The 72,089-nt window shown below is 44.6% G+C and overlaps 1 protein-coding gene and 1 non-coding gene across 2 annotated transcripts; both read right to left on the bottom strand.

Annotated features, from left to right (window-relative positions):
* Positions 1 to 15,369: 15,369 nt before the first annotated feature.
* LOC147973499 (U1 spliceosomal RNA) lies at positions 15,370 to 15,529 on the bottom strand. Its single transcript, XR_015607134.1, has one exon. It is a non-coding gene; the product is annotated as a U1 spliceosomal RNA (small nuclear RNA).
* A 1,688-nt stretch (positions 15,530 to 17,217) lies between these two features.
* LOC147973498 (protein FLC EXPRESSOR-like) lies at positions 17,218 to 22,164 on the bottom strand. The gene is made up of 4 exons (XM_087522090.1): positions 21,450 to 22,164; positions 19,563 to 19,735; positions 18,689 to 18,834; positions 17,218 to 17,592 (listed from the first exon to the last, which is right to left on the bottom strand). Exons 1-4 carry the CDS (start codon positions 22,031 to 22,033, stop codon positions 17,485 to 17,487), a joined length of 1,011 nt encoding a protein of 336 aa, XP_087378216.1. The 5' UTR covers positions 22,034 to 22,164; the 3' UTR covers positions 17,218 to 17,484.
* Between the last annotated feature and the right edge of the window lie 49,925 nt (positions 22,165 to 72,089).

Below are 72,089 nucleotides of genomic sequence, written 5' to 3'. Positions count from 1 at the left end.
GCTCTTTTATATTATTTTTCGGACTAACCTATTAACCGGAGGCCTAGTGCCAGTTTCTGTTTTTTTGCCTATTTCAGTGTTTCGTAGAAAAGGAATATCAAACGGAATCCAAACGGAATGAAACCTTCGCGAGGATCTTTCTTGGAACAAACGTAATCCAGGAGACTTGGAGTGGAAGTATGGAAGTCTCCGAGGCAGCCACGAGGTAGGAGGGCACGCCCAGGGGGGTAGGCGCGCGCCCACCCTCGTGGGCCCCACGAAGCTCCACCGACGTACTTATTTCGCCTATATATATACTCTTATACCCTAAAAACATCCAGGACAGCCATGAAACCACTTTTCCACCGCCGCAACCTTCTGTACCCGTGAGATCCCATCTGGGGCCTTTTTCGCCGATCTGCCGAAGGGGATTCGATCACGAAGGGCTTCTACATCAATACCATAGCCTCTCCGATGATGTGTGAGTAGTTTACCATAGACCTTCGGGTCCATAGTTATTAGCTAGATGGCTTCTTCTCTCTCTTTGGTTCTCAATACAAAGTTCTCCTCGATGTCCTTGGAGATCTATTCGATGTAATTCTTTTTGCGGTGTGTTTGCCGAGATCTGATGAATTGTGGATTTATGATCAAGTTTATCTATGAATAATATTTGGTTCTTCTCTGAATTCTTATATGCATGATTTGATATCTTTGCAAGTCTCTTCGAATTATCGGTTTAGTTTGGCCTACTAGATTGATATTTCTTGTAATGGGAGAAGTGCTTAGCTTTGGGTTCAATCTTGCGGTGTCCTTTCCCAGTGACAGTAGGGGCAGCAAGGCACGTATTGTATTGTTGCCATTGAGGATAAAAATATGGGGTTTATATCATATTGCTTGAGTTTATCCCTCTACATCATGTCATCTTGCCTAAAGCATTACTCTGTTCTTATGAACTTAATACTCTAGATGCATGCTGGATAGCGGTCGATGTGTGGAGTAATAGTAGTAGATGCAGAATCGTTTCGGTCTACTTAACATGGAAGTGATGCCTATATTCATAATGCCTATATATTCTCATAACTATGCGCTCTTCTATCAATTGCTCGACAGTAATTTGTTCGCCCACCGTAATACATGCTATCATGAGAGAAGCCACTAGTGAAACCTATGGCCCCTGGGTCTCTTCCTTATTATATTGCATCTCTTTTATTAGTGCATCTCGTTTACTATTTTGCAATCTTTACTTTCCAACCTATACAACAAAAATACCAAAAATATTTATCTTACTATCTTTATCAGATCTCACTTTCGCAAGTGACCGTGAAGGGATTGACAACCCCTTTATCGCGTTGTTGCGAGGTTCTTGATTGTTTGTGCGGATACTAGGTGACTTGCATGTTATCTCCTACTGGGTTGATACCTTGGTTCTCAAAAACCGAGGGAAATATTTACGCTACTTTGCTGCATCGCCCTTTCCTCTTCAAGGGAAAACCAACGCCTGCTCAAGAGGTAGCAAGAAGGATTTCTGGCGCCGTTGCCGGGGAGATCTACGCTCAAGTCAAGACATACCAAGTACCCATCATAAACTCGTCTCTCTCGCATTACATTATTTTCCATTTGCCTCTTGTTTTCCTCTCCCCGACTTCACCTTTGCCGTTTTATTCGTCCTTTTCTGGTCGCCTCTTTCGCTTGCATCTTGTGTGCCTATTTGACCTGATGGCCTTGCCTAAAAGCGTTGATCCTCACCTTAGAAGGTTGGAAGAAATTGAGAACAACATTAGAAGCTTTATGTCTTTGCAATTTGAGCATAATAATTTCTTCAGAAACAAGCTTAAAGAACAGAAAGGCTTTATGGAGTACATGAATAAAGAGCTTGATGATATGTCTAAAGAATTTTATGGTTTGAAATCTCAGTTTGCCCATCTTGAAAATTCAGTAGGCCAAATTTCGGATAAGCAAGCCACCATAGTTAATAAGATGGCCGCTAAACCGAAAGATCTAGAGGAAAATAATGATGAAGATCTAAAAGTGATTGATGTGTCTCCTATTAAGTCTTTTTTTTCATTATGAATCTTGATAAAGATGGGACTGGGGATGAGTCAACTTTAGTTAAAAGGCATCCCAATGATTCGGAGTTTTTAGATCTTGATGTTAAAATTAATAAAAGTGGGATTGAAGAGGTCAAAACTTTACATAGAAATGAACCCACTATTTTGTATTTCAAGGAATTTAATTATGATAATTTCTCTTTGATAGATTGTATTTCCTTTTTGTAATCCATGTTAAGTTCTCCTCATGCTTATGATCAAAATAAAGCTTTTAATAAACATATCGTTGATGCTTTAATGCAATCCTATGAAGAAAAGCTTGAACTAGAAGTTTCTATTCCTAGAAAAATTTATGATGAGTGGGAACCTACTATTAATATTAATATTAAAGATTATGAATGCTATGATTTGTGTGATTTGGGTGCTAGTGTTTCAAAAACTTTGTGTGATGTGTTAGCTTTCTGTGAATTTGATGATTGGTCTTTAAATTTGCACCTTGCGGATTCCACCATTAAAAAAATCTATGGGAAGGATTAATGATGTTCTTATTGTTGCAAATAGGAATTATGTGCCCGTAGATTTCATCGTTCTTGATATAGATTGCAATCCTACATGTCCTATTATTCTTGGCAGACCTTTCCTTAGAACGATTGGTGCAATTATTGACATGAAAGAAGGGGATATTAGATTCCAATTTCCGTTATGGAAAGGCATGGAACACTTTCCTAGAAAGAAAATTAAATTTCCTTATGAATCAATTATGAGAGCCACCTATGGATTGCATACCAAAGATGACAATACCTAGATCTATGCTTGCTTTTATGCCTAGCTAGGGGCGTTAAACGGTAGCGCTTGTTGGGAGGCAACCCAATTTTATTTTTAATCTTTAATTTTTGTTCCTTTTTAGTAATAAATAATATATATAGCCTTTGTTACGATTGTGTTTTTTATATTTTAATTAGTGTTTCTGCCAAGTAAAGCCTTTAGGATCTTCTTGGGTGATTGTTGTTTGATCTTGCTGATAAAAACAGAAAGTATGCGCTCACGAGAATAATTTTAATTTTTTACCAGAGAGTGATAAAATAGCACTTCCAACTGCAGTAGATCAATATACAAATTATTTAGGTCGTCCTAAGTTTTCAGAATTTTTGGAGTTACAGAAGTATTCAAAACCTCCAGATTGCTACAGACTGTTCTGTTTTGACAGATTCTGTTTTTCGTGTGTTATTTGCTTATTTTGATGAATCTATGGCTAGTATCGGGGGGTATGAACCATAGAGAAGTTGGAATACAGTAGGTTTAACACCAATATAAATAAAGAATGAGTTAATTACAGTACATTAAAGTGGTGGTTTGTTTTCTTATACTAACGGAGCTCTCGAGATTTTCTGTTGTGAAGTTTTCAAGTTTTTGGGTAAAGATTTGATGGATTTTGGAACAAGGAGTGGCAAGAGCCTAAGCTTGGGGATGCCCCGGAAGGCATCCCCTCTTTTGTCTTCGTCTATCGGTAACTTTACTTGAGGCTATATTTTTATTCACCACACATGATATGTGTTTTGCTTGGAGCGTCTTGTATGATTTGAGTCTTTGCTTTTTAGTTTACCACAATCATCCTTGATGTACACACCTTTTGGGAGAGACACACATGAATTGGAATTTATTAGAGTACTCTATGTGTTTCACTTATATCTTTTGAGCTAGATAATTTTGCTCTAGTGCTTCACTTATATCTTTTTAGAGCACGGTGGTGGTTTTATTTTATAGAAATTATTGATCTCTCATGCTTCACTTATATTATTTTGAGAGTCTTTTAGAATAGCATGGTAATTTGCTTTGGTTATAAAATTAGTCATAATATGATGGGCATTCAAGATGGGTATGATAAAAACTTTCATATAGAGTGCATTGAATAGTTTAATACTTGATAATTGTTTTGAGATATAAAGATGGTAATATTAGAGTCGTGCTAGTTGAGTAATTGTGAAATTGAGAAATACTTGTGTTGAGGTTCTCAAGTCCCGTAGCATGCACGTATGTTAACCGTTGTGTGACAAATTTGAAGCATGGGGTGTTCTTTGATTGCTTTCCTTATGAGTAGCGGTCGGGGACAAGTGATGGTATTTTCCTACCAATCTATCCCCCTAGGAGCATGCGCGTAGTGCTTGGTTTTGATGACTTGTAGATTTTTGCAATAAGTATGTGAGTTCTTTATGACTAATGTTGAGTCCATGGATTATACGCACTCTCACCCTTCCACCATTGCTAGCCTCTCTTGTGCCGCGAAACTTTCGACGGTACCATAAACCCATCATTTACCTTCCTCAAAACAGCCACCATACCTACCTATTATGGCATTTCCATAGCCATTCCAAGATATGTTGCCATGCAACTTTCCACCGTTCCATTTATTAGGACGTGCTTCATCATAGTCATATTGCTTTGCATGATCATGTAGTTGACATCATATCTGTGGCATGGCCACCATTCATAATTTATACATGTCACTCTTGATTCATTGCACATCCCGGTACACTGCTGGAGGCATTCACATAGAGTCATATTTTGTTCTAAGTATCGAGTTGGAAGTAAATAAAAGTGTGATGATCTTCATCATTAGAGCATTGTCCCATGTGAGGAAAGGATGATGGAGACTATGATTCCCCCACAAGTCGGGATGAGACTCTGGACGAAAAAAAGAGGCCATAAAAAAGAGAAGGCCCAAACAAAAAATGAGAGAAAAAGAGAGAAGGGGAAATGTTAATATCCTTTTTCCACACTTGTGCTTCAAAGTAGCACCATGATCTTCATGATAGAGTCTCTTATGTTGTCACTTTCATATACTAGTGGGAATTTTTCATTATAGAACTTGGTTTGTATATTCCAATGATGGGCTTCCTCAAATTGCCCTAGGTCTTCGTGAGCAAGCAAGCTGGATGCACACCCACTTAGTTTCTTTTGTTGAGCTTTCATACACTTATAGCTCTAGTGCATCTGTTGCATGGCAATCCCTACTCACTCACATTGATATTTATTGATGGGCATCTCCATGGCCCGTTGATACGCCTAGTTGATGTGAGACTATCTTCCTCCTTTTTGTCTTCTCCACAACCACCATTCTATTCCACCAATAGTGCTATGTCCATGGCTCATGCTCATATATTGCGTGGAAGTTGAAAAAGTTTGAAAAGGCTAAGTATGAAACAATTGCTTGGCTTGTCATCGGGGTTGTGCATGATGGGAGCATTTTGTGTGACGGAAATGAAGCATGGCCAAACTATATGATTTTGTAGGGATGAGCTTTCTTTGGCTATGTTATTTTGTGAAGACATAATTGCTTGGTTAGCGTGCTTGAAGTATTATTATTTTAATGTCAATATTAAACTTTTGTCTTGAATCTTTTGGATCTGAATATTCATGCCACAATAAAGAAAATTACATTGAAAATTATGTTAGGTAGCATTCCACATAAAAAAATTCTGTTTTTATCACTTACCTACTCGAGGACGAGCAGGAATTAAGCTTGGGGATGCTTGATATGTCTCCAACGTATCTATAATTTTTGATTGTTCCATGCTATTATATTATCTGTTTTGGATGTTTAATGGGCTTTAATATGCTCTTTTATATTATTTTTCGGACTAACCTATTAACCGGAGGCCTAGTGCCAGTTTCTGTTTTTTTGCCTATTTCAGTGTTTCGTAGAAAAGGAATATCAAACGGAATCCAAACGGAATGAAACCTTCGCGAGGATCTTTCTTGGAACAAACGTAATCCAGGAGACTTGGAGTGGAAGTATGGAAGTCTCCGAGGCAGCCACGAGGTAGGAGGGCACGCCCAGGGGGGTAGGCGCGCGCCCACCCTCGTGGGCCCCACGAAGCTCCACCGACGTACTTATTTCGCCTATATATATACTCTTATACCCTAAAAACATCCAGGACAGCCATGAAACCACTTTTCCACCGCCGCAACCTTCTGTACCCGTGAGATCCCATCTGGGGCCTTTTTCGCCGATCTGCCGAGGGGGATTCGATCACGGAGGGCTTCTACATCAACACCATAGCCTCTCTGATGATGTGTGAGTAGTTTACCATAGACCTTCGGGTCCATAGTTATTAGCTAGATGGCTTCTTCTCTCTCTTTGGTTCTCAAAACAAAGTTCTCCTCGATTCTCTTGGAGATCTATTCGATGTAATTCTTTTTGCAGTGTGTTTGCCGAGATCCAATGAATTGTGGATTATGATCAAGTTTATCTATGAATAATATTTGGTTCTTCTCTGAATTCTTATATGCATGATTTGATATCTTTGTAAGTCTCTTCGAATTATCGGTTTAGTTTGGCCTACTAGATTGATCTTTCTTGCAATGGGAGAAGTGCTTAGCTTTGGGTTCAATCTTGCGGTGACCTTTTCCAATGACAGTAGGGGCAGCAAGGCACGTATTGTATTGTTGCCATTGAGGACAAAAAGATGGGGTTTATATCATATTGCTTGAGTTTATCCCTCTACATCAGGTCATCTTGCCTAAAGCATCACTCTGTTCTTATGAACTTAATACTCTAGATGCATGCTGGATAGCGGTCGATGTGTGGAGTAATAGTAGTAGATGCAGAATTGTTTCGGTCCACTTAACACAGACGTGATGCCTATATTCATAATCATTGCCTAGATATTCTCATAACTATGCGCTCTTCTATCAATTGCTCGACAGTAATTTTTTTACCCACCGTAATACATGCTATCATGAGAGAAGCCACTACCGAAACCTATGGCCCCGGGGTCTCTTCCTTATTATATTGCTCTTTTATTATCGCATCTCGTTACTATTTTGCAATCTTTACTTTCCAATCTATACAGCCAAAATACCAAAGATATTTATCTTACTATCTTTATCAGATCTCACTTTCGCAAGTGACCGTGAAGGGATTGACAACCCCTTTATCGCGTTGGTTGCGAGGTTCTTGATTGTTTGTGCAGGTACTAGGTGACTTGCGTGTTATCTCCTACTGGATAGATACCTTGGTTCTCAAAAAGTGAGGGAAATACTTACGCTACTTTGCTGCATCACCCTTTCCTCTTCAAGGGAAAACCAACGCATGCTCAAGAGGTAGCAACCTACGAACTATGAGGAAGTGATGATGAGCCCAGATTCCACGAAATGTCTTGAGGCATTGAAATCTGAGATGGGATCCATGTATGAGAACAAAGTGTGGACTTTGGTTGGCTTGCCCGATGATCGGCAAGCCATAGAGAATAAATGGATCTTCAAGAAGAAGACTTACGCTAACGGTAATGTTACTATCTACAAAGCTCAACTTGTTGCGAAAGGTTTTTGACAAGTTCAAGGAGTTGACTACGATGAGACTTTCTCACCCGTAGCGATGCTTAAGCCTGTCCGAATCATGTTAGCAATTGCCGCATTTAATGATTATGAAATTTGGCAAATGGATGTCAAAACTGCATTCCTTAATGGATATCTTAAAGAAGAGTTGTATATGATGCAACCAGAAGGTTTTGTCGATCCAAAAGATGCTAACAAAGTGTGCAAGCTCCAGTGATCCATTTATGGACTGGTGCAAGCCTCTCGGAGTTGGAATATACGCTTTGATAGTGTGATCAAAGCATATGGTTTTATACAGACTTTTGGAGAAGCCTGTATTTACAAGAAAATGAGTGGGAGCTATGTAGCATTTCTAATATTATATGTGGATGACATATTATTCATCGGAAATAATACAGAATTTCTGGATAGCATAAAAGGATACTTTAATAAGAATTTTTCAATGAAAGACCTTGGTCAAGCTGCTTATATATTGGACACCAAGATATATATAGATAGATCAAGACGCTTAATTGGACTTTCACAAAGCACATACCTTGATAAATTTTTGAAGACGTTTAAAATGGATCAGTCAAAGAAAGGGTTCTTGCCTGTGTTACAAGGTGTGAAGTTGAGTTAGACTCAATGCCCGGCCACTTCAGAAGATAGAGAGAAAATGAAAGTCATTCCCTATGCCTCAGCCATAGGTTCTATCATGTATGCAATGCTGTGTACCAGACCTGATGTGTGCCTTGCTATAAGTTTAGCAGGGATGTACCAAAGTAATCCAGGAGTAGATCACTGGACAGCGGTTAAGAACATCCTGAAATACCTGAAAAGGACTAAGAATATGTTTCTCGTTTATGGAGGTGACAAAGAGCTCGTTGTAAATGGTTACGTCGATGCAAGATTTGACACTGGTCCGGATGACTCTAAGTAACAAACCGGATACGTATTTATATTGAATGGTGGAGCTATTAGTTGGTGTAGTTCCAAGCAGAGCGTCGTGGCGGGATCTATATGTGAAGCGGAGTACATAGCTGCTTCGGAAGCAGCAAATGAATGAGTTTGGATGAAGGAGTTCATATCCGATCTAGGTGTAATACCTAGTGCATCGGGTCCAATGAAAATCTTTTGTGACAATACTAGAGCAACTACCTTGGTGAAGGAATCCAGATTTCACAAGAGAACCAAACACATCAAGAGATGCTTCAATTCCATCCGCGATCAAGTCAAGGAGGGACACATAGAGATTTGCAAGATACATAAGGATCTAAATGTTGCGGACCCATTGACTAAGCCTCTTCCACGAGCAAAACATGATCAGCACCAAGGCTCCATGGGTGTTAAAATCATTACTGTGTAATCTAGATTATTGACTCTAGTGCAAGTGGGAGACTAAAGGAAATATGCCCTAGAGGCAATAATAAAGTTGTTATTTATATTTCCTTATATCATGATAAATGTTTATTATTCTTGCTAGAATTGTATTAACCGAAAAATTAGTACATGTGTGAATACATAGACAAACATAGTGTCCCTAGTATGCCTCTACTAGACTAGCTCGTTAATCAAAGATGGTTAAGTTTCCTAAACATAGACATGTGTTATCATTTGATGAACGGGATCACATCATTAGAGAATGATGTGATGGACAAGACCCATCTGTTAGCTTGGCATAATGATCGTTTAGTTTTATCGCTATTGCTTTCTTCATAACTTATACATGTTCCTCTGACTATGAGATTATGCAACTCCCGAATACCAGAGGAACACCTTGTGTGCTATCAAACATCACAACGTAACTAGGTGATTATAAAGATGCTCTACAGGTGTCTCCGATGGTGTTTGTTGAATTGGCATAGATCGAGATTAGGATTTTTCACTCCGTGTATCGGAGAGGTATCTCTGGGCCCTCTTGGTAATGCACATCACTATGAGCCTTGCAAGAAATGTGAATAATGAGTTAGTTAAGGGATGATGCATGACAGAACGAGTAAAGAGACTTGCCGGTGATGAGATTGAACTATGTATGATGATACCGATGATTGAATCTCGGGCAAGTAACATACCGATGACAAAGGGAACAACGTATGTTGTTATGTGGTTTGATCGATAAAGATCTTTGAAGAATATGTAGAAGCAAATATGAGCATCTAGGTTCCGCTATTGGTTATTGACCGGAGATGTGTCTTGGTCATGTCTACATAGTTCTCGAACCTGTAGGGTCCGCACGCTTAACGTTCGATGACGATTTATATTATGAGTTATGTGATTTGATGACCGAAGTTTCTTCGGAATCCTGGATGAGATCACGAACATGATGAGGAGTCTCAAAATGATCGAGAGGTAAAGATTGATATATTGGAAGGTTAAATTCGGACACCGGAATGGTTCCGAAGTGTTTCGGGTATTTTCCGGAGTACCTGGAGGTTAATGGAACCCCTCGGGGAAGTAGTCGGCCTTAATGGGCTTTAGTGGAAAGGAGAGAATGGCCTCAAGGGGTGGCCGCGCACCCCCCCTATGGCTGGTCTGAATTGGACTAGGAGGGGGCGGTACCCTCCTCTTTCGTTCTCCCCTCTTCCTCCTTCCCTCCTTCTCCTAGTTGGAATAGGAAAGGGGGGGGGGGCAAATCCTACTTGGACCGGGAGTCAAAGTAGGACTCCCCCCTTGGCGTGCCCCCCTTGGGTCGTCCTCCTCTTCCCCCCTCCTTTATATACGTGGGAGGGGCGCACCCCAAAGGCACACCAAGTCTTCTCTTAGCCGTGTGCGGTGCCCCCCTCCACAGTTACACACCTCGGTCATATTGTCATAGTGCTTAGGCAAAGCCCTGCGCCGGTAACTTCATCATCACCGTCAACACGTCATCATGATGATGAAACTCTCCCTCGTCCTCAACTGGATCAAGAGCTCGAGGGACATCATCGTGTTGAACGTGTGCTGAACACGGAGGTGCCGTACGTTCGGTGCTAGGATCGGTTGGATCGCAAAGACGTTCGACTACATCAATCGCGTTACTAAACGCTTCCGCTTTCGGTCTACGAGGGTACGTGGACACACTCTCCCCTCTCGTTGCCATGCATCTCCTAGATAGATCTTGTGTGATTGTAGGAAATTTTTGAAATACTGCGCTCCCCTATAGCAGCATCTTTTACATCAGTATTTGGACATAGGCGTGAAACCAATGTGTCCAGCTCCAACTGGTCTCCACCGCCATCAAGTACCATCATGTTCTTCTCTGATGCTACAATTTTCTCGAGCCGTGATAGTTCGAGCATCAGGTCATTGGCAGCGATGATGGAGATTGATGTATGGTGGCCTGCATTGAGCCTATTGATGGTAAGTTGGAACCTGAAATGGCCGATGGCATGGTTCTACGACGTTTTGCTGTTTTGGCGCGTGATAAACAAGCTTTAGCTGACATCTTCGCCTCTGACTATCTCTCACTTGTGCAGAGGCTCAATTCTTTAGTGATCAATGATACGTCTTCATTGTATCTACTTCTTCAAACTCGTTTGCCCTTGTTTTGGACTCTAATTTGCATGATTTGAATGGAACTAACCCGGACTGACGCTTTTCTCAGCAGAATTGTCATGGTGTTATTTTTGTGCAGAAATAAGAGTTCTCGGATTGACCTGAAAATTTACGAATATTTTTTGTGGAATATATAAAAAAATATTGGCGTAAGAAGATACCAGAGGGGGGCCACCCGGAGGCCACAAGCCCTGGGGGCGGGCCCTGCAGGCTTGTGGGCCCCCTGGACCTCCTCCGACCCTAACTCCAACTCTATAAGTACATATTCACGGAGAAAAAAATCAGAGAGAAGGATTCATCACGTTTTACGATACAGAGCCGCCACCGCGTCATGTTCTTCACCGGGAGGGCTGGTGTTGAGTCCGTTCAGGGCTCTGAAGAGGGGGGTTCATCACCATCATCATCACCAACCTTTCTCCATCATCAATTTTATGATGCTCATCGCTGTGCGTGAGTAATTCCATCGTAGGATTGCTGGACGGTGATGGGTTGGATGAGATTTATCATGTAATCGAGTTAGTTTTGTTAGGGTTTGATCCCTAGTATCCATTATGTTCTGAGATTGATGTTGCTATGACTTTGCTATGCATAATGCTTTTTCACTGGGACCCGAGTGCCATGATTTTAGATCTGAACCTATTATGTTTTCATGAATATATTTGTGTTCTTGATCCTATCTTGCAAGTTGTAGACACCTATTACGAGTTATGATCCGCATACCCCAAGGTGAGAATAATTGGGATTATTTTCAGTGATTACCGTAGTTTGAGGAGTTCATGTATTCACTAAGTGCTGATACTTTGTTCCGGTTCTCTATTAAAAGGAGGCTTTGATATCTCTTAGTTTCCATTAGGACCCCGCTTCCACGGGAGGGTAGGACAAAAGATGTCATGCAAGTTCTTTTCCATAAGCACGTATGACTATATACGAATACATGCCTACATTATATTGATGAATTGGAGCTTGTTCTGTGTCATCCTAGGTTATGACTGTTACATGATGAATATCATCCAACACAATTATCATTGTTGATCCATTGCCTACGAGCTTTACACATATTGATTTTTGCTAAGTTACTTTCGTTGCTACTGCTATTACAATCACTACAAGCTGCTACTGTTACTTTTTCCACTGTTATTGTTACTTCCATATTACTTTGCTACTAAATACTTTGCTGCAGATATTAAGTCTTTCAGGTGTGGTTGAATTGACAACTCAACTGCTAATAGTCGCGAATATTCTTTGGCTCCCCTGGTGTCGAATCAATAAATTTAGGTTGAATAATCTATCCTCGAAAACTGTTGCGATCCCCTATACTTGTGGGTTATCAATCGATCGTTCTTCGGTTGGGTCGGTGGTGGCTGAAATTGAGTTTGTGCCTGAAGGTTTCTCCTCGATGTCCATCGAACATGTTTGTCAACATTTGAATGTTCCTGCTCATTTGTTAGCAAAAATTATGAATAAATTCTAGTAGTCTTTGTGTTTACCATTGTGTTTCGGACTGTATCTGAGGAACTCTTTGTAATGTTGTTCATTATCAATAAAGCCAACATTCTCTAAAAGAGCAGATCAATCCAACCGACCAACCAGCATCTAGTGATGCAAGTCTCTTTTATCAACATTAACTAACAGTCTCACGCAACTATTGGCTCGTGTTAGCGAAGACTAGCGTTGCTTTGCATTCACATGCTTTAGGAGACTAGCATGACTAACGAGTCAAACTCACGCCACTTTTTCTTTGGTAGTCGCTTCCTCGCTGACCCAAACCAGCTCTCAAGAACATCCTTCAGAGAAGGGATAGAGAGATCTTGGACATGGTTATCCTAAAGCAACTAAACCAAACTTGGTGAACGCAAAAAGTAATGCATGAGAATGTGATCCGTGGAGTCCTTGTCTTAGCTAGAGAAGAAACAACAGGAGGCCTCATCTTGGAAGCCCCTTCGAGCATGGTGATTAGATGTCCATGTCATGTAATGGAGGGCCAACCAGACAAAGTTTTTGCAGTTGATAGGCCCGCAACTCTGTGATGTTGCTTTGGTTGACTGAAACCTGGTGGAGCCTTCACAAAGTAGACAATAAACTCATGAAGCAGAATAATCGTGTGAGAAATTCTCCAAAATGTGGTGTGTAAGGTGTCTTTTTGAACCTAAACACTATGGACCGCATCCTAGACATGCACGAACTACTAAATTAGACCCCGCACAAGTAATTTACCAGCGATGTTAACACCATTGCTCGCCAATAAAACCATCATAAAAAAATCATGTTTTGATTGTCTGGGTTTTGGCTTTGTTAAATACCAAGGCGTAGTTTCATGGGAGCATCAACCATCAACCTTTGGACTGCCAAAGAAAATTTCTTGCGCCGTCTCCAACCTGTAAGTGAACCAAACTATTGAAAATCTCTGTGTTTTGAGCATCAACCTTACCATGGCTTTGATGGGTCAGTACGACTAAGCAACGCCCATTTGAAGAGAAGAGTCAGGCTTTGCTTATGGATATCTAGAACACCTAAAATGTCGAAGCACTTTCTCTTACAAAATTATGCCATGCAGCCAAGTACAAGGAAAATTTCAACCATGCCAAGAGGTCCAGGTTTAATTTTAGACAATAGGCAATGGTCAAGTCATTAGAAAAACATGAATCATGCCAAGGGAAGCAGGGACCAATGTTTAACCAGACGATCGTGGATATTCAAGGTCCAATCGGATCTCTAGCAACATAAACAAGTGTTGATCGTTGAGCTAAAAATGGAAAAAGAAGCAGTGACGATGGGATTCCAACCAGCGTGGCACATCATTAATTGCAGGGCGAGATGAAGAAGGCCAAGGAAGCATTGATCGACACATTGTCACGGGAAGAAGACTAGGTGAGCGAGGTGGTGGTGCAACAAGGCGAGCCGATGTTCGACATGGTGTTGTGGCGCGTGAGACCGGGGAGACAAGGCAGACTATAGTTTGGGGACCCATGATATTCTAGAGAGAAAAGAAGCGTCATGGGGCGACTAACTTTATTTCTCTTAGAAACACGTTACAAACATATATGCTTACATACACGCACGAAATGCTCACTCCTATGAACACACTCGCACACCCTACTCCATGAGCACTTTTAAGAAATTGTGCCGGCATATTTTAAGATTGACGAAATCATCACAAAAACCTTGTGGTTGACAAAAACGTTGTCTCCACTAAAGGGGCGTCACTAAAGAATCTTGCAACTTCGATGGTTTGGGTCTACCACAAAAATGTAGTCATCTGAGCTACACTCCGTTCACTTAAGCAAACTCGAACTCTATTCTACTATGGATACACAATTTCTTTCCCAAGCATTTAACCTAATCTAGACCAATCCAATTTGATCTAGTCAATATTCACGAAGATGCATGGCACGACCGGCGAGGTAGGTGATCATCGGCCCACCGGATTCCAAACCACCTCACAACCAAGTATAACAGGGTGACATAGATAGGATATAAGAGATGTCACAACATACTTTGTTTAGTTTGAGAAGAGAAAAGAGAAGGTGGTTGTAGCACGGACTTCAAGACCCTTTGTGAGAGAATAAGGTGTGCCATATATTTTTGTCATAGTAGGACATGAATTTTCTGCTCGCGAGCTCATATGCTCTCCTATGAACAATAAAAACAAAAAATAGTCATGCAAAGTTTCATGAATAAAAACAATCCAAAAATGCTTTTGTAAAAAAGACAAAATCGATGCTCCAAAAAGTCTGCATTTTGAAGCATCGATTTTTTTGCGGACCCCCCCCTCCCAAAAGTAGCTATTTATTGATTTATTTATTTTCTTGCCATTTGTTTTGATTTTACTATTCACGAGGGTGTATATGGGCTCACGGGCAGGATGGCACTTTCTGTCATAGCATACAAATATGACAAATTATTATACGAGTGGACTACTAGATGTCCCATATGTGACATGACAACTATATATAGTTGGTTGTTGGTTGTACTATTAACCTTGCTCTAAATGCACGGTTAATGGCTGGCCAGCTGCCTAAGCATCAATTGTTCCTAAATTTGGGTAACAGGAAAATTTCCTTCCCTAGCTTGTTGCAAGAGGGATATTTACTAATACTTTTGTAAAGCTATACAGAGTACCGGTTATTTTCCTATTTTCTCCATCCAGATAGAAAAAAATACAAGAAAAGAGAAAGAATATGACTACAAAAGGGTAAATTGTACAAGGAGAGGCAAATAATATGGACATGCATACTCCACACAAGGGAAAAATGACCGATTTTCTTTTTTTTTCTAGTCAAAAACCAGAAGTCCGTGCATATGGTGAACTTTTTTCAAGAAGCTTTCAACCAAGCAAAAAGTTGAAGGACCAAAACGTAAAGACGAGAGAAGCAATCTTCGGCCTCGTCTATAAAACCAGGGGCCAAAATTTAGTTTCAAAAAATTAGCAGGAGATACACGAACACGTAAGGCTCCACCAGGCAGGGACTAAAGTTTAATTTCAAAAAATTGGCAGGGGCCGCGCGAACGCGTACCCCCTCTATCACAAATTATGACGTTCACTCTCCCACTTGGGGAGATGATAGGCCAGCGCACCCACCAAGTGCAATGTGGGCCCCTAACCTAGGCCACGGGCCTTCTTGATCGCCCGTCGACCCCGTCCAGGTAAGTATGGAGCAAGGGCGCACCTGCCTCTCGTTTTATAGCGAGCTCGCCCACCCGATGCCCTCGGCTAGGCGAGGTGGGACTAAACCGAAGCGCAGCAGCAGCCGCGTGCGGGACGGGAGCACGCGACAGAAGGTTTTAGATGGGCTCGCTCGTTTTTGTCCCATTCCATGGGCTTGGAACGCGAGCTGTGGCAGTGGGCCTTGAGAGCGAGAAACGTCTCGCGGTTGTGGAGCCTGGTTCTTCGTTACTATTTTTTTCTTCTCTTTTTCCCTGGGAGAGCGGTTTTTTAGGGCACCCTGGGGCAGTGTTAGATGAATATATAGAAACGGCGCAAATTATGTCCCCCTGATTTTTTTTCGAATGAAGAAATATGCTTCGTAAACAGTCATAATATTTTTTCTTTGTTTTCACCCAGCAGAACGGTCGCATTTTACTTCCGGATAAAACCATGAAAGGAAGGACATAGCACTCTCTCTCGGACAAAACAACAAAAAGAAATGGGTATGTCTAGGGCACATCTAGATGTGCAATAACTAGAGCATAAAGAGAAAAAAAATATTTACACGAATCTCAATGTAAGATTAATGACATATAACTTAGATGTGCAATACTTATGTTATATTTAGATGTGCTTTAGCAAAACTGAAAAGAAATACCTAAAAGAAAGAAACTAAGCGAAGGTGAACCTTTGCCCCTCTCACTGGCAAGCAAGATGGATCGCGCGCAATAAACAAAAAAAATAGTGACCACAGGATCAGCGACCTGCCTGAGATTATCCATTATATGCATGTACGGCCGACAGCTCATAATGGACAATCAACTAAGCGGTGGATTGTTGGTTATCAAACCAAACAGACAGGTAGATCGTTTGTCCTCTGGTCCTGGCCGCTGCAACCTTAGCCGCCGTCAAAAGGCCAATTTTCTAACGCCTTCCTCCGGCGGCTCCCCTCCGCCGGCGACCTCGATCGTCGGTGGTGAGGGGGATCACCGGATCCACATGTGTGGATCGTTTTACTCTCTTATAGTCTAGGTTTTTAGGTTGTTCATCGTCTTGGCTTTAGCAGCGACGATGACAGCGTTGAATAAAGATTCTTCGGTTTCATCCCTAACGAGGCCTTTGGTTCTATGATTGAGGTTGATTTTGGAAACCAGTCTGTTTAAGTAAGGATGGTGTGGCGGGCGGCATCCTCGTGGTGGACCTGTGTTCTCGGGCTCCGCCGTTGCGACGGTGTTTGCTCCAGTGCCGGCGCGGAGCTTGGGAGGTAGTCCAGGAACGAATGCAGATTGTGGTCTGCATCGACGACATCTAAAAGACGAAACGTGTGCTGGGTTCATGGTTCGTGGATGGCAGGTACGATTTCCTCCTTCGGCGTCTTAGTCATGGTGAGGTACCAGATCTGGAGTTCGATGGCGTGTCCAGGGTGTTGCCACCGTCTGACTCGTTCAACGACAATGGCTTCACTTTTGGTGAGCCACTTTGGAGGTCCACAAAGCTGCATAGCAGCGATGAAAGCCGCGTCGAGCTCGGATGAGCAGGTGATCCGTCATTGTTTTCTTTAGTGACTACTATGGTGGTGACGGACGTTGGTTTGAAGTACAAAGATATTCTGCTATCTTTTCAATTTTGTCATGTCGGTCCGAACGTGGCTTGTACTTTGATCTTTATATAATATGAATGGGACACGTATTACCATGCAAAAAATAAAACTAAGCGGTGGATTATCAAGACGGCACAACATCAAGAATTTGCGGAAGACTCATACTCCGAGCTATCGACTTGTACAGATATCCCAGAGTTGATCAACCAATGACAATGTATAAACAAGATCTCCCAGCACTTTCATGCAATGAACTCACCCCTCCGTCAACCTCAATTCGGTGCATCCTGCATCTACTCGTTTACACTGGCAAAGCCCTAAGAAGATTGCAACGCGAGGTCAAAGATATCATGAGTCAGCATTCATCTTTGCACATTGGTGTGCTGCTGCTGCTGCTGCTGGCCCTCGTACTGCGCATAGTGAGCCGGCTGGGTCATGTAATGTGGATTACCATCAGTGCGAGTCTGAGCCTGTCAAGACGAATTCGAATTAAAAATTCATCAGTACTATGTACCTAGGTCCTAAGTACTACTCCCTCCGTTCCGAATTACTTGTCTTGGATTTAGATACCTCCGTATCTAGACAAATCTAAGACAAGTAATTCAGAACGAAGGGAGTAGTAGTATTTTAGAGTTTGGAAGAGATGCAAAATTCAAAATAGATACTCCCTCCGTCCCATAATATAAGAACCTTTTTTACACTAACGTTTTTGACACTACACTAGTGTCAAAAAGGTTCTTATATTATGGGACGGAGGGAGTATATCATTTCAGTGAGGGGGGAGATACAAGGACCTGGAACTTCCCTCTACAATTGATCCCAAACACGATTGGACCCATGTGATTTTTCTATCACAATTGTTAATCAATTTATTGTGCAGAAGTGTTTTCGCAATACAGATTTTGAGTATTATGACTCTGTAATTGTTAATCAATTTATTGTTTAGAAGTGTTTTCGTAATACAGATTTTGAGTATTATGACTCCGTGTAATGAAACCGTTATTTGACAAAAAAAAACTGACTTTCAGATATGAGCAAGCGGTATCTATAATGTCATGCATTATATACAAACCTAATGCCATAGACCGGGGAAGGTGTAAAAGAGCGGGATCAATGACTGCAACCAATGTAAAAGGTTGCTTGTTAACCATGTTATTCTACCCTGCTTCTTATAGGGGAAAATGGAATTTCAGAAATACATAGTACACAACACACAAATCATTCAGAGATCCCCAATATAACAAACGAAGAAGAGTGAATGAGTGGAAACAAGAATTTCCCAAGTGTGTGGAAGATGTGCAAACCCCATGTGCACACTGTACATGAAACAACAAAACAAACATAATAGTCTCTTTAAATCGCCAAATTGATATAGAGGTTATTAAAGCAACACAAAAGTAGGGAAACGAGATCATCAGATCAATACTTGAATTTCCGGTGATTAGTGTGTTTTTGAACTAGATATACCACACAGTTTTTACATCTGTAACAATCTAGGTATGCAAATGTTGTAACTACTAGTACCAAAAGGACATAAGAGCACAACAATAAAGCTAGGTAACAAACCTGATTAGTGGTGCTATAAGCATCAGAATTGGCATATGTTCCAGCATATGTTGCCTCAGCACTGCCATATGCTGCATATGCTGCCTCGGGATTGCCATACATTGTGGCATATGTTGCCTCAGAACTGCTGTACGGTTGAGCATACCCTGAAATAGGATTGTAACTAACTGATTCAAAACAATGGCGCAAGAAAACAAGCATATAATTTCACCTAAGAAGTATTCTGAGTAATAGCTTGTTTGGCCCAACTTCAACATCAGCTTATCCAGGCTAAAAGCCGGAGATGGCCAAACAGCTGGCCTCATCAGTTCTCTATAAAGTTAGTTTCACAAACTAAAGTCAGGTTGTACAGGCCACAGGATAGTAAGTTCAAGTCTCAAGATGCCTATTTTTATGGTTTTGCATGGCATCACAGACTTTCCAAACGGGCTTGTATCTTTTTCTACTTTTGCATATAAATACTAGGCATCTTTTTCGTAGTGATAGTAGGAAAATCTGATTAGAGTTAATAAATATTCATAATATCACATACCTAACTAGATTCCACAAACCAGCCCAACAATGAACAACCGCAAACTGGCCCAAGAAGGCTGAAACTGCTAAACGCAAGTTATCTATGATAGCTGATATGCTAAGCATCTCTTCTACTCTCCTCCCTAACTACTATAACCTTTATTCATTTTAGTATCTATTTTGTCTCGGACGTTATGGACCAAAAACAAATCATTCGATCATATGGTGGATTTGGTTGTGTATTTTTGTACGCTATGGAATTAAAAATACTGATTAAAGCAGTTATGATAAATACTTCTAAAGCTATTAGCTAATACAGAAGAGGAAAAGGATAATAACCCATAGAGATTCAGTAGTGTACCAGGGTTAGTTACAGCTGCTGCCGTGGTGACAGCAGTGGCCCGCTTTTCAGCATTTACAAGCTCACCCCGAAGCCTCTCAATCTCACTAGCCACGGCAATCATATTTTTCTCCATTGCTTTACTTTGTAAAAGGTTATCAGCATGTGCCTTCTTTTCGAATTCAACCGCAGCCCTACCAATATTATACGAAAGGACATTAGTGGAAGACAGTGGATCGGGTCTGATGGTACAGAGCAAGACCCACTAGATCAGTACCAACATCACAGAAAAGCTTGCTGACCATTACAAGTGAAAAGGACAATATCAATATTTAGACTGAAGGCGAATCATAAATGCTCCCACAACCCTAGATATCTATTATCATACCACAACAATTGATCTCAGATGGGATGCTTGAAACTTGAAATCGGTATAGACTTCCTACCATTTCAATTCATGTGCAGTACATTGACAAGTCCAATAATCCAAAGTTCATCTATAAATCTTACAGACAAACCCCAATAGCAACCATTACATAGCTATTTTCCTGCTCTTTCATGCAGCCATTCTAGGCTAGATGGTGTCTTTAACAGTTCACATATATGTTTGGATTTGAACAGGGCTATCCTGATTAGCAACCCTATCAAAATTACCTTCGCATGTTGTGACCTTGGGTGTTGGGGGAAGGTGGGAGGAGATGGCAACATGAATCAGGGTTTCAGTAAATAAGCTAACTTAAGGAAAAGGATAACTTTGCCCTGAGCCGCCTTCCCACAATACGTCAAGGTGGTTGCAGGTGCTGCCATGCCGGCTGTAGCTATGGCCCCAAAAGCATCCATACATTACAAGTGTGATTGATGGCACAACAACTCTAATTGCAATAATTAATTGAACACTACCCTAGCGGCCTAGTATATGAAATCTATGAGGCCATTTGGTTCATATATGCCTCACCAACTGAAGTGTGATATGCCATGCGACCTATGACCAATGTTTGATTTGTCATCAGTTAAACAATGCAGCATGGAAAATGAAGTAAAATGCATGCATTATCCCTTGACTCCTCTCCAAAGCCTGGTGTATAACATTTTGCAGATGGGCAGAACTTGCTAAATTAAACAGCCCTTATGCTTCTAAGTCATTAACAATTGCAGCCCTATCAAATTAAGAAGCAGATGAGCATATAACCCTCCAATATAAATTCAAATAACCTACAAACTGCTGTAGAAATAACTCTGCCGCGGGTCCTACGTTGGTCTCTAATCTCTAGCAAACAAGCAAACATCCACAGCCCTGAGTAACTCTATCTTGCTACCAAAATATCTCAACTAGGCCATACAACAGCAATTTCTCAAAGAAACCTAACAAATTGTTAAGCACATAAGCAATGAAATCTTTCACATGTGAGCTCATAATTCTACTCATGCAACGACCGTATCGAAGGTTCTCGAAAACCAGCTTAATTGTGTGACATCATTGATCTTCAGGGAAAAAAACAAGGAACCATTGATCTGCCCTAACCCTAATGCTTGATGATATGCTAACAATCTAAAAGTTTCTTTGGAGAGCAGTTTGCTTGAGCATAGCAATCAATAGCAATTCAGCAATCAGCACAACAAGGGCTGCTTTGCATTCTCATTAATGCCCAGAAAACTTTTCCCTAGCAGGTTCTGTGGACTACAAATTCCTAAAATATGCTAAGATGTGACTTAACGCTCTAAGCACATACTACATAATATCCACACCAATCGTCCAAAAAGATATAGTACTATGTTTCAGTGCTGGAACTTGATAATCTTAAACTGAGTGATGGCATGAACTGGGAGTAGGGTTTTGGTCCCATTTGAATAAGAGGGGTGACGAGGTGTACCCTTTTTGATTCTATAAAATTGAACAGATGGTAATACCTGCCCTTCTGGATCTCCCGTCGCATGGTCTCAATCTGCGAGCGGACGTTCTCCGACTTGGCGGAATTGGACTGCGCGCGCCCTAGCTGCTCGCGGAGGCCTTTGAGCCGGTCCATGAGTTCGTTGCGCGCGGCAGCGAGCACCCGCACATCGGCATGGACCTGCTCGATCTCCACGCGCGCGCCGGCGACGGAGCGCGCCTCGGCCTCGATGCGCGCGGCCTGGTCGGCGATGGCGCAGACGTCGGCCTCGCGCTCCATGCGGGCCCTGGTGCCGGCGATGGAGACGGCCCGGAGCTCGTGCTGCGCGGAGATGAGCTGCTGCTGGAGCGCGACGTGGGTGGCGGCGAACCGCTGGTTGTCGACGAGGAACTCCTGGATGTCCCGGTCCCGGGCGACGATGCGGTCCTCGAGGGCCGCCACGGCGGGGTGCTGCGCGGGGCCCCCGCGCGGGTGGTGGAGGAGGGCGCCGTGCGGGGGCTCGTCGCGGTCGTCGCCGGGCTGCGGGTGCTGCGGCGCGCGGCCGAGCAGCGGCGGGCCGGAGTCGTGGAGGCTCATGACGTGCGGCGCGCGGCGGCCGGCCATGGGGAGGCGGGCGGCGGCGGAGGGGTTTGGGGTCAGACCGATCGGTCGGCCGGTCGCCTCGATGAGGGCAAGGGCGGAGGGGAACGGGAGGAAGAACAGGCTGGAACAGATGACGGGAGCCTTCGTCCCGGGCTCTGTTTGGGCTGGACTGGCAGTCTCAACTCTCTCAAGCGCTGCTATTTTGCTTAACTTTTCCGGCCCATTAACCATGTGCCGTGTGTGTATATATAATTATATACTAGCACAAATGCCCGTGCATTGCAACGGGTACACAATAAATTGTTCATAGAAATTTTAAATAAAAACTCAAACAACTTTGCAAGGAGCAAAACATTATTAGAAGTATTGAAAGGTGCATTTTCTATGCCATGTTGAAAGATCAATCTCATAATTCACGAAGAAATATTTTCTAATAATTAGTTCATAATGGAACACATAAAAATCTGTCAATTTTCTACATAAAACAAAGATGCAGTATGGGTGCCAAGTTGCAGGTTGAGCATCACTAGCATATTCTGAAGTTGTTGATGGAAGATCATGTATCCGGATGTTGTTGAGGAAGAGTATCACTATGTCAGCCATCATATTCCTTTGTTTATATGGGAACCAAGGATAAGAGCGGTAGTATGATGAGAGAGGGGAAAGAAAAGGCTTTACATGAAAACGTAATACAATTTACATTCACCAAAAAGCAACATAATATCACTACATCAGATCATAGTATGTGCCAACACAATCTTTACCTTCTTGGTGCATCTAATCTGCATTCTATGGATTTCAATTAAAATTCATGGCCCAAAACTTATGTTAGGAGATGTGCATTAGTTATTTCAGTTTATCGTAGCAAAAAACCAGCAACTAAAGGCAAAAGAACGTGAAGCCAACATCTTCCTAATCAATAGAAACTTATGAGTGTTTGAACATGATGGAACTACTAAACCTTATAAGATAAGCTTCTAATTTTTTTATGTGCGCTTAAGAGTGCAAGGTTAATCAAGACATATCAGATATGTTGATTGGAATGAAAATATATTGTGAAGAATGAAAACACATTAGATATGTTAATTACTTTGTTAATATTACCTTAATGATGAAGAGTCTTTATCACGATGGGAAACCCCACAAGCACAGAAATCACATCCATGCACTAAGTGACCACGGGACGAAACGAATCATTCCATTTTTCAATGTATATATCAGGCTATATTTTTAGTGAAAATTGTATGTGCAAAGCACATTTGTTGGACAAGAAAGATGATTGGTTGTTGTCGAAGCTGCTTCCGTGATGCATTCTAGTCACCAACAAACAGTAGCCACAAATCCATTGCATTTTTCCATTGCATATGCATGCCTAATCACCAGCAGCCACAAACCCACCGACCCATGCATGCCTTGAAAGTAACAACCTAGGTTCAACCATAGATCCCCGCAGCTGTACGCATGAATGAACAACAAGATGAGAGGAAACTAACGCGCACACATAGGGAAGCCAGTGTGGGTTTGCCTGATCAGGTGTTCTCTGACGTGGCCGCACCTCTCTTGCGCTTGTAGTCTTTCGACTGTGTGCACTCTTCGTCATCTCTAGTGCGAGGGCCACCCATGCTCCTTGAGAGATATGGCCGGGGAAACTGAGGCTGGAGCGTCGGGCGCCTTGTGCCTCTTGAAGCAATCATAGTAGTCGCCAGATCGCGGTTTTGGGCGAAGGCTTGGCGCCGGCAGCAGCGCTCAAAGCGTAATCCCGCTCGCGTGCCGCTACCTCTTGTTGGTGGGTTTTTTTTTTTGAACATCAGTACAGACACAAGCTTTCATATACACGCGCATACACTCACCCCTATAAACACACACATGCACATCCTATCCCTATGAGCACCTCCGAAAGACTGAGCTGGCATATCATCTTGAGATTTACGAAGTCACCGTAGGCACCTCGTCGTCGACGGAAACATCTCCTCCCACTGATTGCGCATCGCCGGAAATCCTGAAATAAATCTCTTTTTGCTTGGTTGGAAGACTGCGTGTAGTGGAGTTTGCGTCCCGGTCACTGTTGGTTTACATGTGTTGGCTGCTGGTTTTTGTGGGCAGGTGGGATGTAGATGGCCCGCTCGTTCTGCATCGATAGTCGCTGGAACACACCGTCGCAAGCATTCAAGGAGAACGTGAGACCGCAATAATGTGGTGGTGGGTCAGCAGACGCGTAACCTCATCGCGGTGGCAACGACGACCATGGTGTCATTGGTGTTATACGATTGGCTACTGGAGGTCGTCCCGTACTCCATATCGTCCAACCTTTCATTTGTCGGCTTTCGTCCTCGTCTACTCCATCCATCCACGGGATCAAGAACAATGGTTGGCCGCGGAGTCGGATCGGCCCAGCTCTGGCCGTCCGCCTCGAGTGCCACCGCCACGGAGTGCATCGATCCCGAGCGAGTTTTGCGCCGCACTTGCCATATATGTTACAACGATTCCGTCAGAGGAGGAGGATTTTAAGGAAGGAGGGGCGGAGGAGCTGCCATCATATATATGGAGGAGGATTCATGAGTCATGAAGAAGAGTCCCGACTCAGACTCTTTTTTTCCTTGGCTCTGTTGGGCCGTTCAGGCTGGCCCATACGAATGACACACCCAGCCGCGGACGAAGTGACCTACCCTTGAACAAATCGTTCTTTTTTACGTACCAGATATATGTAGTATACACAGGTAAAATAGTACCACCTCAGATGTAGAAAATAATATGGGTGAAAAAAACTGAAAGCGTAAATTCATGCGAAAAACGTATTATGACGGTGAATCCACGGAGTCAATCTGTGCTTTATTATTAGGGAAAGATTAGTATTTCGTTTCATTTCGTTTTGAGCATAGGGAAAATAACTATGAAGCTCATAGTTTAGTTAAGGCTGCTACTACTCTTCCAGTAGGGCGCCATGTTTGGCTAGGGACAGTCCCAGATATTATTTGTATTCCAGATGTTTTGAGAAATGAATAAATCCCTAGTGCCAATTTTTTTTTGTCTCAAAAATATTATTATTATTCTATTTTTTTATATAAATCCATCTCTGATGTCTTCATTGTTGGAAATATGCCCTAGAGGCAATAATAAAATGGTTATTATTATATTTCCTTGTTCATGATAATTGTCTATTGTTCATGCTATAATTGTATTAACCGGAAACCGTAATACATGTGTGAATACATAGATCGTAATATGTCCCTAGTAAGCCTCTAGTTGACTAGCTCGTTGATCAATAGATGGTCATGGTTTCCTGACCATGGACATTGGATGTCATTGATAACGGGATCACATCATTAGGAGAATGATGTGATGGACAAGACTCAATCTTAAGCGTAGCACAAGATCGTGTAGTTCGTTTGCTAAAACTTTTCTGATGTCAAGTATCATTTCCTTAGACCATGAGATTGTGCAACTCCCGGATACCGTAGGAATGCTTTGGGTGTACCAAACGTCACAACGTAACTGGGTGGCTATAAAGGTGCATTACAGGTATCTCCGAAAGTGTCTTTTGGGTTGGCACGAATCGAGACTGGTATTTGTCACTCCGTATGACGGAGAGGTGTCTCTGGGCCCACTCGGTAATGCATCATCATAATGAGATCAATGTGAGTAAGTAGTTAGCCATGGGATCATGCGTTACGGAACGAGTAAAGAGACTTGCCAATAACAAGATTGAATGAGGTATGGGGATACCGATGATCGAATCTCGGGCAAGTAACATACCGATAGACAAAGGGAATTGTATACGGGATTGATTGAATCCTTGACATCGTGGTTCATCCGATGAGATCATCGTGGAACATGTAGGAGCCAGCATGGGTATCCAGATCCCGCTGTTGGTTATTGGCCGGAGAGATGTCTCGGTCATGTCTACATGGTTCCCGAACCCGTAGGGTCTGCACACTTAAGGTTCGGTGACGCTAGAGTTGTTATGGGAAATAGTATGTGGTTACCGAAGGTTGTTCCGAGTCCCGGATGAGATCCCGGACGTCACGAGGAGTTCCGGAATGGTCCGGAGATGAAGATTTATATATGGGAAGTCCTCATACGGTCACCGGAAGTGTTCGGGGGTTTGCCGGTATTGTACCGGGACCACCGAAAGGGTTCCGGGGGTCCACCTGCCCCGGAGGGCCCTATGGGCTGTATGTGGAGGGGAACCAGCCCCTAAGTGGGCTAGGTGCCATTCCCCCTAGGGCCCATCACTACAAGAAATATGTCAACTAGTGACCTTCTGTCAGTGACCCTGGAAGAATTGGTCATAGATGTATGACCATTTCAGACCAATTGGTCAAAAACTGTTCGGAGGGCTCCAAACCCTAAACTATAACGACCATTTTGGTCAGAAAGGTCGTAATTTCCTTACACGAAATGGTCATAAAGCAGATAACACTGGTCTGCTGCCTTATTTCTAGCTGATCATGACCAATATAGATGGTCATAACCTTGTAAATTGTGGTGGGTTGCTATGACTAGGCGCCACCTCATCAGTTTTGCCTACGTGTCATGTCCATGTGGCAGTTTTTGCTCTAGGTTGTGAAGCAACCTATATGTCTGTCATTCCCAAAATTCCCCAAAAAATCTCATAAATTCTTTGGGTCATATCTTCATCAAATATGTAAAAATCCTTCCTTGCCTAGTTCAAAACTAATTCAACAATATTCGTTTTCCTATTCTGTTCACAATAGCACTTTATAAAGGAAGTGCTACTTATATATTCTTGATTGCCCTCGGAATTTTTGGGCAATCTTTACTATCCAAATCATTACCGCATGACAAAATTCAGCTCAATTTGCCTATCAAATCTTCCTCGGTAAATTTCCAAAGTTTTTTTCCACCTAGAAGCATTGTGAAGGAAGTACCTTTTTTATATATCGAAATGACATGAAATTTATACAGTTCCTTCATATGCCCAAATTATCACCCTCCTCCAAATTGCAGCTTAGTAAAATCATCTATGTGAGCCCAGGTTCAATTTATATTTTATGGCCAAATTGGCACGTTGCAAAGCAAGTGTTATATAGACCCCTCCTATTACCCTCAAACTTTTCGGGCACTCTTCCATACCCAAATCATTGCCACATGATAATATTCAGCTCAATTTTCCTACTAAATCTTTCTCAGGAAGTTTTCAAAGTTTCTACCTCGAGAGAAGCTTTGTTAAGTAAGTACTAGCTAGGCTTACCCAAATGATCTAAAAATTTACGAGCGCATGACCATACCTATTTAACTTACCTACACCAATTTTTAGCTTGTTTCATTCATCCAATATCTCTCACTAGTTTTCCCAAGTTTCTGTCCATAGAAGAGCATTGTGAAGGAAGTACTACTTTGGCATGTCCAAATGGTATAAATTTTCCACAATGCTTTCCTATGCCCAAATAACCACCCTCCACCAAATTTCAGCTCAATCCATTCATTAGTTTGATCCCAGCTTCAACATTCATATTTTTGTCCAGCGTGGTACTTTGCAAAGCAAGTACCACCTAGGATCCTCCTTTTGAGCTAAAAATTTGTGAAGACATTCTCCTTAGTAGATGATAATCCTCAGTCAAAACTCATGCCCATTTGCCATGTGCATTTCCCATACCGCTAATCAAACACTTGGCTGCTTATTCATGTTTGAGCATCGATCGGTCTCCTCGTGAGAATATTATGTTGTGATTTTCTTTCTAGCATCTACCTGGGGGGTGCCCAACCCACTAGACATTCCTAGGCCGCCCAGAACACATGGCAACGCCACGGTCACGCGGTGACCACGCGGCGGGCATGCTAGTTTACGCGCTCTAGAGTTGGAGCCCTCGGCCACCATCCAAACCTCGACGTATCGCCACCAAACCATGTATTTATGATTAAATAGATACTTATGTACCTAGAAATTATTTTTGTAAAAAATAAAGAGTAAACTACAAGGCAGCTACAGTTCAAATTTGACCCACTTCCAATTGAATCGGTGGAAATTTGTCTTTTTCACGAGAGGTGGATCAAAACTTTTTAAACCCAACCATTTGGTCAATTGTGCATTAAATATGTCCTAATATTTTATAAAAATTATTTGGTCCAATTTTGCAACAATTATTTGGGAGGTCCTTCATAAAAAAACCTCCTTTTGGGCACTCGAAAAATGGAAAATGATTTTTTCGTCCAAAGAAAATGAAAACTTCCTTAGGTAACACTGTTTGCCATTACAGTATGCACCCTTGTGCACAATATGAGATCATTTGAACAAACTATGCCATGGATGTGGCCATAAGATTGATCATTTGGCTTGAAAGCCATTGATCTCCACACGTGATAGCTCGTTTCTGAGAACACTTTTTTAAAATAATTTATGTATTACAAGTTTGTTATTTTTCCTGGGAACTTGGCCACATATAATGACACAACGCGAAGGTTTCCCATTTTTTGATTTTTTTGAATTTTTTATGCCCGTTTCGAAATGCGGTGAAAACGGCGGGAATGACCGTTCCTAGCTAGTGGTTGAATCTTGAAATTTTTTTTGGTGTTTCTCTGATTAAATAGATACTTATGTACATAGAAATGATTTTTGGAAAAAATAAAGAGCAAACCTCAAGGCAACTACAGTTCAAATTTGACCCGCTTCCAACTGAATCGACGGAAATTTGTCTTTTTCATGAGAGGTGGATCAAATTTTTTTACACCCAACTATTTTGTCAATTGTGCATTAAATATGTCCTAGTATTTTAGAAAATTGATTTGGTACAATTTTGCAACAAATATATGGTAGGTCCTTCACAAAAAAACCTCTTTTCGGGCACTCGAAAAATGGAAAATGAATTTTCCGTGCAAAGAAAATGAATACTCCCTTAGGCAACATTGTTTGAAATTCCAAGATGCACCATTGTGCACAATATGAAATCATTTGAACAAATATTTGATAGGACTTTCACAAAAAAACTCATTTTGAGCACTGAAAAATGGAATGAAAATTTATATCTTGAATCGATCATGACCAATTTATATGGTCATAAGGTCATCAAATGGTTTGCTGCATTCTGATTGGACCATGGGCATATCACGCGGATCACGCATCAACCACCGTCGGATGCTTCCGGATCCAACGGCCCAAACCCACCCGAGCCGAAACCCTAGGTTTGTCCTCATGGACATTTTCCACCCCCACCCCCACCCCCGCCTCCATTCTTTCTCTCATTCCTCCCTCCCCCGCCTCCATTCTTTCGCTCCAGATCCGCCACCCACCCGAATCCCTCTCCCCGATCCAGATCGACGACGACAGCCCCCCGTCGTCGCCCCCTCCTTCCCCATCCCGCCGCCGCCTCTCTCTCCCACCCACCCTGATCTATCCCCTCCCCCGGCGGGATTCAGATCCCTAACCGATCCAGGCCTCCATCTCATCCCCTCCTCTCCCCTCAATCGGCGGCCAGATCCGCCCCACCCACTCACCCAACTCCCTCTCCGTCACCGCCATCTAGGCCGGCAACCATCTCCGGCGGGCAGGAGATCGATAGATCAGCCCATGCAAGGCGTCGGTGACCAGGGAGGAGGCATGGAGATGAGCTTCGGGGGCGGGGCGGAGGCGGAGGGGAGTGCTCATCGTCGTCCGTGGCGGCGGTGGCGGTGGCGACCGCGTCGGCGGCCGAGGCGGAGGAGCGGCAGCTTCTCAAGGGGAAGATGGTGGTGCACCTGTTGTGCGAGCAGCTGGTGGCGGCGCACGTCGGCGACATGCGCGTGGCCACCCCAATCGACCACCTCCCGCTCATCGACGCGCAGCTCGCGCAGTCCGGCGGCCTCCTCCACTCCTACGCCACCCACCAATGCCCCTTCCTCTCCCCGCACGACAAGGAGGAGCTCGACTCCTTCCTCATGCACGCTACCTACCTACCACTTCCGCCATGGATCGACTGATGCGTCGTGTTCATCCTCATGTGCGTGCGTACCTGATGTGCGTGCGTACCTACCTACCTCGTTGATGCCGGGTGTTTGTGTCTATGTGTGCAGGCGCAATACCTGATGCTACTGTGCTCGTTCAGTGCCCTTCTCCTCAAGCTGCAGCCGCCGGCCTTGTCCTGCTCGAGGAGCGGCAGGGGCGCACCCAGCCACCAAGGTCAAGGTCGCCGCCGTCAAGGGACGACCCGCCATGGCAGGTAGCATCTCCCTCCCCCTCTCATCTTCCTCTGCTCACTACTGCTGCTAAGTAGATGTTTCAGTTCTAAGTTCAGAGCCTGGGTGCTTTGTGCTTTGTGCTATTTTCATATCTAAGTTAGTATCCTTCAGATTCAGAGCAGGCTGCTCTTGGTTAAGTGTGTCCTGTCAAGATTTTTCTGTCAGGTTACTAGCAGTGTAGTCCATTGCACTCTCAACGTCTTCTCCCCAGCTAAAATGCATTTACACCCCATGCATTAGTTTTATTTCCCTGGCAAATGTATTATGTGTTCGCAACTTGAAAACAACATGACAAATTGCAAGTATATGACATGATGCACACAACCACAAATCTCCTCTGTGTAATGGAAACTGTCAGACTAAATAGATCATGTTCAGTGTTTCTTGTGTGTGTTTTCTACACACACACATGGTCCTTCCTTTTAAATCTCCTCTGGTGCTTACTGACATAGTACTACGCACGTACAGTAGTTGAGTAGTTTCAGACCTACAAGACACACAAACAGAATGAATTGATGTGTTTATATGCCATGGAATTTACTTTACTTAAAGATGTTACTGTTGTGTCATAGAAAATTTGATTTATATCTACTGTTTTGTCCAGATTAGAAATATGTGTGATGTGTGCTTTCAAAAACTAATGATATATGTAGGCTTAAGAAACTGAGCAAGGGAAACCATTATATCCCCTTGTTTTGTAAACTGTAATTTATACCTACTAGCATTGTTGTGTGTGTCTGTATGAGTTAGAGTACATTTCGAGAGAGGGAAGTGAAGGGTGCAGAATCAGAGAGAAAGTGGGTGCTGCTTATCTGCTTACGTGGGAGACAACCATCCCATTTCTTTTTCTACCTTCTTCTAATATCTAGCTACATTGTACTCCATGTATTATTTCTTGTACCAAGCTACTCATAAATCCAACATGTAGACTAGTGAAGTCCAGCCAATAGAAAGCTGCCACCATAACCTCTATTTGCATGCCTCGTTACTTAGCTTGGAAGAATGACTACACTCGTATGCATTCTAATGATCACATACATGTATCTAGTTCTCCTCATAAAATATTTGCATGCATGACGAAGCTCCAACACATACACTCTCATGCTTACTTATATTAGAAGCATTCTGTAGAAGACAAACTACTATATGCTAGTCTTACTTACACTGTGTGTGGGGGGGCACTCTCCTTTAATTTTCTAGCATGTTAAATTTAACATTCTAATATATTTTGCTGCTAGTGTCCATTTAGCAATTTTTTTATCATGTTTCTACCAAGATGCTTCAGCCATTTGTTTGTTTTCCTGCAGCGAAGTGCGGCTGGACGACCGAGGCTGCTATTCTGCCTTGATGTGCACACAAAGAGTTCCTGGACCTGACTTGAAGCAAGGATACATGTGGCTGCAAGCCAACAATATCTGAAGACAGGTGCTGCTTGTCTATGTTCTTAGCATAGCTATAGGCTGCCATGCCTTTTTCACTTTCCTTTTCGCTTTATGTAATGCTAACTTGACGGTCAGCCTATAGTTATGCGAAGAACATCGGCAAGCAGCACCTGTCTTCAGACATACACTGCCATGTCTTGTTCCATTAATCACCTAGTGCTCCTGTTAGTGACATTCATCTAGTATTTCATTTTGCAAAGCATGCAATGGTTTCGAGTACTTGATCATGGCCTGATGGAACCTACATGTCGTTACTACAACAGCTAGAAGCAATCCATTTTATTAAAAGCATTCTGGCTAGCATTTGGTCATGGCATCACCTTGCTGTTCTGTTTGTTTTAAATCTGGTTACAAGTTTACTATTTTCCATAACCATTATCTTACATTTTTGGCATTGAGCATTGGTGGATCTCAACAGCTATATGATGAATACACATCATGATATATACTTGATGAATCTGCCTGCTACATCCCAACTTGTGTATCTGTTTTGGTATCTCTTGCACTGTGTATCTGTTTTCTTGTATGAGTGGGTATCTCAGTTTAACTAGTTGGAGAACAAAAAGCATGGTACTAGCTAGCTCAATTTGTGTTATCATTCTAAATAAATGTCATTTTCTTGAATGGCCTGTTCATAATATATTTTCATGTCAAGTTTCACCAGCACGAGGCAAGCGACCGAGGTGGCTGCTGCTATGATCGAAGATCAGAAGAAGCCTGGAGATGTGCACAATAGTTTTGGTGCCTCTGTATTTGTTTCTGATTGTATGTACACTTGATGGATCATGCAGATGTGCTGTTCTGAGTTTCATAGAGTGATTTTTGGATTTGATCATTTAATTGTGAGAATTATTGATTGTTTGCTGTTGAAATGTGCAAAATTGAAATCTGTGAATGAAAAAGGCTGAATGCTCGTCTATTGGATCTGAATAATATTTGGGCTCTAAAAAGGCTATGGCCAAAACAATAGTGGACTGGAATATTGTGCATTTATGAAAAACAAAAACAAAAGGCTGAATGAAACGGAATGCAAAATGGCCTAAGCCCAGAAAATAAAAAGGCTGAATTGTAGGGCTTGGCCCATGAATCTGACCAAAAATTGACAGAAAAAAACACAAATAGGTTGAATTATTGGGCTCGGCCCATGTAAAACACCTAATCGGACCGGGCTGAATCTTGTGCCACATCAGATTGCCACGTCGGATTCCTACGTGGCCTGGGAGGCTGCTAGTGACCAAAACAAAATAGTAGGCACATTTTGGTCGTAAACGTCCACGACCTTCTCATAGAGAAGGTCGTTAATTTTAGTTTATGACCGCCAGCTTTTGACCTTCTGTTTTTTGTCACAAAAAGGTCACAAATGGAAAATAATGACCATTCAGTAACCAATAGTCAAGGTCACAAGTTAACATATTTCTTGTAGTGCATGCGCCTAGGGTTGAGGGGAAACCCTAAAGGGGGCGCCCCCTTGGCTTGGGGGGCAAGTTTCCCCTCCGTGGCCGCTGCCCCTCCCCTAGATGGGATCTGAGGGGGCCGTCCCCCTCTCCCTTGCCCCTATATATATAGTGGAGGGGTGGGAGGGTGATACGTCTCCAACGTATCTATAATTTTTGATTGCTCCATGCTATATTATCTTCTATTTTGGACATTATTAGGCTTTATTATCCACTTTTATATTATTTTTGGGACTAACCTACTAACCGGAGGCCCAACCCAGAATTGCTGTTTTTTTTGCCTATTTTAGGGTTTCGAAGAAAAGGAATATCAAATGGAGTCCAAACGGAATGAAACCTTCGGGAACGTGATTTTTGGAACGAACAAGATCCAGGAGACTTGCACCCTACGTCAAGCAACCAACAGGGAGGCCACGAGGTAGGGGCGCGCCTACCCCCCAGGCACGCCCTCCATCCTCGTGGGCCCCCTGTTGCTCCACCGACGTACTTCTTCCTCCTATATATACCTACGTACCCCCAAACGATCAGATACGGAGCTAAAACCCTAATTCCACCGCCGTAACTTTCTGTATCCACGAGATCCCATCTTGGGGCCTGTTCCGGAGCTCCATCGGAGGGGGCATCGATCACGGAGGGCTTCTACATCAATACCATAGCCTCTCCGAAGAAGTGTGAGTAGTTTACCTCAGACCTTCGTGTCCATAGTTATTAGCTAGATGGCTTCTTCTCTCTTTTTGGATCTCAATACAAAGTTCTCCCCCTCTCTTGTGGAGATCTATTCGTTGTAATCTTCTTTTTGCGGTGTGTTTGTTGAGACCGATGAATTGTGGGTTTATGATCAAGTTTATCTATGAACAATATTTGAATCTTCTCTGAATTCTTTTATGTATGATTGGTTATCTTTTCAAGTCTCTTCGAATTATCAGTTTGGTTTGGCCTACTAGATTGATCTTTCTTGCAACAGGATGAGTGCTTAGCTTTGGGTTCAATCTTGCGGTGTCCTTTCCCATTGACAATAGGGGCAGCAAGGCACATATTGTATTGTTTCCATCGAGGATAACAAGATGGGGTTTTCATCATATTGCATGAGTTTATCCCTCTACATCATGTCATCTTGCTTAAAGCGTTACTCTGTTCTCTTGAACTTAATACTCTAGATGCATGCTGGATAGCGGTCGATGTGTGGAGTAATAGTAGTAGATGCAGGCAGGAGTCGGTCTACTTGTCTCGGACGTGATGCCTATATACATGATCATACCTAGATATTCTCATAACTATGCTCAGTTCTGTCAATTGCTCAACAGTAATTTGTTCACCCACCATAAAATACCTATGCTCTTGAGAGAAGCCACTAGTGAAACCTATGGCCCCCGGGTCTATCTTCATCATATTAATCTTCCAATACTTAGTTATTCTCATTGCTTTTATTTTACTTTGCATCTTTATCATAAAAATACAAAAAATATTATCTTATCATATCCATCAGATCTCACTCTCGTAAGTGACCGTGTAGGGATTGACAACCCCTTATCGCGTTGGTTGCGAGGATTTTTTTTTTGTGCAGGTGCGAGGGACTCGCGCGTAGCCTCCTACTGGATTGATACATTGGTTCTCAAAAACCGAGGGAAATACTTACGCTACTTTGCTGCATCACCCTTTCCTCTTCAAGGGAAAACCAATGCAGTGCTCAAGAGGTAGCAGGGGGCAGCCGCACCCTTCCCCTAGCGCAGCCCCTCCCCCTCTCCTACCCCTCCTCCTCCTCTGTAGCGCTTGGAGAAGCCCTGCCGGAGAACTACGAGCTCCATCACCACCACGCCGTCGTGCTGTCGGAGTTCTCCCTCAACTTCTCCTCTACCCTTGCTGGATCAAGAAGGAGGAGACGTTCCCGGGCTGTACGTGTGTTGAACACGGAGGCTCCATTGTTCGACGCTTAGATCGGAATCGACTGCGATCTGAATTGCCACGTGTACGACTCCACCAACCGCGTTCTTGTAACGCTTCCGCTTAGCGATCTTCAAGGGTATGAAGATGCACTCCCTCTCTCTCGTTGCTAGTATCTCCTGGATTGATCTTGGTGACACGTAGGAATTTTTTTGAATTATTGCTACGTTACCCAACAGTGGCATCATGAGCTAGGTCTATACGTAGATTCTATGCACGAGTAGGACACAAAGCAGTTGTGGGCGATGATTTGTTCAATTTTCTTACCGTTACTAGTCTTATCTTGATCCGGTGGCATTGTGGGATGAAGCGGCCCGGACCGACCTTACACGTACGCTTACGTGAGACTGGTTCCACCGACTGACATGCACTTGATGCATATGGTGGGTGGCGGGTGTCTGTCTCTCCCACTTTAGTCGGATCGGATTCTATGAAAAGGGTCCTTATGAAGGGTAAATAGCAATTGGCATATCACTGTTGTGGTTTTGCGTAGGTAAGAAACGTTCTTGCTAGAAACCCATAGCAGCCACGTAAAACATGCAACAACAATTAGAGGACGTCTAACTTGTTTTTGCAGGGTATGCTATGTGATGTGATATGGCCAAAAGGATGTGTTGAATGATATATGTGATGTATGAGATTGATCATGTTCTTGTAATAGGAATCACGACTTGCATGTCGATGAGTATGACAACCGGCAGGAGCCATAGGAGTTGTATTAATTTATTTATGACCTGCTTGTCAATGAAAACGCCATGTAATTACTTTACTTTATTGCTAACAGTTAGCCATAGTAGTAGAAGTAATAGTTGGCAAGGTAACTTCATGAAGACACGGTGATGGAGATCGTGGTGCCATGCTGGTGACGATGGTGTTCATGCCGCGCCTCGAAGATGGAGATCAAAGGCGCAAGATGATATTGGCCATATCATGTCACTTTATGATTTTCATGTGATGTTTTTCATGTTTACATCTTATTTGCTTAGAACGAAGGTAGCATAAATAAGATGATCCCTCACTAAAATTGCAAGAAAGTGTCCCCCCTAACTGTGCACCGTTGCGAAGGCTCGTTGTTTCGAAGCACCACGTGATGATTGGATGTGATAGATTCTAACATTCGAATACAATGGGTGTAAGCCAGATTTACACATGCAAAACACTTAGGTTGACTTGACGAGACTAGCATGTACAGACATGACCTCGGAACACGAGAGACCGAAAGGTCGAACATGAGTCGTATAGTAGATACGATCAACATGGAGATGTTCACCGTTGATGACTAGTCCGTCTCACGTGATGATCGGACACGGCCTAGTCGATTCGGATCATGTATCACTTAGATGACTAGAGGGATGTCTATCTGAGTGGGAGTTCATTGAATAATTTGATTAGATGAACATAATTATCATGAACATAGTCTAAATTGTCTTTGCAAATTATGTTGTGGATTAATAGCTCCCGCTTTAGCTCTTTGTTTTAATACGTTCCTAGAGAAAGACTAAGTTGAAAGATATTGTAAGCAATTGTGCGGACTAGGGCCGTAGTCTGAGGATTTTCCTCACTGCTACACAGAAGGCTTCTGTCCTTGATGCACCGCTCGGTGTGCCAACCCCTCTGGCGTCATCTATGGATGTTGTGAACATCTGGTAGACACGTTCTAATGACTACCTGGTAGTTTAGTGTGCCATGCTTTACGGCTTAGAGTTGGGGATCCAAAAGTGTTTTGAATGCCATAGAACATATGGGATGTTCGAAGAGCTGAAATTGGTATTTCAGGCTCATGCCCGTGTTGAGAGGTTGAGACCTTTGACAAGACCTTTGCCTACAAGATGGAGGAGAATAGCTCAGCCAGTGAGCATGTGCTCGGAATGTCTGGGTACTTCAATCACTTGAATCAAGTGGGAGTTAATCTTCCAGATAAGAGAGTGATTGACAAAAGTTCCCCAGTCGCTATCACCAAGCTACTAGAGTTTCATGATGAACTATAACATGCAAGGGAAGATAATCCCGGAGCTGTTCGTCATGCTTAAGGTCGTAAAGGTAGAAATCAAGAAGGAGCATTAAGTGTTGATGGTTAACAAGAGCACTGGTTTCAAAGAAGGGCAAGGGCAAGAAAGGAAACTTCTTGAATGGCAAGCCAGTTGCCGCTCCAGTCAAGAAACCCAAGAACCCAAACCCGAGACAAAGTGATTCTATTAGGGGAACGGTCACTGGTAGCGGAACTGCCTCAAATACTTGGTAGATAAGAAGGCTGTCAACTTCAACAAAAGTATATTTGATATATGTGTGTTATTGATGTGTACCTTAATTAGTAGTACTCCTAGTAGCACCTGGGTATTAGATACCGGTTCAGTTGCTAATATTGGTAACTCGAAACAAAAGCTACGGAATTAACGGAGACTAGCTAAGGGCGAGGTGACGATGTGTGTTGGAAGTGTTTCCAAGGTTGATGTGATCACCATCGCACGCTACCTCTACCTTCGGGATTAGTGTTGAACCTAGATAAATGTTGTTTGCATTGGTGTCTGCGTTGAGCATAAACATGATTAGATCATGTTTATTGCAATACGATTATCCATTTAAGTCATAGAATATTGGTTATTCTATTTACATGAATAATACCTTCTATGGTCATGCGCCCAATGTGAATGGTTTATTGAATCCCGGTCGTAGTTATACACATGTTCATAACATTGATGCCAAAAGATGTAGAGTTGATAATGATAGTACCACTTTCATGTGGCACTGTCTTGATAACCCACAAGTATAGGGGATCTCAACAGTTTTCGATAAGTAAGAGTGTCGAACCCAACGAGGGGCTAAAGGTAGAACAAATATTCCCTCAAGTTCTATCGACCACCGATACAACTCTACGCACGCTTGACGTTCGCTTTACCTAGAACAAGTATGAAACTAGAAGTACTTTGTAGGTGTTGTTGGATAGGTTTGCAAGATAATAAAGATTACGTAGATAAAAAGTTGGAGCTATTTAGGTAAAGACACAACTAAGTTAGTTTTAGTAAAGAGCTTTTTGTTATGAGAAAGTTATTTGTCCCTAGGCAATTGATAACTAGACCGATAATCATTATTGCAATTTTATTTATTTGAGGGAGACGCATAAGCTAACATACTTTCTCTACTTGGATCATATGCATTTATGATTGGAACTCTAGCAAACATCCGCAACTACTAAAGATCATTAAGGTAAAACCCAATCATAGCATTAAAGTATCAAGTCCTCTTTATCCCATACACAAACAACCTACTTACTCGGGTATATGCTTCTGTCACTCACGCCACCCACCATAAGCAAATCATGAACATATTGCAAACCCTACAACAGGAATCCCTCACGCTTGCGCGACACGGAGAGCACCGTAGGACAGCACCAATAATAAAACATGCAACTCAAACCAATCACGACCATCAAATAACCCATAGGACAAAACGGATCTACTCAAACATCATAGGATAGCCATACATCATTGGGAAATAATATATAGCGTTGAGCACCATGTTTAAGTAGAGATTACAGCGGGTAAGAGAGAGGTTACACCGCTGCATAGAGGGGGGAAGAGTTGGTGATGATGGCGGTGAAGTTGTTGGTGAAGATTGCGGTGATAATGATGGCCCCTGGTGGCACTCCGATGCCACCGGAAGCGAGGAGGAGAGAGCCCTATCCTTCTTCTTCTTCCTTGACCTCCTCCCTAGATGGGAGAAGGGTTTCCCCTCTGGTCCTTGGTCTCCATGGCATGGGAGGGACGAGAGCCCCTCCGAGATTGGATCTGTCTCTCTGTCTCTCTCTGTTTCTGCGTTCTCAGATTCTACCCTTTCACCATTTCTTATATTCCCGGAGATCCGTAACTCCGATTGGGCTGAAATTTTAACACGATCTCTATCCGGATATTAGCTTTCTTGCGGCGAAATAAGGGCATCAACCGCCTTACGGGGTGTCCACGAGGGTCAGGGGCGCGCCCCCCTGCCTTGTGCCCCCCTCGGGAACCGTCTCGCATGGATTTTTCTTCCCATATTTTCCATATATTCCAAAAATAATCTCCATCCGTTTTTATCCCGTTTGGGCTCCGTTTGATATGGATTTTCTGCGAAACAAAAAACATGCAACAAACAGGAACTGGCACTGGGCACTGGATCAATATGTTAGTCCCCAAAAATAGTATAAAAAGTTGCCAAAAGTATATGAAAGTTGTAGAATATTGGCATGGAACAATCAAAAATTATAGATACGACGGAGACGTATCAGCATCCCCAAGCTTAATTCCTGCTCCTCCTTGAGTAGGTAAATGATAGAAAAGATAATTTGTGATGTGGAATGCTACCTAGCATAATCTTGATCATGTAATGTAATCATGGCATGAATATTAAGACACGAGTGATTCAAAGCAATAGTCTATCATTTGACATAAAAACAATAATACTTCAAGCCTACTAATAAAGCAATCATGTCTTTTCAAAATAACATGGCCAAAGAAAGTTATCCCTACAAAATCATATAGTCTGGCTATGCTCTATCTTCACCACACAAAATATTTAAATCATGCACAACCCTGATGACAAGCCAAGCAATTGTTTCATACTTTTAATGCTCTCAAATTTTTAAATCTTCACGCAATATATGAGCGTGAGCCATGGATATAGCACTATGGTGGAATAGAATGGTGGTTGTGGAGAAGACAAAAAGGGGAAGATAGTCTCACGTCAACTAGGCATATCAACGGGCTATGGAGATGCCCATCAATAGATATCAATGTGAGTGACTAGGGATTGCCATGCAACGGATACAGTAGAGCTATAAGTGTATGAAAGCTCAACAAAAGAAACTAAGTGGGTGTGCATCCAACTTGCTTGCTCACGAAGATCTAGGGCAATTTGAGGAAGCCCATCATTGGAATATACAAGCCAAGTTCTATTATGAAAAATTCCCACTAGTATATGAAAATGTTGGGGAACGTAGCAATAATTCAAAATTTTCCTACGTGTCACCAAGATCAATATATGGAGTCATCTAGCTATGAGGGAGGAGTGGATCTACATACCCTTGTAGATCGCGCGCGGAAGCGTTCAAGAGAACGGGGTTGATGGAGTCGTACTCGTCGTGATCCAAATCACCGATGATCCTAGCACCGAACGGACGGCACCTCCGCGTTCAACACACGTACGGAGTAGCGACGTCTCCTCCTTCTTGATCCAGCAAGGGGGAAGGAGAGGTTGATGGAGATCCAGCAGCACGACGGCGTGGTGGTGGAAGTAGCGGGATTCCAACAGGGCTTCGCCAAGCGCTGCGGGAGGAGGGAGATGTGTCATGGGAGGGAGAGGGAGGCGCCAGGGCTTAGGTGTGGCTGCCCTCCCTTCCCCCCACTATATATAGGGCCAAGGGAGAGGGAGGGGGGGGGGGCGCAGCCTTGGCCCTTCCTCCAAGGAAGGGTGCGGCCAGGGAGGAGTCCATCCTCCCCAAGGCACCTAGGAGGTGCCTTCCCCCTTTAGGACTCTTCCTTTCCCTTATCTCTTGGCGCATGGGCCTCTTGGGGCTGGTGTCCTTGGCCCATATAGGCCAAGGCGCACACCCCTACAGCCCATGTGGCCCCCGGGGCAAGTGGACCCCCTTGGTGGACCCCCGGACCCCTTTCGGCACTCCCGGTACAATACCGATAATGCGTGAAACTTTTCTGGCGACCAAAACAAGACTTCCCATATATAAATCTTTACCTCCGGACCATTCCGGAACTCCTCGTGACGTCCGGGATCTCATCCGGGACTCCGAACAACTTTTGGGTTACCGCATACTAATATGTCTATAACCCTAGCGTCACCGAACCTTAAGTGTGTAGACCCTACGGGTTCGGGAACCATGCAGACATGACCGAGACGTTCTCCGGTCAATAACCAACAGCGGGATCTGGATACCCATGTTGGCTACCACATGTTCCACGATGATCGGATGAACCACGATGTCAGGGACTTAATCAATCCCGTATGCAATTCCCTTTGTCTATTGGTACGATACTTGCCCGAGATTCGATCGTTGGTATCCCGATACCTTGTTCAATATCGTTACCGGCAAGTCTCTTTACTCGTTCCGTAACACATCATCCCGTGATCAACTCCTTGATCACATTGTGCACATTATGATGATGTCCTACCGAGTGGGCCCAGAGATACCTCTCCGTTTACACGAAGTGACAAATCCCAGTCTCGATTCGTGCCAACCCAACAGACACTTTCGGAGATACCTGTAGTGTACCTTTATAGCCACCCAGTTACGTTGTGACGTTTGGCACACCCAAAGCACTCCTACGGTATCCGGGAGTTGCACAATCTCATGGTCTAAGGAAATGATACTTGACATTAGAAAAGCTTTAGCATAAGAACTACATGATCTTGTGCTAGGCTTAGGATTGGGTCTTGTCCATCACATCATTCTCCTAATGATGTGATCCCGTTATCAACGACATCCAATGTCCATGGTCAGGAAACCGTAACCATCTATTGATGAACGAGCTAGTCAACTAGAGGCTTACTAGGGACATGGTGTTGTCTATGTATCCACACATGTATCCGAGTTTCCTATCAATACAATTCTAGCATGGATAATAAACGATTATCATGAACAAGGAAATATAATAATAACCAATTTATTATTGCCTCTAGGGCATATTTCCAACAGTCTCCCACTTGCACTAGAGTCAATAATCCAGTTCACATCGATATGTGATTAACACTCAAGGTCACATCCCCATGTGACTAACTCCCAAAGATTTTACTAGAGTCAATAATCTAGTTCACATTACCATGTGATTAACACTCAATGAGTTCTGGGTTTGATCATGTTATGCTTGTGAGAGATGTTATAGTCAACGGGTCTGAATCTTTCAGATCCGTGTGTGCTTTACAAATCTCTATGTCATCTCCTAGATGCAGCTACCACGTTCTATTTGGAGCTATTCCAAATAACTGTTCTACTATACGAATCCAGTTTACTACTCAGAATAATCTGGATTAGTGTCAAAGTTTGCATCAGCGTAACCCTTTACGACGAACTCTTTTACCACCTCCATAATCGAGAAAATTCCTTAGTCCACAAGTTACTAAGGATAACTTTGACCGCTGTCCTGTGATCCATTCTTAGATCACTCTTGTACCCCTTGACTGACTCATGGCAAGGCACATTTCAGGTGCGGTACACAGCATAGCATACTGTAGAGCCTATGTCTTAAGCATAGGGGACGACCTTCGTCCTTTCTCTCTATTCTGCCATGGTCGAGCTTTAATTCTTAACTTCATACCTTACAACTCAGGCAAGAACTCCTTCTTTGACTGATCCATCTTGAACACCTTCAAGATCATGTCAAGGTATGTGCTCATTTGAAAGTACCATTAAGCGTTTTGATCTATCCTTATAGATCTTGATGCTCAATGTTCAAGTAGCTTGATCCAGGCTTTCCATTGAAAAACACTTTCCAAATAACCCTATATGCTTTCCAGAAATTCTACGTCATTTCTGATCAACAATATGTCAGCAACATATATTTATCAGAAATTCTATAGTGCTCCCACTCACTTCTTTGGAAATACAAGTTTCTCATAAACTTTGTATACACCCAAAATCTTTGATCATCTCATCAAAGCATACATTCCAACTCCGAGATGCTTACTCCAGTCCTCAGAAGGATTGCTGGAGCTTTGCATACTTATTAGCATCTTTCAGGATTGACAAAACCTTCCGGTTGTATCACATACAACCTTTCCTCAAAAATCATCGAGGAAACAATGGTTTTTGGCATCCTATCTGCAAGATTTCACAAATAATGCAGTAATTGCTAATATAATTCCAACAGACTCTTAGCATCGCTACGAGTGAGAAAGTCTCACCGCAGTCAACTCCTTGAACTTGTCGGGAAACTTCTTAACGACAAGTCGAGCTTTCTTAATGGTGACATTTACCATCATTGTCCGTCTTCCTTTTAAAATCCATCTGCACTCAACAGCCTTACAACCATCGAGCTGTTCTGCCAGAGTCTACACTTTGTTTTCATACATGGATCCTCTCTCGGATTTTATGGCCTTGAGCCATTTATCGGAATCCGGGCCCACCATCGCTTCTCCATAGCTCATAGGTTCATTGTTGTCTAGCAACATGAATTCCAAGACAGGATTACGTACCACTCTGAAGTAGTACGCATCCTTGTCATCCCACGAGGTTTGGTAGTGACTTGATCTGAAGTTTCATGATCACTATCATAAGCTTCCACTTCAATTGGTGTAGGTGCCACAGGAAAAACTTCCTGTGCCCTGCCACACACTAGTTGAAGAGACGGTTCAATAACCTCATCAAGTCTCCACCACCCTCCCACTCAATTCTTTCGAGAGAAACTTTTCCTCGAGAAAGGACCCGATTCCAGAAACAATCCCTTATTGCTTTCGGATCTGAGACAGGAGGTATACCCAACTGTTTTGGGTGTCCTATGAAGATGCATTTATCCGCTTTGGGTTCGAGCTTATCAGCCTGAAACTTTTTCACATAAGCGTCGCAGCCCCAAACTTTTAAGAAATGACAGCTTAGGTTTCCCTAAACCATAGTTCATACGGTGTCATCTCATCGGAATTACGTGGTGCCCCTTTTAAAGTGAATGTGGTTGTCTCTAATGCCTAACCCATAAACTATTGTGGTAATTCAATAAGAGACATCATGGTATGCATCATATCCAATGGGGTGCAGTTATGATGTTCGGACACACCATCACACTATGGTGTTCCAGGCTGTATTAGTTGTGAAACAATTTCCACAATGTCTTAATTTTGTGCCAAACTCGTAATTCAGATATTCATCTCTATGATCATATCATAGATCTTTTATCCTCTTGTCACGACGATCTTTCAACTTCATCCTGAAATTACTTGAACCTTTCAATAATTCAGACTCGTGATTCATCAAGTAAATATACTCAACATCTACTCAAATCATCTGTGAAGTAAGAACATAACGATATCCACTACACGCCTCAGCACTCATTCGACTGCACACATCAAAATGTATTACTTCCAACAAGTTGCTTTCTAGTTCCATTTTACTGAAAACGAGGCTTTCTGTCATCTTGCCCATGTGGTATGATTTGCATGTCTCAAGTGATTCAAAATCAAGTGAGTCCAAACGATCCATCTGTATAGAGTTTCTTCATGCATATCTACCAACAAACATGGTTCGCATGTCTCAATCCTTTCAAAAATGAGTGAGTCTAAAGATCCATCAACATGGAGCTTCTTCATGCGTTTTATACCGATATGACTTAAGTGGCAGTGCCACAAGTAGGTGGTACTACTATCTTATATCTTTTGGCATGAACATGTGTATCACTATGATCGAGATTCAATGAACCATTCATTTTAGGTGCAAGACCATTGGAGGTATTATTCAAATAAACAGAGTAACCGTTATTCTCCTTAAATGAATAACCGTATTGCGATAGACATAATCCAATCATGTCTATGCTCAACGCAAACACCAATCTCGATGGTAGAGGGAGCGTGCGATGCTTGATCATATCAACATTGGAAACACTTCCAACACATATCATCAGCTCACCTTTAGCTAGTCTCCGTTTATTCCGTAGCTTTTATTTCGAGTTACTAACACTTAGCAACCGAACCGGTATCTAATACCCTGGTGCTACTAGGAGTACTAGTAAAGTACACATTAACACAATGTATATCCAATATACTTCTATCGACCTTGCCAGCCTTTTCATCTACCAAGTATCTAGGGTAATTCTGCTCCAGTGGCTGTTCCCCTTATTATAGAAGCACTTAGTCTCAGGTTTGGGTTCAACCTTGGGTTTCTTCACTAGAGCAGCAGCTGAATTGCCGTTTCATGAAGTATCCCTTCGTGCCCTTGCCCTTCTTGAAACTAGTGGTTTCACCAACCATCAACAATTGATGCTCCTTCTTGATTTCTACTTTTGTGGTGTCAAACATCGCGAATATCTCAAGGATCATCATATATGTCCCTGATATATTATAGTTCATCACGAAGCTCTAGCAGCTTGGTGGTAATGACTTTGGAGAAACATCACTTTCTCATCTGGAAGATCAACTCCCACTCGATTCAAATGATTGTTGTACTCAGACAATCTGAGCACAAGCTCAACAATTGAGCTTTTCTCCCTTAGTTTGCAGGCTAAGAAAATCGTCGGAGGTCTTATACCTCTTGACGTGGGCACGAGCCTGAAATCCCAATTTCAGCCCTCGAAACATCTCATATGTTTCGCGACGTTTCAAAAACGTCTTCGGTGCCTCAATTCTAAACCGTTTAACTGAACTATCATGTAGTTATCAAAATGTGTATGTCAGATGTTCGCAACATCCACAGACGATGTTCGAGGTTCAGCACACTGAGCGGTGCATTAAGGACATAAGCCTTCTATGAAGCAATGAGGACAATCCTCAGTTTACGGACCTAGTCCGCATAATTGCTACTACCAACTTTCAACTAAATTTTCTCTAGGAACATATCTAAACAGTGGAACTAAAGCGCGAGCTTCGACATAATTTGCGAAGACCTTTTGACTATGTTCAGGATAATTAAGTTCATCTTATGAACTCCCACTCAGATAGACATCCCTCTAGTCATCTAAGTGATTACATGATCCGAGTCAACTAAGCCGTGTCCGATCATCACGTGAGACGGACTAGTCATCATCGGTGAACATCTTCATGTTGATCGTATCTACCATACGACTCATGCTCGACCTTTCGGTCTCTTGTGTTCCGAGGCCATGTCTGTACATGCTAGGCTCGTCAAGTCAACCCAAGTGTTTTGCATGTGTTCCGAGGCCATGTCTGTACATGCTAGGCTCGTCAACACCCGTTGTATTCGAACGTAAGAATCTATCACACCCGATCATCACGTGGTGCTTCGAAACGACGAACTTCCGCAACGGTGCACAGTTAGGGGGAACACTTTCTTGAAATTTTAATGAGGGATCATCTTATTTACTACCGTCATTCTAAGCAAATAAGAAGTATAAACATGATAAACATCACATGCAATCAAATAGTGACATGATATGGCCAATATCATATTGCTCCTTTTGATCTCCATCTTCGGGGCTCCATGATCATCATCGTCACCGGCATGACACCATGATCTCCATCATCGTGTCTTCATGAAGTTGTCTCGCCAACTATTACTTCTACTTCTACAGCTAACGGTTAGCAATAAAGTAAAGTAATTACATGACGTTTATGTTGACACGCAGGTCATAAATAAATAAAGACAACTCCTATGGCTCCTGCCGGTTGTCATACTCATCGACATACAAGCCGTGATTCCTATTACAAGAACATGATCAATCTCATACATCACATATATCATTCATCACATTCTTCTTGGCCATATCACATCACATAGCATACCCTGCAAAAACAAGTTAGACGTCCTCTAATTGTTGTTTGCATGTTTTACGTGGCTGCTATGGGTTTCTAGCAAGAACGTTTCTTACCTACGCAAGAACCACAACGTGATATGCCAATTGCTATTTACCCTTCATAAGGACCCTTTTCATCGAATCCGATCCGACTAAAGTGGGAGAGACAGACACCCGCTAGCCACCTTATGCAACTAGTGCATGTCAGTCGGTGGAACCAGTCTCACGTAAGAGTACGTGTAAGGTCGGTCCGGGCCGCTTCATCCCACAATGCCACCGAATCAAGATTGGACTAGTAACGGTAAGCATATTGAACAAAATCAACGCCCATAACTACTTTGTGTTCTACTCGTGCATAGAAACTACGCATAGACCTAGCGCATGATGCCACTGTTGGGGAACGTAGCAATAATTCCAAATTTTCCTACGTGTCACCAAGATCAATCTATGGAGTCATCTAGCTACGAGGGAGGAGTGGATCTACATACCCTTGTAGATCGCGCGCGGAAGCGTTCAAGAGAACGGGGTTGATGGAGTCGTACTCGTCGTGATCCAAATCACCGATGATCCTAGCACCGAACGGACAGCACCTCTGCGTTCAACACACGTACGGAGCAGAGACCTCTCCTCCTTCTTGATCCAGCAAGGGGGAAGGAGAGGTTGATGGAGATCGAGCAGCACGACGGCGTGGTGGAAGTAGCGGGATTCCAACAGGGCTTCGCCAAGCGCTGCGGGAGGAGGGAGATGTGTCATGGGAGGGAGAGGGAGGAGCCAGGGCTTAGGTGTGGCTGCCCTCCCTTCCCCCCACTATATATAGGGCCAAGGGAGAGGGGGGGGGGGCGCAGCCTTGGCCCTTCCTCCAAGGAAGGGTGCAGCCAGGGAGGAGTCCATCCTCCCCAAGGCACCTAGGAGGTGCCTTCCCCTTTAGGACTCTTCCTTTCCCTTATCTCTTGGCGCATGGGCCTCTTGGGGCTGGTGTCCTTGGCCCATATAGGCCAAGGCGCACACCCCTACAGCCCATGTGGCCCCCGGGGCAAGTGGACCCCCTTGGTGGACCCTCGGACCCCTTTCGGCACTCCCGGTACAATACCGATAATGCGCGAAACTTTTCCGGCGACCAAAACAAGACTTCCCATATATAAATCTTTACCTCCGGACCATTCCGGAACTCCTCGTGACGTCCGGGATCTCATCCGGGACTCCGAACAACTTTTGGGTTACCGCATACTAATATCTCTATAACCCTAGCGTCACCGAACCTTAAGTGTGTAGACCCTACGGGTTCGGGAACCATGCAGACATGACCGAGACGTTCTCCGGTCAATAACCAACAGCGGGATCTGGATACCCATGTTGGCTACCACATGTTCCACGATGATCGGATGAACCACGATGTCAAGGACTTAATCAATCCCGTATGCAATTCCCTTTGTCTATTGGTACGATACTTGCCCGAGATTCGATCGTTGGTATCCCGATACCTTGTTCAATCTCGTTACCGGCAAGTCTCTTTACTCGTTCCGTAACACATCATCCCGTGATCAACTCCTTAATCACATTGTGCACATTATGATGATGTCCTACCGAGTGGGCCCAGAGATACCTCTCCGTTTACACGGAGTGACAAATCCCAGTCTCGATTCGTGCCAACCCAACAGACACTTTCGGAGATACCTGTAGTGTACCTTTATAGCCACCCAGTTACGTTGTGACGTTTGGCACACCCAAAGCACTCCTACGGTATCCGGGAGTTGCACAATCTCATGGTCCAAGGAAATGATACTTGACATTAGAAAAGCTTTAGCATACGAACTACATGATCTTGTGCTAGGCTTAGGATTGGGTCTTGTCCATCACATCATTCTCCTAATGATGTGATCCGGTTATCAACGACATCCAATGTCCATGGTCAGGAAACCGTAACCATCTATTGATCAACGAGCTAGTCAACTAGAGACTTACTAGGGACATGGTGTTGTCTATGTATCCACACATGTATCTGAGTTTCCTATCAATACAATTCTAGCATGGATAATAAACGATTATCATGAACAAGGAAATATAATAATAACCAATTTATTGTTGCCTCTAGGGCATATTTCCAACAGAAAATGATATCACAGGTGACTCTCTATATGAAGAACATGGTGCTACTTTGAAGCACAAGTGTGGAAAAAGGATAGTAACATTGTGAAGGAAATATGCCCTAGAGGCAATAATAAAGTTATTATTTATTTCCTTATATCATGATAAATGTTTATTATTCATGCTAGAATTGTATTAACCGGAAACATAATACATGTGTGAATACATAGACAAACAGATTGTCACTAGTATGCCTCTACTTGACTAGCTCGTTGATCAAAGATGGTTATGTTTCCTAACCATAGACATTAGTTGTCATTTGATTAACGGGGTCACATCATTAGGAGAATGATGTGATTGACATGACCCATTCCGTTAGCTTAGCACCCGATCATTTAGTATGTTGCTATTGCTTTCTTCATGACTTATACATGTTCCTATGACTATGAGATTATGCAACTCCCGTTTACCAGAGGAATATTTTGTGTGCTACCAAACGTCACAACGTAACTGGGTGATTATAAATGTGCTCTACAGGTGTCTCCGAAGGTACTTGTTGGGTTGGCGTATTTCGAGATTAGGATTTGTCACTCCGATTGTCGGAGAGGTATCTCTGGGCCCTCTCGGTAATGCACATCACTTAAGCCTTGCAAGCATTGCAACTAATGAGTTAGTTGCGGGATGATGTATTACGAAACGAGTAAAGAGACTTGCCGGTAACGAGATTGAACTAGGTATTGAGATACCGATGATCAAATCTCAGGCAAGTAACATACCGATGACAAAGGGAACAACGTATGTTGTTGTGCGGTTTGACCGATAAAGATCTTCATAGAATATGTGGGAGCCAATATGAGCATCTAGGTTCCGCTATTGGTTATTGACCGGAGACGTGTCTCGGTCATGTCTACATAGTTCTCAAACCCGTAGGGTCCACACGCTTGACATTACGATGACGGTTATATTATGAGTTTATATGTTTTGATGTACCGAAGGTTGTTCGGAGTCCCGAATGTGATCAAGGACATGAAGATTAATATATTGGAAGCCTATGTTTGGATGTCGAAAGTGTTCCGGGTGAAATCGAGATTTTACCGGAGTACCGAGAGGTTACCGGAACCCCCCGGGAGCTTAATGGGCCTATATGGGCCTTAGTGGAAATAGAGGGAAACAAGGGGAGTGTGGGGCGCACCCCCCAAGGCCCAAACCGAATTGGTTTAGAGCAAGGGGGGCGGCCCCCTCTTTCCTTCTTCCCCTCTCTCTTTCCTTCTCCCGAATCCTATTCCAACTAGGAAAGGGGGGGAGTCCTACTCCCGGTGGGAGTATGACTCCTCCTGGCGCGCCCTCTCCCTGGCCGGCCGCACCCCCCTTGCTCCTTTATATACGGGGGCAGGGGGCACCCCATAGACACAACAATTGATCGTTTGATCCTTTAGCCGTGTGTGGTGCCCCCCTCCACCATAGTCCACCTCGATATTACTGTAGCGGTGCTTAGGCGAAGCCCTGCATTGGTAGAACATCAACATCGTCACCACACCGTCGCGCTGACAAAACTCTCCCTCAACACTCGGCTGGATCGGAGTTCGAGGGACGTCATCGCGCTGAACGTGTGCTGAACTCAGAGGTGTCGTACGTTCGGTACTTGATCGGTCGGATCGTGAAGACGTACGACTACATCATCCGCGTTGTGCAAACGCTTCCACTTTCGGTCTACGAGGGTACGTAGACAACACTCTCCCCTCTCGTTGCTATGCATCACCATGATATTGCGTGTGCGTAGGAATTTTTTTTGAAATTACTACGTTCCCCAACACATTGTCCCTTCTCTCTTTTTCTCTCATTTTTTATTGGGCCTTCTTTCTTTTTTTGGCCTCTTTCTCTCTTTTTTTCATCCGGAGTCTCAGCCCGACTTGTGGGGGAATCATAGTCTCCATCATCCTTTCCTCACTTGGGACAATGCTCTAACAATGATGATCATCACACTTTATTTACTTACAACTCAAGAATTACAACTCAATACTTAGAACAAAATATGACTTTATGTGAATGCCTCCGGCGGTGTACCGGGATGTGCAATGATGCATGAGTGACATGTATGAAGAATTATGAACGGTTTCTTTGCCACAAATACGATGTCAACTACATGATCATGCAAGCAATATGACAATGATGAAGCGTGTCATAATAACGGAACGATGGAAAGTTGCATGGAAATATATCTCGGAATGGCTATGGAAATGCCATAATAGGTAGGTACGGTGGCTATTTTGAGGAAGGTATATGGTGGGTTTATGGTACCGGCGAAAGTTGCACGATACTAGAGAGGCTAGCAATGGTGGAAGGGTGAGAGTGCGTATAATCCATGGACTCAACATTAGTCATAAAGAACTCACATACTTATTGCAAAAATCTACAAGTTATCAAAGCAAAGTATTACGTGCATGCTCCTAGGGGGATAGATTGGTAGGAAAAGACCATCGCTCGTCCCCGACCGCCACTCATAAGGAAGACAATCAATAAATAAATCATGCTCTGACTTCATCACATAACGGTTCACAATACGTGCATGCTACGGGAATCACAAACTTCAACACAAGTATTTCTAAAATTCACAACTACTCAACTAGCATGACTCTAATATCACCATCTCCATATCTCAAAACAATTATCAAGTATCAAACTTCTCATAGTATTCAATGCACTTACATGAAAGTTTTTGTTATTGCCATGTTGTTCTAAAGGACTCTCAAAATAATATAAGTGAAGCATGAGAGAACAATAGTTTCTATAAAACAAATCCAGCACCGTGCTCTAAAAGATTTAAGTGAAGCACTAGAGCAAAAACTATATAGCTCAAAAGATATAAGTGAAGCACATAGAGTATTCTAATAAATTTCAAATTGTGTGAGTCTCTCTCAAAAGGTGTGTACATCAAGGATGATTGTGGTAAACTAAAAAGCAAAGACTCAAATCATACAAGACGCTCCAAGTAGTAAAGTTACCAATAGACGAAGACGAAAGAGGGGATGCCTTCCGGGGCATCCCCAAGCTTAGTGTCGGTGTCAAAACCGGCGGATCTCGGGTAGGGGGTCCCGAACTGTGCGTCTAGGCGGATGGTAACAGGAGACGGGGGACATGATGTTTTTACCCAGGTTCGGGCCCTCTCGATGGAGGTAAAACCCTACTCCTGCTTGATTGATCTTGATGATATGAGTATTACAAGAGTTGATCTACCATGAGATCGAAGAGGCTAAACCCTAGAAGCTAGCCTATGGTATGATTGTGTGTTGTTCTTGGTCCTATGGACTAAACCCTCTGGTTTATATAGACACTGGGGGGGCTAGGGTTACACACAGTCGGTTACAAGGAAGGAGATCTACATATCCGTACTGCCAAGCTTGCCTTCCACGCCAAGGAGAGTCCCATCCGGACACGGGACAAAGTCTTCAATCTTGCATCTTCATAGTCCAACAGTCCGGCTATCTGGATACCCCCTAATCCAGGACTCCCTCAGTAGCCCCCGAACCAGGCTTCAATGACGATGAGTCCGACGCGTAGATTGTCTTCGGCATTGCAAGGCGGGTTCCTCCTCCGAATACTTCATAGAAGATTTTGAACACGAGGATCATGTCTGGCTCTGCAAAACAAGTTCCACATACCACGATAGAGAGAATAATGTTTCCACAAATCTAATCTACTGACGTACCCCGTAGTGTGACATCACACCACAACCAGTTCTTTATTCGATTCGTTTTTCATAACCCATCCCAGCGTGTTTTGCGAGGCGGTTTCCTTGGCACGTCTTGTCAAAGCAGAGATCGTGTCCCCTTTATTATGGGATTCTCATCAATACGGATGTGGGTAACCCAACCGTGCCTATTGGTAGGACTCCTAGATCTTAGGCAAGTCCCAAACGGCCATGAGGAGGACGCTTGATATTCACCCTCTTTATAAAGGGGACAAGGATTTTTCTTTTCTCTCTCTCGTGCTCAATCAAATCCTTCCCCCGCATCAGGATTTTTCTTTGTGTAACCCTAACCCTCTCCGGTGTCTATATAAACCAGAGGGTTTTAGTCCGTAGGACAACATACACAACAACAATCATACCATAGGCTAGCTTCTAGGGTTTAGCCTCTCCGATCTCGTGGTAGATCTACTCTTGTACTACCTATATCATCAATATTAATCAAGCAGGACGTAGGGTTTTACCTCCATCGAGAGGGCCCGAACCTGGGTAAAACTTCGTGTCCCTTGCCTCCTGTTACCATCCGGCCTAGACGCACAGTTCGGGACCCCCTACCCGAGATCCGCCGGTTTTGACACCGACATTGGTGCTTTCATTGAGAGTTCCTCTGTGTCGTCGCCGTCAGGCTTGATGGCTCCTACGATCATCAATGGCGATGCAGTCCAGGGTGAGACCTTCCTCCCCGGACAGATCTTCGTCTTCGGCGGCTTCACACTGCGGGCCAATTCACTTGGCCATCTGGAGCAGATCGAAAGCTCTGCCCCTGGCCGTCAGGTCAGATCTGGAAGTTTAAACTACATGGCTGACATCCGCGGGGACTTGATCTTCGACGGATTCGAGCCACTGCCGACCGCGCCGCACTGTCACGACGAGCATGATCTAGCTCTGCCGCCGAACAGTGCCCTGGAGGCCGCACCCGCATCGGCTTCGACCCTTAATTCGGAGCCAACTGCGCCGATCGAGGATGGGTGGTTGGACGCCGCCTCGGGGGCTGTGATCCCAACGGCGATCGAGCCGAACACCAGCCCCGCACTCTGCGAGACTCGTGACTCCAAGGAGCCGGACTCCTCTCCGGACTCCGAACCCTCCGCGCCCCTGCCGATCAAATCCGATGGGGCACCGATTATGGAGTTTACTACCGCGAACATCTTTCAGCACTCGCCTTTCGGCGATATTCTGAAGACACTGAAGTCTCTCTCTTTATCAGGAGAGCCCTGGCCGGACTACGGTCAGCAAGGTTGGGATTCGGACGATGAAGAAATTCAAAGCCCACCCACCACCCACTTTGTAGCCACTGTCGACGATTTAACTGACATGCTCGACTTCGACTCTGAAGACATCGACGGTATGGACGCCGATGAAGGAGACGATGAAGAACCAGCGCCTATTGGGCCCTGGAACGCCACCTCGTCATATGACGTATACATGGTGGACGCACCAAAAGATGACGACGAGGAGCGGAAGGACGCACCGAAAGATTGTTCCCTCGAAAAGCAGTCAAAGCGGCGATGCAAGCGCTGCCCCAAATCCCGCCTCGACAGAAATAGCAATCATACAGACCCAGCGCTAGAGCAGGGCGAACCTCTGCCGGACAACGGCAATCCGGATAATCAAACCGAACAAACAAATCCTATCAAGGCTAATGGTCCGGACGACATAACGCTGGACAGGCACCTGGAGCAGCAGACTGCCCGTAAAAGGCTTGTTGCCACCGCGAGGAGTCTGAAAAAGCAGAAGCAAAGGCTCAAAGCCGTGCAAGACACACTCCAAATCAGATGGAGTAAAATACTCAACACTGCAGCAAGGTATGGCGACAATCGCCCCTCCAAGAGCTACCCAAAGCGGAAGCTGCTACCCGAATTCGATGAGGAGGCCTCAGAGCCCCCACAACCAAATATCAAAGCAGCCACCTGGTCGAATAGACGACCCCTCTACCAACACAGATCGGCATACAACGCCGCTCACAATACAATACGCAACCCATGCGAGGGCTCGCACCCAAAGGACATCGCAACAAGATCCATCTATGGACCACGCAAGCGCGCCCCAGCATACAATGCAACACAACAAACATCCGAACAATGCGGTACACCCAGCTACAGGGGTGCCGCACACCCCCTATGTTTCACCGACGAGGTGCTGGACCACGAATTTCCAGAGGGATTCAAGCCCGTAAACATAGAGGCATACGACGGAACAACAGACCCTGGGGTCTGGATTGAGGACTACATCCTTCATATCCATATGGCTCGAGGAGATGATCTCCACGCCATCAAGTACCTACCCCTCAAGCTCAAAGGGCCAGCTCGTCACTGGCTCAAAGGCCTACCCGAAAGCTCCATTGGAAGTTGGGAAGAGCTCGAAGACGCCTTTCGGGCAAATTTTCAAGGGACTTATGTCCGACCTCCGGATGCAGACGATTTGAGTCATATAACTCAACAGCTCGGAGAGTCAGTCCGAAAGCTTTGGAATAGGTTTCTTACTAAAAAGAACCAGATTGTCGACTGTCCGGACACCGAAGCCTTGGCAGCTTTCAAGCATAGCGTCTGTGACGAATGGCTCGCCAGACACCTCGGCCAAAATAAGCCGAGAACGATGGCCGCACTAACAAACCTCATGACCCGCTTTTGCGCGGGTGAGGACAGCTGGCTAGCCAGATGCAGCACCAGCGACCCCAGTACATCTGAAGTTAGAGATGGAAACGGACATCACGTCGCAACGGCAATAACAAACACTGGAATAAAGAAGACAGCACGAAGGGCACGACAGTAAATGCCGGATTCAAAAGCTCTCGGCCAGGTCAAAAGCCGCCCCCTAAAGGCACCAGGGATGAATTGTCCAGTATCAACAAAATTCTGGACCAAGTATGTCAGATTCATAGTACCCCTGGTAAACCTGCTAATCATACCCACAGAGAATGTTGGGTCTTCAAGTAGTCCGGCAAGCTCAACGCCGTACACAAGGGGGAGGATACACCAAGTGAAGACGAGGACGAGCCCCCCAAGCAAGACACGGGGGAACAAAAGAAATTTCCACCAAAAGTCAAAACAGTAAATGTGTTACACGTAATCAAGGGAAAAAGCAATGCGGCACTCCCAGGAAAATATACCCAAGTGCCTATCACCACGAAGTCCTGCCACTAGTCATCTCAACCGATCACTTTCGACCATCATGATTACTCAGCAAGTATCCAACACGCAGGATGGGCTGCCCTGGTATTAGACCCAGTAATTGGCGGATATCACTTCACAAGAGTCTTGATGGACGGCGGCAGTAGCCTAAACCTAATATATCAGGATACAATCTGCGGGATGGGGTTAGTGTAACACCCTCGATGCGACTATAGCTCCCACGTGTCGAGGCACGACTTAGAGACATAATCGCATTGAAGGCATATGTCGCAAGTTAGGCAATCTTCACAACATCCCATGTAATATGAATAATAAAGGGGAGATAACATAGTTGGATTACACTCGCCACGTCAATCAAGTGCATAAATAACATTACATCATCCAAACACTCATGGCCCGACTACGGCGCCAAAATAAAAGATAACCCAACATGCGACACGGTCCCAATCACCCCCAACTGGGCACCACTACTGATCATCGGGAAAGGAAACATAGTATCGTTGAGAGTCCTCGTCGAACTCCCACTTGAGCTCATACGCGTCACCTGGAGCGGAATCATCAGGCCCTGCATCTGGTGTAATAGTAATCTGTGAGCCACGGGGACTCAGCAATCTCGCACCCTCGCGATCAAGACTATTCAAGCTTATAGGTAAGGCAAGGTAAAATATGAGTGGAGCTGCAGCAAGCGACTAGCAAGTATGGTGGCTAACTTATTCGCAAAAGAGAGCGAGAAGAGGAGGCAAAGCACTAGCGAGAAGCTAGAGAACAACCTGCGCAAACATTACTCCAACACCGTGTCCACTTCCCGGACTCCACCGAGAAGAGGCCATCACGGTAACACACTCGGTTGATTCATTTTAATCAATTAAGGTTCAAGTTATCTACAACCGGACATTAACAAATTCCCATCTGCCCATAACCGCGGGCACGGCTTTCGAAAGTTCAATCCCTGCAGGGGAGTCCCAACTTAGCCCATGACAAGCTCTCACGGTCAACGAAGGAATAGACCTCCTCCCAAGACGTTCCGATCAGACTCGGTATCTCGGTAACTCAAGACACTTCGACAGGTTAAAACAAGAACAGCAACACCGCTCGAATGTGCCGACAAATCCCGATAGGAGCTGCACATATCTCGTTCTCAAGGCACACTCAGATGAGACTAGCTACGAGTAAAACCAACCCTCAAGTTTCCCGGAGGTGGCCCCGCAGGCAGCTCAGTTCGGACCAACACCCAGAGGGAGCACTGGCCCGGGGGGGTTAAAATAAGATGACCCTTGGGCTCCGGTAACCCAAGGGAAAAAGAGGCTAGGTGGCGAATGGTAAAACCAAGGTTGGGCATTGCTGGAAAAGCTTTAATCAAGGCGAACTATCAAGGGGTTCCCATTATAACCCAACCGCGTAAGGAACGCAAAATCCGGGAACATAACACCGATATGACGGAAACTAGGGCGGCAAGAGTGGAACAAAACACTAGGCGAGAGGCCGAGCCTTCCACCCTTTACCAAGTATATAGATGCATTAAGATAACATAGCAATATAATGATATCCCAACAAATAAATAAATGTTCCGACAAGGAACGGCCTCCAATCTTCACCTGCAACTAGCAACGCTATAAGAGGGGCTGAGCAAAGCGGTAACATAGCCAATCAACGGTTTGCTAGGACAATGGTGGGTTAGAGGTTTGACATGGAAATTTGGGAGGCTTGCAAGCAAGTGGTAGGCATCGTAGCAATGGCATAGCAAAAGAGCGAGCAAACTAGCATAGCAAAGATAGTAGTGATTTCGAGGGTATGATCATCTTGCCTGCACAGTTGTCAGAGTTGATTGGATCCTCACAAGCAAACTCAACGGGCTCCTCGTTAGCGAACTCGTGTCCCGGCTCTACCCAAACAAGACAAACAAGCAACAAGGATACAATCAACCACGTGCAAACTCAAACAAAAAGATGCAATGATGACATGCTATGCGGGATGCGATGCGGGATGCAAAATGCAAGATATGACAGGAAATGCATGAACCTGGCCTCAACTTGGAATTACAAGGGTGCCACTGGAAAGATGAGATGAAATCGCTTGAAAACGATATAAAGAACGCCGGAATCGGAGTTACGGTTTGGAAATGGCAAGCGTTTCAAAAATGACACCGGTCTGCGATTTACAGCAAGTAGGCATCTAAATGCAATGAGATGAACATGCTACAGCCACCAAACATGACAACAAAATACATGGCAGGGATGCAAACAAGATGCTTAACAAAAGTCTAGCACTAAGACACGACCAATTTATCCACTAACAGGTTCAAACAAGCATGGCAAAAACGCAAATGGTAAAACAGATCTCAGACTTAGTGAAATTAACACTTGTCTGGAATTTCAGATCATATAGCCCTCTTCAGAGCAACAAAACAACATGCTACAGGACCTGAACATGACAAAGAAAGACATGGCATGGAGCTACTCAACAAGCTTAACAAAAGTCCCTTAGTGACCTTGAGCCAAAAGGGATCACAAAATATACTAACAAGCACACGAACATAGCAAAAACATAATCAGTTCTCAGACTTAGTGAAAACTGGGACATGCTGAAACATAACCCACGAAGGCATGTTTACGAGCTCGATGCACTCACTACGGTGCAAGTCATGGCAAGACAAGCATACATCCCTTAAGAAGGCACAAAATACAAGCTAGACATGGCAAGAACAATGGCATAGCATGCACGGATCAACTACAACAACATCGGCAAAATCGCAAACGAGTTGACGATCTGCCCAGATTCACAACGAAGCAAAAGTAGAGCTCGATTGACTCAAGCTAGATTGCTCCATAATTGCAAACAAAGGCATGGATGGATAGAGCATAACAAGATCAACAAAACTCCTTTAATGATCATCCTCAAAAGAGGAACGGATCACTAGGAAACAGCATGAACATATGGCATCATGAACTAAATAATCCCAGACTTGGTGAAAACTACTAAGTCCCTGAAAACAGAATTAGCAAGTGCACCACTTTGCAAGCTTGCACAAGTCACCACACACATCCTAAAATTACATGGGTTGCACCTCTGGATAGGTGACAAAACCCTTAACAAAACATATGAAGAACCCACGGGCGTATCATGCACACATTAATCATGGCAAAAATGACAAAAGTCTAAGATGAACTAGCAGATCTCACAATTAACTCACAAAGCCCTCTTCTAACAGCATTTCGGGCATCAAGATGAGCTCAAAACAATATGATGCAATGGAATGAAATGATGTGCTCATCAAGACGAACATTTTGATATGCTATATGCATGAATCGGAGCTACGGATGCGGAGATATCACCGGTCAAAGATTGCATAAAATTAGGGTTTCGGGAGGAGAAAGTCAACCGATCCAAAATATCTCAGATCTGCATGGAAAACGAGGCATGGCTGGATCCGAGCTCGCCGGAGCTGTAGACGGCCGGAGTTGGAGGGGGGCGGCCGGATCCGGGCTCCGGTCGCCGGAGAGGAGCGGGCGGCGGGGTGGCGACCCGCGATGGCGGTGGCAGCGGCGGCCCGGCGAGGCGGCGGCGGCAGCCGGGCGAGGCGGCGGCAGAGGAGGACGGCGGGAGGCGGCGGAGGACGGGGGCGTGGGGCGCGGCCCGCGGTGGCGGCGTCGGGGGCCGGCCTTGGGCCTTCGGGCCCGTGGCGGTGGGAGGTGGCCGGTTGCCATGTGGCGGCGGCAGATAGGGCGAGGGGGCGGCGACGGACGTGTCCGGCGCCGGGCGGACGTGTCCGGCGCGCGGAGATGAAATTAGGGTTTCGGGGAGAAGGAGAGATCCGAAATTCGGGGGGGGGGGGTCTATTTATAGGCATAAGTGGAGTTAGGAGAGTCCAAATGAGGTGCGGTTTTCGGCCACGCGATCGCGATCGAACGCTCTAGGACATGGAGCAGAGTTTGGTGGATTTTGGGCCACAATGGAGGGGTGTTGGGCTGCAATACACACGAGGCCTTTCCGGTCCCTCGGTTAACCGTTGGAGTATCAAACGAAGTCCAAATGATACGAAACTTGACAGGCGGTCTACCGGTAGTAAACCAAGGCCGCTTGGCAAGTCTCGGTCCAATCCGGAAATGTTTAATCCCCACACACGAAAGAAAGCTAGAAATGGCCACCGGAGGAGAACGAAGCGCCGGAATGCAAAACGGACAACGGGGAAAATGCTCGAATGCATGAGATGAACACGTATGCAAATGCAATGCACATGATGACATGATATGAGATGCATGACAACGACAACAACACACGGAGACAAAAACCCGAACCCGAGAAAATAAAATAACTTAACGCCGGAAACGGCAAGAGTTGGAGTACAAATTGGGAAAGTTACATCCGGGGTGTTACAACACTCCACCACTACGAAAGGATCTCATCCCGAGATCTAGGACTGAAAGAACGCCGGGTACTCAGAACGGAGGTGATCCTCGCATTCCCAGGTAGCTTCACGGTCGGAATGGTGTGACCACTTGACTTTGAGAAATTTGATCGACTTGTTGCGAGTCTTGTGTTCAGTCTCTTCAAGAATAGCAACTGGGTGCTCACGATAAGAGATATCTTCTTGGAGCTCAATGTCCTCGAAGTTGACGGTGCAGTCAGGAGTCTTGAAGCACTTTCGAAGCTGAGAGACATGGAACACGTCATGAACATTTGCAAAGTTTGAAGGAAGCTCGAGTTGATAGGCGAGGTCGCCTCTCTTGCTGACAATCTTGAAAGGTCCCACGTATCTAGGAGCAAGCTTCCCTTTGATACCGAAGCGACGAGTACCTTTCATAGGAGAGACACGGAGGTAAACATGATCTCCGATCTTGAAAGCCAAATCACGGTGCTTACTATCATAGTAGCTCTTCTGGCGGGATTGGGCTGCTTTGAGGTTATCACGAATGACTTTGCACATTTCTTCTGCTTCTGTGATTAAGTCATTACCCAAAAGCTGACGTTCACCAGTTTCCGACCAGTTGAGAGGGGTACGACACTTCCTGCCATACAGAATTTCAAAAGGGGCCTTGCCCGAACTTGCTTGAAAACTGTTGTTGTAGGAGAATTCAGCATAAGGAAGACAATCCTCCCACTTCATGCCGAAGGAGATCACACAAGCCCTGAGCATATCTTCAAGAATCTGGTTGACACGCTCGACTTGCCCGCTTGTTTGAGGATGGAAAGCTGTGCTGAAGCGGATGTTAGTGCCCATGGCCTTCTGGAAAGAATCCCAAAACTTGGAGGTAAAGATGCTGCCACGGTCTGAAGAGATCACTTGAGGGATACCGTGCAGAGAGACAATGCGAGAGGTATAGAGTTCCACCAATTGAGCTGCAGTGATCGACTCTTTGATAGGCAGAAAGTGAGCCACTTTGGTGAGTTTGTCGATGAGAACGAATATAGCATCATTGCCACGCTTGGACTTTGGAAACCCAGTCACGAAGTCCATTTCAATGTGGTCAAACTTCCATTCTGGAATGGCAAGAGGTTGGAGGAGACTTGCTGGCCTTTGGTGTTCTGCCTTCACTCTTCTGCAGACATCACATTCATTCACAAATTGAGCGATCTCGCGCTTCATTCGAGTCCACCAATAAGCTTGCTTAAGGTCCTGATACATCTTCGTGCTCCCAGGGTGGATGGAGAGGAGAGAATTGTGAGCCTCGTTCATGATCACTTTACGGAGGTCACCTTTGGGCACAACAATACGATCCTCAAAGAAAAGAGTGTCCTTGTCATCAAGGCGGTAGCACTTGTACTTGGACTGACTCCTGGCAATCCCAATCTTCACCTTTTTCACCATAGCATCAAGAAGCTGGGCTTGGCGAATCTGGTCTTCCAAGGTAGGAGAGACTTGAAGGTTGGCGAGGAAACCTTGAGGAACAACTTGCAGATTAAGTTTGCGGAAAGCTTCACAAAGCTCGGGTTGATAAGGCTTGAGAATCAGACTGTTGCAGTAAGCTCTCCTGCTCAAAGCGTCAGCAATCACATTGGCCTTGCCTAGAGTATACTCGATACTCGGATTATACTCTTGAATCATTTCGACCCATCGAGTTTGCCTGAGGTTGAGATTAGGCTGAGTGAAGATGTACTTGAGACTCTTGTGATCAGTGAAAATGTCCACTTTTCTTCCCAATAGAAGATGCCTCCAAGTCAAAAGAGCATGCACAACTGCCGCCAACTCGAGATCATGAGTGGGGTAGTTCTTCTCATTAGGCTTCAACTGGCGAGATGTATAAGCAACAACTTTCTTCTCTTGCATCAATACTGTGCCAAGACCTTGAGAGAGGCATCACAAAAGACCTCGTACGGCTTGGATTCATCAGGTGGAGTCAGAACTGGAGCAGTGATCAACTTCTCTTTCAAAGTGTTGAAAGCAATATCACACTCCGGAGACCAAACGTACTTGACGTGCTTCTGAAGAAGATTAGAGAGAGGCTTCGCGATCTTAGAAAAGTTTTCAACGAATCTTCGGCAATAGCTTGCGAGACCGATAAAACTGCGGAGTTGCTTCACGTTCCGAGGAGGTTCCCAATTCACAATTGCAGACACCTTCTCAGGATTCATGGCAATGCCCTTGGCAGAGATGATATGACCAAGATAAAGAACCTCATCGAGCCAAAATTCACACTTGGAGAACTTGGCGTAGAACTGATGTTCCCTGAGCTTATCGAGTACCAAACGCAAGTGCTTGGCATGATCTTCCTTGTTCTTGGAGAAAACCAGAATGTCGTCGAGATAGACCAAAACGAAGTCATTGGTGTAGGCGTTGAAGATGAAGTTCATCATGCGAGAGAACGTCGGAGGAGCGTTGGCGAGGCCAAAAGACATGACAGTGTATTCATATGAACCAAAGCTTGTTCTGAATGCTGTCTTGGGAATATCTTCTTCACGAATGCAAATCTGATGATAACCCATACGGAGATCAAGCTTGGAGAATACTTGGGCACCTTTGAGTTGTTCGAACAGCTCATTGATGTTGGGAAGTGGGTATTTGTTCTTGATGGTCTTCTTGTTCACCGGACGGTAATCAACACAAAGTCGGTCCGTTCCATCCTTCTTCTTCACAAAAAGAACACCACAACCCCACGGAGAAGAACTAGGCCGGATGAGACCCATTTTCTCTTGCATATCGAGTTGCTTCTTCAGCTCTTTCAACTCTTCAGGTCCGAGCTTGTAAGGACGTTTGCACACAGGTTCCGTGCCAGACTCAAGATCAATAACAAATTCAACTGGCCGGTGCGGAGGCATTCCTGGGAGGTCTTCTGGAAAGACGTCTTGATATTCGCAAACGACTGGAATTTGCGAAATAGCGTCCAATTCACCCTTCTCATTGAGAGAAAACAGACGGATAGAATTATCCCGAGTGGCAAAGACAATTACATCCTCAGACGAATGAGTCAATTGAATCTGCATGGATGCACAATCAAGCTGAGCCTTGTGCTTAGAAAGCCAATCCATTCTGAGAATAAGATCAATATCCGAGTTACCAAGAACCATTGGAGAAGCCAGAAACTTGAAATCACCCATCAAGATAGAAATATCCGGAACCATCAAACTAGAACTCAGACGCTTAGCCGGAGAGACGACTTGCATAGCTCTAGGTAAAGCCTTAGTACTAAAATTGTTCTCCGATGCAAATGGGAATGACATGAAGGAATGCGATGCACCAGAGTCAAAAAGTACTTTTGCGGGAATATCATTAACAGGAAGGTTGCCCATGATCACATCTGACGATTCCTCTGCCTGAGCTGCATTCATCAAGTTGACCTTGGCATGCTTGGGGTTATGCTTGACCACAGCTGTACTTGTCGATCTGACAGGAGGAGGAGGAGGAAGACGCCTCTGGTTGAGACACTTGTTGGCATAGTGACCCTTCTGTTGGCACTTGTTGCACGTGACCTCTGAAAGCGGACGGTGATATGGAGCACTCGATCTTGGAGGTTGAGACGAAGTCTTGTTCTGAAAGCCTGGGTTGGGTGGGTGGGAAGAACCACTGCCACCTTTGCTCTTCTGCTGAAACGGCTGACGGAACGGAGGAGGAAGCCAAAACTTCTGCTGCTTGGCCACTTGAGTAGAGGAAGAAGGAGTAACATCTCTGACTCGCTTCTTGGAAGCATCACACCTCAACCGAGCAGCCTCTTGCTTCAGTGCCATGTTGTAGAACTCATCGTATCTCACGGGCTCGAAGAGAACAAGAGCGAGCTGAATATCTTCTCTGAGACCACCCCTGAACTGATATATCATGCTCTTCTCATCAGGTACGTCCTGCTTGGCAAAGCGGGCGAGCTTCTGGAACAACTTGTTGTAGTCATAGACAGACAAAGAGCCTTGCTTCAGATTGCGGAATTCCTCACGCTTGCTTTCAATCACGCTCTGCGGAATATGATGAGCTCGGAAATCTCGACGGAAATCATCCCAAGTGATAACACGTCCACCTCTGGAGTCCTTGTACTGCTGGAACCATTCTACTGCTTGATCTTTGAGTTGGAAGGAAGCGAACTTAACAAAGTCCTCAGGCCTGACGTTACTGCACTCGAAATGCTTACACAGATCCACAAGCCAATCGTCAGCATCGGTTGCCTCAACACAATTGCTGAAAGTCTTTGGCCCGTTAGCAAGGAACTGGTTGAGTGTAATAAAGTGACTCTGGTTGCTGCCTTGATTCCCTTGACTGCCTTGATTGCGCTCTTGAAGAATTTGCATGATCAGCTGTGTGTTTTCATTGGTTGCGGCCATCACAGCTTGCCATGCCTCCGGAGGAGGTGGAGGTGGTGGCGGATCAGGATTCGGAGTCGTGCGCGTTGGAGGAGCCATCCTGAAGAGGGTGACAACCATTAGCACATTGATAGATAAATATTGAAGCTGAATCCAACGGAATGAAAATTGCAACATATAGTCTTCACATCCGAACAAAATGAACGAATGCATTCCTCTTGAAATGGTCACATATCCATAAAGCCACGTAGAATTAAGGTAGAGAAATAAATCAACAAGGTACGGATCAAGAACGAATAATCGGTAAGAAATCCCAATCTCAAACCAATATCCGTGGAAGAAGAACTAGAGCTACTAGAATTCCCACCTATGAAACTCCCGAACCTTTCCGGTTATGCAATCAGGTGTTGGGGATACAGGGGAAGCATAATATCTCACCCAAACTAGCAATTCCTACATCCAGCTGTATCCATCCTTCAACACATAACCAAGAAACCTTCAGAAACCATCTACCTCAACCTTCGAAAAGCATCCGTTATACAAGTTATGGCGATACTCCCGAACTCCCGCCCCAGTACTGGGTGGCGTCGAGGTTATCTCACCAACGAACTGCATAAAAGAGATTTTCGATGTCGGCATACTAAACTCAGGTATTCCAGAACTGCAACGATAAAATTATGATGACAACACCTCAGAGCTCAACTCCCCGGGACACTTCCACTAAACCCCTGACAGGAGGCACCAAGACAATGTTCTCATCATAAAACCATCGAAACGATTCCAAGATACCCGCGTGATCCTAAAATTTTTTTTAGTGAAATTTGAGAAGAGAAGAGTCAAAACTCTACGTCAGGATGCCTTACCAGAGCGATGAGGAGACTGGGAAGTAAAAATAAGTCCTAAGCTCTCCGATATATAATTCCTAAATGACTCAAAACATTTTTCTAGACACAACTCGGCTGCTAAAAACGATCAAGCAATGGGGCTCCTAGGGTCGGGGAAGGCTCTGATTACCAACTTGTAACACCCTCGATGCGACTATAGCTCCCACGTGTCGAGGCACGACTTAGAGACATAATCGCATTGAAGGCATATGTCGCAAGTTAGGCAATCTTCACAACATCCCATGTAATATGAATAATAAAGGGGAGATAACATAGTTGGATTACACTCGCCACGTCAATCAAGTGCATAAATAACATTACATCATCCAAACACTCATGGCCCGACTACGGCGCCAAAATAAAAGATAACCCAACATGCGACACGGTCCCAATCACCCCCAACTGGGCACCACTACTGATCATCGGGAAAGGAAACATAGTATCGTTGAGAGTCCTCGTCGAACTCCCACTTGAGCTCATACGCGTCACCTGGAGCGGAATCATCAGGCCCTGCATCTGGTGTAATAGTAATCTGTGAGCCACGGGGACTCAGCAATCTCGCACCCTCGCGATCAAGACTATTCAAGCTTATAGGTAAGGCAAGGTAAAATATGAGTGGAGCTGCAGCAAGTGACTAGCAAGTATGGTGGCTAACTTATTCGCAAAAGAGAGCGAGAAGAGGAGGCAAAGCACTAGCGAGAAGCTAGAGAACAACCTGCGCAAACATTACTCCAACACCGTGTCCACTTCCTGGACTCCACCGAGAAGAGGCCATCACGGTAACACACTCGGTTGATTCATTTTAATCAATTAAGGTTCAAGTTATCTACAACCGGACATTAACAAATTCCCATCTGCCCATAACCGCGGGCACGGCTTTCGAAAGTTCAATCCCTGCAGGGGAGTCCCAACTTAGCCCATGACAAGCTCTCACGGTCAACGAAGGAATAGACCTCCTCCCAAGACGTTCCGATCAGACTCGGTATCTCGGTAACTCAAGACACTTCGACAGGTTAAAACAAGAACAGCAACACCGCTCGAATGTGCCGACAAATCCCGATAGGAGCTGCACATATCTCGTTCTCAAGGCACACTCAGATGAGACTAGCTACGAGTAAAACCAACCCTCAAGTTTCCCGGAGGTGGCCCCGCAGGCAGCTCAGTTCGGACCAACACCCAGAGGGAGCACTGGCCCGGGGGGGTTAAAATAAGATGACCCTTGGGCTCCGGTAACCCAAGGGAAAAAGAGGCTAGGTGGCGAATGGTAAAACCAAGGTTGGGCATTGCTGGAAAAGCTTTAATCAAGGCGAACTATCAAGGGGTTCCCATTATAACCCAACCGCGTAAGGAACGCAAAATCCGGGAACATAACACCGATATGACGGAAACTAGGGCGGCAAGAGTGGAACAAAACACTAGGCGAGAGGCCGAGCCTTCCACCCTTTACCAAGTATATAGATGCATTAATATAACATAGCAATATAATGATATCCCAACAAATAAATAAATGTTCCAACAAGGAACGGCCTCCAATCTTCACCTGCAACTAGCAACGCTATAAGAGGGGCTGAGCAAAGCGGTAACATAGCCAATCAACGGTTTGCTAGGACAATGGTGGGTTAGAGGTTTGACATGGCAATTTGGGAGGCTTGAAAGCAAGTGGTAGGCATCGTAGCAATGGCATAGCAAAAGAGCGAGCAAACTAGCATAGCAAAGATAGTAGTGATTTCGAGGGTATGATCATCTTGCCTGCACAGTTGTCAGAGTTGATTGGATCCTCACAAGCAAACTCAACGGGCTCCTCGTTAGCGAACTCGTGTCCCGGCTCTACCCAAACAAGACAAACAAGCAACAAGGATACAATCAACCACGTGCAAACTCAAACAAAAAGATGCAATGATGACATGCTATGCGGGATGCGATGCGGGATGCAAAATGCAAGATATGACAGGAAATGCATGAACCTGGCCTCAACTTGGAATTCCAAGGGTGCCACTGGAAAGATGAGATGAAATCGCTTGAAAACGATATAAAGAACGCCGGAATCGGAGTTACGGTTTGGAAATGGCAAGCGTTTCAAAAATGACACCGGTCTGCGATTTACAGCAAGTAGGCATCTAAATGCAATGAGATGAACATGCTACAGCCACCAAACATGACAACAAAATACATGCAAGGGATGCACACAAGATGCTTAACAAAAGTCTAGCACTGAGCCACGGCCAATTCATCCACTAACAGGTTCAAACAAGCATGGCAAAAACGCAAATGGTAAAACAGATCTCAGACTTAGTGAAATTAACACTTGTCTGGAATTTCAGATCATATAGCCCTCTTCAGAGCAACAAAACAACATGCTATAGGACCTGAACATGACAAAGAAAGACATGGCATGGAGCTACTCAACAAGCTTAACAAAAGTCCCTTAGTGACCTTGAGCCAAAAGGGATCACAAAATATATAACAAGCACACGAACATAGAAAAAACATAATCAGTTCTCAGACTTAGTGAAAACTGGGACATGCTGAAACATAACCCACGAAGGCATGTTTACGAGCTCGATGCACTCACTACGGTGCAAGTCATGGCAATACAAGCATACATACATTAAGAAGGCACAAAATACAAGCTAGACATGGCAAGAACAATGGCATAGCATGCACGGATCAACTACAACAACATCGGCAAAATCGCAAACGAGTTGACGATCTGCCCAGATTCACAACGAAGCAAAAGTAGAGCTCGATTGACTCAAGCTAGATTGCTCCATAATTGCAAACAAAGGCATGGATGGATAGAGCATAACAAGATCAACAAAACTCCTTTACTGATCATCCTCAAAAGAGGCACGGATCACTAGAAAACAGCATGAACATATGGCATCATGAACTAAATAATCCCAGACTTGGTGAAAACTACTAAGTCCCTGAAAACAGAATTAGCAAGTGCACCACTTTGCAAGCTTGCACAAGTCACCACACACATCCTAAAAATACATGGGTTGCACCTCTGGATAGATGACAAAACCCTTAACAAAACATATGAAGAACTCACGGGCATATCATGCACACATTAATCATGGCAAAAATGACAAAAGTCTAAGATGAACTAGCAGATCTGACAATTAACTCACGAAGCCCTCTTCTAACAGCATTTCGGGCATCAAGATGAGCTCAAAATAATATGATGCAATGGAATGAAATGATGTACTCATCGAGACGAACATTTTGATATGCTATATGCATGAATCGGAGTTACGGATACGGAGATATCACCGGTCAAAGATTGCATAAAATTAGGGTTTCGGGAGGAGAAAGTCAACCGATCCAAAATATCTCAGATCTGCACGGAAAACGAGGCACGGCTGGATCCGAGCTCGCCGGAGCTGTAGACGGCCGGATTTGGAGGGGAGCGGCCGGATCCGGGCTCCGGTCGCCGGAGAGGAGCGGGCGGCGGGGCGGCGGCCGGGCGAGGCGGCGGTGGCGGAGGACGGCGGCGTGGGGCGCGGCCCGCGGTGGCGGCGTCGGGGGCCGGCCTTGGGCCTTCGGGCCCGTGGCGGTGGGAGGTGGCCGGTTGCCACGTGGCGGCGGCGGATAGGGCGAGGGGGGCAGCTGCGGACGTGTCCGGCGCCGGGCGGACGTGTCCGGCGCGCGGAGATGAAATTAGGGTTTCGGGGAGAAGGAGAGATCCGAAATTCGGGGGGGGGGGTCTATTTATAGGCGTAAGTGGAGCTAGGAGAGTCCAAATGAGGTGCGGTTTTCGGCCACGCGATCGTGATCGAACGCTCTAGGACATGGAGCAGAGTTTGGTGGGTTTTGGACCACAATGGAGGGGTGTTGGGCTGCAATACACACGAGGCCTTTTCGGTCCCTCGGTTAACCGTTGGAGTATCAAACGAAGTCCAAATGATACGAAACTTGACAGGCGGTCTACCAGTAGTAAACCAAGGCCACTTGGCAAGTCTCGGTCCAATCCGGAAATGTTTAATCCCCACACACGAAAGAAAGCTAGAAATGGCCACCGGAGGAGAACGAAGTGCCGGAATGCAAAACGGACAATGGGGAAAATGCTCGAATGCATGAGATGAACACGTATGCAAATGCAATGCACATGATGACATGATATGAGATGCATGACAACGACAACAACACACGGAGACAAAAATCCGAACCCGAGAAAATAAAATAACTTAACGCCGGAAACGGCAAGAGTTGGAGTACAAATTGGGAAAGTTACATCCGGGGTGTTACAGTTAGACCCAACACAAATTCGCCATAGCAATACTACCTTTAAAGGAGTAATGCCAGGCCCAGGGGCTCATTGTACGGGATCCCTCCTACTACAAGTTATATTCGGCTCCCCCGATAACTTCCGTCGCGAGCATTTAACTTTCCACATCACTCCGTTTCAAAGTGGCTATCAAGCACTGCTCGGACGCGAAGCTTTCGCTCGCTCTAATGCAATACCACACTACGCCTCCCTCACACTCAAGATGCCCAGTCCACGTGGCATCATTACAGTGCACGGAAATATCAAGCGATCTCTGCGCGCCGAAGAGAGTGAGGCTGCCTTGGCAGCCGCACACTAAAGGCGCACGGACAAGCGAAAGCATCCAATAGGTCGTCAAGACCTCAGATACAACTAATCAAGTCCGGCGCCGCTATTTATATGGAATAAGTGGTCACACCCCTATTTGTCAATACAAGGGGCTCAACGCGCACAGACAAGTGGCAATTTCTTATCATCTTGAAATATACATGGTTTCTTTAAAAACTATCTTTTTGCACGACAAATTTTTCACTTAACTTCCTCTCTTTTACAAACGATCATCGTGCTACACCCGTCCAGGATACGGCACAACGGAGACACAGGCGCAGACGTGCAGCAGGGACCCGCTCCAAGGATTCTTTTTAGATTAAGACCCTGTGTAAACCTTTTTTACTGTCTCTTGTTGATACATATCCACAGTTGAGAAGGATGATGACATCTTGGCATGTGGCCATGCCAGAACAATGCACGTACCTGGACACGAGGGGCTTCTTACAAAGGCCACTATTTAGGCCCGGTTTATACCACAAAGACTGAATACCTTAGGGAGTGTTCGGCGTCGCGAGTTTGGCCCTATATGAATCAGCTCCAAATCATTGTCTTTGGTCAAATGTTGGGTTTGCACGGCTCCTGTGTTTTGGTGCCTTACGTTCCGCCTTGCCGGCTAAGGTAGCACCAGGAGAACTACTGCGATTGTGCCCTGGTTCATCCGGACGAGCACCTCAGTAGAGAAAGCCAAAAACTGACTGTCATGATATAGCATGAGACTGGTCAACCACTCGATGACCCGTGGGAATGTTAGAATTCCTCTGCCTTAACGAAGGGCCGTTTTCCGGCCAGGCATGTACGCACCCCGGAATCGGGAGAGTGCGGAGCCACCAGGGGCTATCTAGTAGCCCCACTGTCAAACTCCTATGGCTAAGTGAAAGTGCTAAAGCATTATAGTCCGGTTGCCTCGCTCGCTCTGCTATCACCTCCTTAATAGGACCAAGACGTTGGGTTAAGTGTGAACGCGTGTTTTTGCGAGCACCTCCACATTATATGCGTGGGGGTTGAAGCCGACGACTGCAATCTTTCAGGTTATACACATGTATACATAAACGGCCGCCCAGGAGGCATCATATTACTTTCAGGCAAAAGTATAAAAATAGCCTTATAAAAATTTATAGAAGCATTTCGCTTACAATGAGATTACATATCACTCAAACATAATATTTTTTGAGCACTGTGTCTCTATCAAATGGGCACCCTCAAGAACTTCTTCAAAGTAGTGCTCAGCAGCCTTTCGACCTATAGCCGAATCCCGCACTGCAACATTGGTAGCATCCATCTCCGCCCAGTATGCCTTAACACGGGAAAAGGCCATCCGTGTGCCCTCTATGCACGCCGACCTCCTCATCGCATTAATGCGCGGCACCACGTCAAGGACCTGCTGCACCAAGCCGAAATAGTTGTTCGGTTTTGAGCTTTCCGGCCATAGTTGATCCACAACAGACCTCATGAAGAGTCCGGGCAACCTATTTAGTTCGGCCCATTCGGCTAATTGGTCAGTCAATGAAAGTGGACGCTCGGGAGAATGGAATTGTCTCCAAAACAGCTGGTCTACTTCACGGTCCGTCTGACCCTGGAAATACTTGGCCGCATCGGCAGCGCTCGCCGCCAAATCCATATACACATCCTCCAAACTCCACAGCCGATCCAGAGGGGCATACCGTGGATCTCCGAATTTCCTCCGCAACATAAAGGATTTCGCGGCTACAATATCCCCGGCTTCCCGTAGCTCCTCCTTCTTTGCCCTCATAGCAGAGCGGAGATCCTTTTTCGTTGCAGCAGCCTTCTCAAGGTCCGATGCCTTCACTTGGTTTTCCTTTTCAAGAACCCGGCAACGGTCGGTGGCGGCTTTTAATTCTATAGCCATCTTGGCCATATTGTCTCGGGTCTCGCCATGCGCGGCCTTCTCGGCTTGCAACTCTTCGGCCGCCTTCACAGCAGCTGCATTACCCAACCTCGCTTGTTCCTTGGCTCGGGCAAGTTCTACCCGCAAGGCTTCAGCAGTGGTAGCTCCATCTGCAATCACAACATATTAAAGATACCGGCATCATGCTGCTCTTCCTATGTGGCGTTTACCAGATAATGACACTTACCCTGCGCCTCGTCAAGCCTTTTGTTAACAAGCTCGATGTCGGCATCTGCCGCATCCAACTGCCGTTCTAAATGGGCAAAGTCGCTAGTTCGGCTAGCCACCGGAGCTTCCATCACCTGCACATAGAGGCAGTATGGTTATTACCTGGGAATATGATCCTCTGTTCGTCGTTGTTTCCGGCGACAACCAGAGTCTCAGGGGCTACTATCTACACAGGGCACACCTAGCATGTGCAGGACTATCATACATTCTTTTACGTACCTCAAAGCCTGTCAGTAGACTCATAAAAGCTTCATGCAATCCGCTTTCGGCAGACGATATTCTCTCCATCACCGTATTCATCAGCACACGGTGTTCATCTGAGATGGCCGC

Source organism: Triticum urartu, chromosome 5A (assembly GCF_056163025.1).
Source record: "Triticum urartu cultivar PI428250 chromosome 5A, HENAU_Tu73, whole genome shotgun sequence".
Taxonomy (NCBI): domain Eukaryota; kingdom Viridiplantae; phylum Streptophyta; class Magnoliopsida; order Poales; family Poaceae; genus Triticum; species Triticum urartu.
Note: the sequence above shows the minus strand (reverse complement) of the source record. Positions and strands in the feature narration are given on the sequence as shown.

Excerpts from the sequence above, each read along its gene's own strand:
- LOC147973498 (XM_087522090.1), bottom strand. The coding sequence starts at position 22,033 with ATGGCCGGCCGCCGCGCGCCGCACGTCATGAGCCTCCACGACTCCGGC. Across the intron at positions 19,736-21,449 it reads CGGGAGATCCAGAAGGGCAG|GGCTGCGGTTGAATTCGAAA; the intron begins GTATTACCATCT and ends TAATATTGGTAG. Across the intron at positions 17,593-18,688 it reads CTTATAGCACCACTAATCAG|GCTCAGACTCGCACTGATGG; the intron begins GTTTGTTACCTA and ends TCGTCTTGACAG.